Below are 72,089 nucleotides of genomic sequence, written 5' to 3' on the forward strand. Positions count from 1 at the left end.
GGTGTTAAAATGTAACGAATGAATATTTTCTAAGTGTATTCATGTACTTTATCGCGTTTCATCTGCACGCTAAATGTGATCGGTAAACACATTTACAATGTGTAACAAAATAATTTAGTTCACATTAAAGAAAATTAATAGAGCTAAACATTTTAAGTGTTGTTTTGTCATTTTGTATGTGCATCATTCGTTTCTGCGAACAGACTTTTGCTGCAAAAATATATATAAAATAATTCTGCCTTTTACTGAAATCATGAAACCTGCGGTGATGAATATCCTTCCGCATCCAGTCAATGCATGGGTCTCTTCATTATTTTTAACAAACATTATATTTAGCTGGATCACCACTGTAAGAAATGTCGTTATATCCTTTCGTTTGACGCAGATATGTCCCAAATTTATTTTGTTTGTCTTTTGTACTTTTCTAAAGAGATCTTTTAGAATTATGCATTTGTCTTGTTCTAGACGCGGAAAGAATATATCTTATAAATCTTCCAATATCTAAATAAGCAGACCACATAATATATCTTGTGTTTCACTTTCCGCTCAATCCCTTATGAAGTACGAAACAAACTATATGGATCGATATGACGATGGTTCATTACGTTCCTTAGCGCCTCTTTCTAAAATCATTCCAATAATGCATTTTGCCCGAAAATACCTTTTATATCCTTATACGATTCCCTTCTTCATCAAGTTGTCCACTGTTTTATTAGACATCATCCTAACAGCATAGTGCATTTGACTACTTTTTGATACTAGTTTACAGCCCGTGCATATTTAAACAATACATCTGATACTGTCCGATGATATTTCATTCTATAGGTTTTTCTTCATACGTATGCTAATCTCGGATAATGCTTTTGCTAGTTGATGTCTTCTTAAATATAGTCTATTCTTTAAGAGAATAATCAATATTTTGTTAACGTTTATGTTAAATGCATGTGAAATTTCTGAGACAGCCATTTTCTTACATTATTTCATTTGGTCTTTAAATTTTTGTGTTTGTTTTCTCCCACGATGAGTTGAGTTTTGCGTATGATTAATATATTGGAAATATTTAACATAAAATTGTTTTGCATGGGTCATTTTTTTAGGGAAAAATCGTTCAGGGTTTACAGTGTGCTGCTTTATATTTTGAGACTGACCCTGATGTAATCATTCCTTGAGATTTTTTATGGTGGTCGTTTAATTTGTTATGCATTTACTTTAACTTGTTTTCTGAGCAAAATTTCTAAAGGGATTTATTAAAATAGAGGGTAGCATGCAGAATGGAAGCTAACCAATCTAAATTTGTTTCGTCATTGAATTTCATACTTATATCCAGAATCAAAACTGACCGAAACATTTTTAACGTCGTACTGATCCCGTCCTTGACTGATATCGAACTTTAGAAATGGTGTGGGTATATTTGTATTAAAATAATCTGTTTCTTGCTAGTATGCCTCTTCTTGTAGGATTATACATGTTCTCATATTTAAAGCAATTGCAATAATTGTAGTTTGTGTTTGCTGTTTAATTTTTAATAATTATTTATTATTTATTGAAAAACTATTTTTAAACATTTAAGGTTTAATAAATAGTCCTTTACAAGGATATTAAATAGTCAATCAATGGCGCCAACACGTTTCCGTAAAAGACTTAAGTCAGTCAGCTATGCAAGACGTATAACGATCATACTTTTAAAAAATATACAAATTACACAAAAAAATGTTCGTGTGGTATTTTCTTATTTCTTATTCATTGTATACATTTAATCAAATAATATTGTACAAATATCGAAACACAGCGATGGTACTAACTTGATAATTACAATAGGGTACACGGATTGAGATACCCTTTTCTTTCGAAAGATAGTGTATTTCGATTACTTTGGCTTGTACCATACAAATTGAAATGTTTGCGAATCTTCTAATGATGTATAGGGCTCGCTCAAAATTTTGACCACCTTGAATTAACTTATGCTGAAAATACTTAGTTATCACAAGGCTCTATATTTTCTTTCAGGAATCTTGCCGCCATTAAAATGAGTTCTCATGTTTTAGCTTTTGTTTTCCGGGGGTGAGATATAACTGTGGACGGACTGTTTAGGATGTCATAGCAAGAGAGGCAGGCGATAGGTGCCGCGAAACGAGGCATGGGCCCGATTCAATCTTATTGAACGTTAGTGGTCCGTATAAAATACAGTAAACACAATAATGTAACAGCGATTTGATTTGTTAGTTATATATAAGGCATTCTTCTTCTACATACATGGCTATAGTTTCAGTCATTGCCATGATTTATCCAGTGTCTAAACCAGTCTCGCATGTTCTCCGGCAGACAAGGAAATGTAAATATACATTTACTACTTAATGTATATTTGAACAAATAAGGAATTTATATTTATATTAGAACATTTAAATATCATAGGAATCGCAATGTTTGTACGTATCAGGCTTGGTTAAAAGTAATGAAACCTACAAAATGTCAGGATTAGAAAAATGGATCGGTTTGCGATAGTGCGAAAGTTGTATACATCGGTCAAACCAAGGATCAACATTGGCTGCTTCTATGTATGAGCTTGGTCATCATCAATATAAGGGAATAACTATTATCTGACTCTGCTCGTACGAAATCAGCAAAGTAGGTGAAATAGTTCAAGTTTTGATAATTCGGAGGTAGGACTCTTTAGAAGAAGCCAATCTCGAATCTCGTTAAAGCGAGGCCTTCAAGCTTATATTAGAGAAGTATTACTTTAGTCACACAAATGCCAAGTGTTAGTCGGTATTGATACTGAGAATAAATATCATGTAGCTGCAACATATAGTTAGGGACGCTGAATTCATAAACAGCATGCCCGTGACTCAGGTCTGTTTTCAATGTGATGTTCATCTTTTCTAATTGCTGATTCAGATCATACTATGTTTAGTCTTCTATTGTATTCTTTTTTTTTATCGTTTTCTTTAAAAAGATAACCTATATATCCTAAATCTGAAAATATACAATGCCTCAATTATAACAAAATAAACCTTTTTATTTGACGAAGGCTGATACCCTCGCGAATAAGGAGAAAATAGTTGGTCTTGAAATTTCGGTTGTGTACAGCATGCCTCCATACCTTAGAAATGCAATTAAAATCTCTCCATGAGAACAGCTTCTTAAGTTTTGTCTTTTGATCTAAGTTTCCTTTTATTATTTTCACGATTTTCATCCGTAATCTTCTCGAAGTATACAATATATTCAAATCTTTACTTAATGCGTTCTAGGAAATATCTGCTCAAATCTAATAGCAGGAAAGCCTTGCCGCAGTAAAAACTGGAATTATTTTTGAAGCACTATGACATCATCCTTCCCAAATTAAAATGAAACATCGCTTGCATTTGCTGGTAATCATAATGCTGGATTTGGACCTAGGACGTTGATGGATTATGAGTCTACGTATTAAAAATATACATTAGCAAGTATCTAAATTGCTAAAAGAAATAAGTTCCATACAAGTTATTTTATTTGGAAAATCCTTAAGTATAATGTTCGTATCATTTATGAATCCTCTATCTTAATATGCAGATTAGGATGTATGCTCTAATGCAGACTCAGATTAGAGAGATTACATTTACAAGTTTCAGAGAGAATTAAAATTATATGCAGTAGTTTTGAGGAATGTGGCTATACTGTTTCATATTGAAGAATATACCTTTACTAATATTATTTATAATGAGTCACCTAGTTGTCTAAATAAGCTGTTTCTGGCTAGAATGGGAGAAACAAGATATAATTAATTTACCTACAATCTGTCGTCCGACTAAAATCCATACTTAAAATAACGAAAAGTTAGACAAAGGTCTAAATATTGAATTTGTTTATCAAATACATTGCTTGAAAATATCAAAAGGGAAAGTGATAGTTTAGTAACACAACTGTTTCGTTTCCTTACCAATCTGTCTTTGTTTCGGAGCTTATTATTGCTTGTCACTTCATATTTATTTTCTCTGTTTCTCTCGCATAATTTAGCAAGTGTAATAAACACACGCTAACCTAGTATTGGTAGATAAACATGGTATATCTCAACCTCGGGCGAATATGTAACAAAAGGAAAGAAAATCATGTAAAATGATCACTTCTAGCTAGACTTACTGTAAAAGCAGTGGTTTTAGGTCTGTTCATCACTATATTGATACACTTCTTCCTCAGTATAATCAGTTTTGCTAACTTAGCAATCTTTTATACATTTTTGATACTTTCAGGTATTCTTGGATTCATTCATCTACTTTGGCGAATATCTTCGCGAACAGAACATATTTTCTTTACTCCGTTTTCAACAGCGTCTATGTTGGCCTTTACATCTCGCATTATCAGATCGCTAATTAGTTTACAAGGGTTCAGTGCACTTTTGAGGATGTAACATAAACTAATACATAAGTTTACTCCTTCACAATATTAATTTGGCGACAAACATTTATGTATTGTAATTTACAAGAAAATATATATAAATATCTTGGCCTTGATGTCCTTAGTGTTCATTGATATGCCGCATAATCCACTAATTACTATCAAATACATAGAATATATACTTGAAAATAACAATGTTTCAATATTGAGATGCAGCTCTGAAATGTATCATATTAACGAAAGACTGTTGTAAATATAATTAAATATTACGTCATGTATGCACCATGTAGAAACCTAAACGCAATGATATTATATGTTGTACAGTAAACTGGTGGTCACGTATTGGAATTTGGGTCAAACAATGCTAATTCCAATGTGGAACTTTCCAAGTGAGATCTCTCAACGCGGTAATGGTTTTAAGTAACGACAGTGTTATAGTATTATACACACGTTACAAGAGCCTAATGTCTCATTTGTGTATGAATATTAGTGCCCAGATTACCGTAGGAAAATGTAAAATAATACTTGTTACCTCTATCTCCAGAAATCCATCACCTTTTCCGTTTTGTTTAAATAAACCCACAAAGGCAGTGATGTTACAGACAGGGATTTATTGAATGTCCTTATATTGGTCAACGCCTAGAATAGTAGCGTGTGCGATAAGAAAAAGGAGCAAAATATATATGAGTTTTGCATTATGTGGTATATATTAGAACGACAAAATACGGGTCATATTCATGCACAATATCGTGAATGGCTGACCAAGTGTGTCGTATAAGGCATTATTCATCAGGTAATACGTGCAGTCAGGCTGTACGACTTAAACTCTATACACAGCGCCTATACGATATAGTATATTAATCTCGGACTTGAAGCAACACTGTGACATACCTTTCAAGCTGTTGTAAGTGGTCTATAAGTTGCTTAAAGAAGCAAACATTTAGCCTTTTCAGTGCAGCATAGCGCATCTGGTACAATATCGCCGCCTTTGAGCTAATTTAATTCTATCTTTGGCTTTGGTGAGATTAAAATATGGTATTGTGTCCCTTTAACTATGGCTAAACGTTTCAGGAGCCTAACTTTCAGAGATAGTTACTACGTGCTCCTACGATATGTATAGTATTTCATGTGCCCTAGACATAGGTATATTTTAAATTGATTTGTTAGTGATTTATGAGGTCAAAAATAAGTAGGCTTTTATGATGTGCGGTTTGTTGTATTGATTTTAAATTAATATGCCTTTTTTGCACACAATTGATGGCCTTTATACTGTTCCAAACGGGCAAGATTTAATATGCTTTCAAAATATTTCCTTATGATATTTAGGGTATTTCGGGGATCGGGGACAAATACGCATTAGGACGTACAATTATGGTAACTATAGTGTTTTGTGAGTCTAAAGTGTATATTTTTTAGATCATGTGTATGCAGAGAATTAGAAGGTCATATATGACTATATTTCTGGGAATTGCACATTTGGTATTTAAATGCTAAACCGGTATACCTGACCTATACTTAATATGCTTTTTGCACATACATATGGCAGCTTTTTCTCTCGACCTACATCCTGTTCTGCACAAGAGATTGATTGATGTGGGTGTCAGGTAATCCACTATCCCGGTGGATTACATGATACCCACGTCAAATATGTTCAATAGCATTTGTTTTATAGAACAATCATCATTAATAGCAGTTAATGTTTGTATTGTTATTGGTCCATGTGTACCCAGACACAGGTAGGCGCTGCATAATGACTATTCCATAGTGAATAGTACCATAATGTGCATTATGCACTTTTTGGGTTTGTTTTGTAAGATTTGCAAAATCTTTATGATAGCATGAACAGCCCACACGAATTCATTCTTGATCAAATTGCATACCAAATTCAGTTAAAAGCGCCGGTGTGACGCCTGTCATATTTAAAAAGTATCATATGATATGCGTGTGATTCTGGCATAACGGGCAGAATCTAATCCATACGGTTAAATTGATAATAGTCTTGAATGGTCAAAAACATTCGCCGGCAGAAGCATACCGATCGCAAGATATATACCATATTGGCTGCCAACATCTTTTAAAACTAAATTTTATTTCGTCATCTTCATGTGTTATACCTGATTTACCTAAAGCAAAGTTAAATGCTTCTTTCATTATACATTCATCCTGACCAAAACAACAACTACTAAAAAGTATGTATAATTCTTTCATATCTAAAGTATCAAAAATTTGAAACGCAGTAAATGATTTTAATATTACGAAATTACATTATATTGTCTTAGATTTGTAACTGCCTTTTCCAAGCTGTTGAAAGACATGTTTAATGTCCATCTTCGATAACATGCAAGTTATATGTCGTATTATATTTTCCAGGCAAAGACATTATGAAATGGCCATCATTTTCCCTGAGGATGTTTAAAAGGGTACATGAACTATAGTTGTCTTAGAATCAATTTTACTTGTAAATAACAATATGAATGAACCGATCCACGGCTAAAACGGGTAACACGGTAGTGATATCTTATATTATCGCCATCTATATTGTTAATGTGATTTACATCATATATCGTGCACTTTGGCTATATAAAGGGTGATTTACTTAACTATAAGGACCTTCATAAGAATACGGATTCTGTTCTATGACGGCCAGGGTCATGGACCTAATTTCTGTATATAGCGATATTTCGTGCAATTCTAGCAAACTTATTCTAACAACAAACCATAAATCGACTGATAAATGGGTTCCAAATAACCAATTTATGATAAACAGTTGCATGGTCGGTCAGAAAGACAGAAACACGCTTAAACAGGTAACAAGTCATATAATCTATAAGCAAACCATTTTGTTAATTATCGTACCTATGGAAATCGTAACGAAACGCTGTTTAATATAACCACGTTGCAACCTATGCAATGCCACGAGATTGGTACATGCTAGATTAAGTGCTAAACAAGAGAAGGATATCAATCCAACACAATATTTTACTTTTTTCGGTAGATTTGTGCATGATAATTGGGTAACCAGATAGATTAACACTGTTCAAAATGTATGCTGCAAGAATTCCTTACATTTTCTACTATTTAGACATAATAACATTAACTAAGAGTATTCTACATAAAATTTAGTCAGTTACAAATTTATAAATCAGTCTTATATATCATATAGAACTTAAACTGCAAATTAATCTAAATTAATAAAAAATAGCATTTCCAACAAGTACCGCATACATCCTCCATAGCACTATTAAGATACGCATTCAAATATATATATATATATATATATATATATATATATATATATATATATATATATATATATATATATATATATATATATATATATATATAAGCTATAATGTATCCGAACGTTTGTTGTAGCACAAGCAATTTAGAGTTATTTATTCAAAGCAAAGATCTTCATTAAGAAGCCACGAATTAGTTTATTATTGCAGTCTCCATGTTTTATTAGTTACATATTTTGTTGGTGAGAATTATGATACAAAGTAAAACGAAACTGATGGGGCAAGGCCTTTGCTTCAGGCTTGAATACCTCTTCTACTGACTAGGTATCACATCAAAGCTTGAGTCTCTCCATCATGAAGCAGACAGACACCAATTCATACTAGAAAATATTTTTAAACACCAATAGGATTCGTTTTCATATTTCAAATAGAATTTTTAGATTTCGAGTTGCATTTCTTGTATTACCATTTGACTTGTATTAAATAACGTGGAAATCAGATACGTAACTAAGTCTGCAACATAAACTTTACAAGGAGGACCTATGCTAATTTAATATGATGTATTGTCATCTTGAAGTAGAATCAGTCACCAAACACTATCTTTATTAATGTTTTAATTTACCTTGTATTATAGTCAATTATTAATGTAGGCATAAAGTAGTATCTACGTTGAAATGTCATTCATGTCACACCCACGCTATTATTATGGTTAACCATTTCAAACGTTTATGTGAAAGTGTATGCTGATAAGTTATATGGTTAATGCTGATAAGTATTCCGTCGCATGAGAGACGGTAGGTTTCGTGAAACAATTGTTGTCCTTCATATACTTTTATTGCCGTTCATTTTAGATGTTAATTTAAATACATGTGCACGTATTTTATAGTATTTCCTACGCTATGAAGGTTATTGTTGCTTTACAAACACGGCGCACAGGGTCTTAGCAATGGAAAATTCAACAGCTGTGGATAGGTTTCATGACTTAATCATTAACGATTGATTTTCACCATCATTTCATAAAATTTTAATTAAACATCTGAACAGCAGGGAAACTTCGCAGCACAATACAAACGCGTCCATATCCTGCACCCATCATCGCAATCTAGATTGTTGTTTTCCTGTATAAATACAATAATAAAATGACAAATAATAAAGTCAAAAAAAAAAAAAACGAACGTATTTAATCATTTATTTATTTATTTGATAATTTAGTTAATGAATAATTATTTTCTTATTTTTAAAGTTTGATTAATCTTTTAGGCGAATCCACAAACAAGAAATAACAAGAGAGCCAGTTTTCATGATGCATGTGAAATTATATTCAGATAAACAAATGCATAAATTAAGTCTATAATAAGCAAAGTGAAAATATATAACAATAGGACTCTACCTGTACATGTGCAAAGACGCAAAGAAATACGATGCTATAATTATCATGAAGGATATGCACTTTGCGTAGTGTAAAGCGAAAGTCCAAACCAAATACCATATTTTCCTTTCTAAAATAATTATATTCAATTAGAAATATAATTTCCCATATATAGAATTCACCATTTGCTCGAGTTAAGTTGTTTCCAGATCTCGTGAATTTCGAAAGTGAAGTTCAAGAATTACTTTTCAATATTGATATTATCATGAGCTAGTTCAAAGAAATTGTAACAATATTCACAAATAATGATGCATATAAATGTCAATGCCTTAGTATGCATTAATGCAGATATATGGGATACATGATTAACTTTTCTTTATGCAATAATATCCCAAAGTGTTCATGCCAGAATCTTTATCGATAACCAAACTTCCACCGGTTGTTTTCTTTCGCGATTATTATTATTATTATTATTATTTGTATTGTGTGTGTGTGTGTGTGTGTGTGTGTGTGTGTGTGTGTGTGTGTGTGTGTGTGTGTGTGTGTGTGTGCGCGCGCGCGCGCGCGAAATCTCGGGTTCGAATCCCGGCCGAGTCATACCAAAACTTATAAAAATTGCACTTGCAGCTGCCTCGCTTGGCATTCAGCATTAGTAGGCTAGTGTTGGCCTGGTGTCAGGATAATGTGACTATGTGAGACATCATGCTACATATCTGCGGCATAATGGTCTGGTCCGTGATATCACTATAAACTGCCACATGGCGGACAAATAGCGATATGGCTAAATAAACTATCTCTATATTAGCTGAAGTATGGTGAGATTATTATATCCCTTCATAGGCTTGCATTTTCTTCTCGTGATAATGTGCGTGTAGTCATTCTCAATTTGGTTCGCCATATTAGGAGTGACAGTTGCAATTGTGTGGTAGTACCGGTTGTAATATTTTAGTAGTATTAGTAGTAGCAACAGCAATATTGGTAGTATTTATTATTTAGTGCCAGTTGTATCAGTATTATTCTGTTTTGTTATAGTAGTGGCAATTGTTGTAGATTTACTGCTATTTTTGTTACGGTATTTATTCTTCTTATCATGATCGACGATTATAAAGACAGTTGCTAAGCAATTATGTTAGCAGAACGTATATATATATATATATATATATATATATATATATATATATATATATATATATATATATATATATATATATATATATATATATATATATATATATATATATGCCACTGATTTCAATGTATGTATCCAAGTTATACATTCACAAAAGTCACACCAGCTGATGTTAGTTTCATCTGCTTTTAAAATTACCTGGGCTCAAGTTCATAAATTGATAACTATAACAGTACACGTTATATATTTCCGACCAAGAATATAAGTATACTTACACTAAAACTGCAGACACAGCATAACATGACCATGGTCTTCAATGGAAAAAACAGGCAACACACCACCCACAATAAATAATGATACCATTTGCAGCCATCGTGAATTGGTCGTGGTTGAATAATCACATTTCCATTAATTGGTTGCTGTTTCAAAGACAATGATAAATTATGTTAGACATTTGGGTATACATCAAACTATTGCAAAGAGCTGTGTTAATACATTGTTTATATATTAATTCTTCTGTGTACCAATCAGTTTAACCCGACTTCTGCAGCTAGTAAAAGTAAATTTACATAATATACATCTAACTTATATTACTGCCCATATCATAATTCAAGCCAAAGGGAAGTTTTCTGTTCTCAACAGTATCTGGATCAGAGGAAATTGTGTGTATGCAGTAGCATAACTTTGATGATGGGCGAATAAGAGGGTTCTTTTTCCTTACCATAACATCCCCCAAATGGACATCACATATGATTCACTCCCATTAGTCCTAATTTGGGAAACTGGGTTTAACGGATTGTAAAGGAAGAGTTTTCCCCATATGACTAAGTGGTTTTCGGCTTCAGATTTATTTTTTATATGAAAATATATAGTATTGAGAAATATCACATCTGCTTTGATATGTATGGGGTGCAATGGACTTTGTAGAGAGACCTATGCAAACGGTTCGTGTAAAGTTCACTTATAGAAACTTCGCAGTGGCGGAGGCACGAACGTTCTGTACGGCTGAGGAATAGTGGTAAAGGCATGGCACGCTTGCTTTGTGTATTCGGAAGATAAAAAGCAAGCGAAAATATACGGATCAACGCATATAAGGAACATGTATTACCAACGAGAGAGACAACCAGACTCCGCACACCGAGTATATTTACAAAGGCAATGACTTTCAACGGTACAACTTAATTCAGAACTCGAAGTACAAGGTCTCAGTCTATTTGCAACGGATGTCACTCAACGCTTACTTGTTCATGTATCGCCCAAACATGTTCTTGGAAAAAAACCAAGGTATTTGCTGGGTCATCTTGTTAGCGGTTGAAATAAAAAAAAATTGCTGGCCCTGGATATTGTGTGTGTCTGCTAGGTGGATATGTCACATAGTTAGCCTTTAAGTCACCTTGACGGAATCTTATGAAACCTTAGTTATTTTTGCACGCATCTTAACTGATGTCACACACTCCATTAATATGTTTCTTCTATCGTTTTCAAGTATTTAGTGTGTTTCTGAGCTAAAACAATCCACGTTAGCACAACAACAAAAAAATATCTTCCCGAGACTTTTGCGGCTGACTTCGCGGATAGAGGTTATATGTTTCAAAATTGCCTTTAAGCGCCCGCTAAATTGCAACTTCCGACATATCACATCTTTTTTTCCAGCACAAGCGAAGGTGTGAAAGTCAAAGGGCATTGTCTAGTCGGCATGATCGTTGTCTGGGCTTTTGACAGTCACCAAGTTGTACTCTTGCGTGGCTTTAGTGATGTCACTTAAAATCTAAATAGAGAGAGCCGTGAAGATAACTGCCTTTGTTGCATAAACAAAGGTCACGACCCGCGAGTCGATTGATTCATCTTAAGTATACTACATGAAGGAAGCCAGGCCCAGCAAGCTGGTGCTGTACTGTTTCGATGATTTTGAAGCATGGTGCTGTGCATATCTTTCGTATGTGAAACAGAGATAGAGCTTACACCAATGATATTCGATATGAACTGGCAAGCTGTAGTCTCACAAAAGACGGTGCAGTCGCCTGGGACTGTTACGTAACAGAGAACATAACGTATGATTTTCTAAATCTCTTCCAAATCGTTTCCATTCTTTTCTGACAGGCACTTTAGTCACGCTGTAAGATCTTACTAACTGGATTCGCATCGCACAACTTCTTTCATTTTCTACCTTACCCATCTTGGGACAGTTTCATTTCTTTTAGCGGTTTACGCGGCGGTGAACTGACTTAAAAGCTGCTTGGTTTTCTTTAATTCAGGGGATAACTTTTACCCAAAGTCGCCCAATTTCGCCAAAATAACCTGTGTCGGTTGCTGATGCCGTTTTTGTATTTATTCATGCGGTGTGACTATAATATGTTGTCCTTATTTATAATGCTACCTCGTTAGTTCTTTTGAAATTAGTTTGCATGTGGTGAGACCTCTTACACGTATCATCTAAAAAGGTCATGGCCACTAAACCCACAAAGCGTATATTTATCATTAACACATCAAGTGTGGATTGTATTGCCCCATATCTGAAATATCGGCGCGTGCAGATACTCCATACTCATTTTTAAATTAGCTGATCAACTATAAGATCGTTTTAGTCCATTTAGCTCATGTTCAGACATACACAGCGCCGTTCTCATTCTTGCCCTAAGTCTAGTATAAGGCATGGTCTCGGTGACTTCCGAAATTCTCCTATGAGGCTGCCATGGGTGAGATGGCGCCAAACCTATTAAATGTGGCTGGAAAGGTATGCTAATTAAAACGACATAATAACCTGGATTGCATCGTCAGCTATAAGCGGAAAACGAACAAACGTGTCCTGAAACAAGATATCTCTATCTATCTATCTATCTATCTATCTATCTATCTATCTATCTATCTATCCATCTATCTATCTATCTATCTATCTCTCTCTCTTTCTGTCCGTCTCCCTCTCTCTCTCTCTCTGTATATATATATATATATATATATATATATATATATATATATATATATATATATATATATATATATATATATATATATATATATATGGGTGTCAGCTATTAGTGTTGTTTCTTATCGTTAATTTTCCGTATACACCTGTTGCCGGAATTGTTTTCAAATTTGTCAAGATAGGTATAATGGCATATGAACAATTAGCATTAGAGTTGCACATACCTGGATGGGACAGACATGTCCCGACTAGACTGCGACCGCGGTAATGCCAATGCCAATGCATAGAGCGGCATTATTCTTATTATTCATTAGTAGGGTGTGTGTTTCATGTGTATACCCGTCTTTCGGATATCGTTGTAAGCTCTCAAGCATAATATTTATCTCATTGATGTTGACTTGGTCGATGTTTTTGATATTGTATGGATGGAGTCGATCTGAACTCCGGTGTCTCAGCACAGAATCAGTGCAAATCGGCAAATAGCGATGCCGACAACAAGGTTGTTACCAATTATTTGAAAAACTGACGTCAATATCAGGAAATTTTTTCTAAAAATGTTTCTGAGGTTAATAATTACGGATGTGGCGATGTTCATTCACTTCACATCATGCGCTAGGAAGACCGAGCGGACTCAGCAAGTGCTTGTTTTATGAAGACTGAGACATAATCCAAATATTTCGTTGGATGAGTGGCACTGCTGTTGGTGTTCAAGAAACCCTCTTCTCAATAAATCAGCATAGCTGCATACTTCTGTTCCGTCTATCCCACAAAAGCAAAACAGGGCTAAAGATGGATTTAGCATAGAAGCGAAGATATTAGCTCCAGTGAGACATATCGGCCCCACGATGCCGTTTTATTTGTTTCACGATGTTAGAATTTGTCGACTAATGCGCTTCCTGCATAACTCGTTTGGTGCCTTTTTGAGCATCACTTTGCCGTAGTCACAGGCAGGTCAAAGCCCACAATTTTATACTTCCTATGTTTCCGTTTCTGCTTGGCATTTGTTTAAACTCTGTACGGCCAACACAGTAATTATATTAAATTTAACATTGGTTCCAATCATCTTGTGACATCAAACAAGAGGATAGTTTTACTGTAACCGTCAAAGGTGTCGACATTCTACGAAATATAGCTAGGTAAAGGCCGTCACAGATGACATATCCTCGCAAGACTTTGAAAACGTTATAGCTGTTAATAACAGCAACGACACCAGCTCTGTGAACTATGTTGCCGAATTTGACGTTATTAACCTCTACCATAGTGACATCTTAAGGCTAAATTCTCATCATCAGTGCCGAGTGTTCTTCGGCACAAATAAGGCAACTATTAGCATTAACATCACCACCGACTTCCCAGTCCACCATGTACAAAAAATGAGGTGCATGACAACATGAGAGCTCACCACCACTGCACAACCTTAAAACGTTTGTATCACGCACCTCATAGAGGGCTTTTAAAAATGTAGCTGTAAAAATATGGCTGTTCCAGTTGCCAGTCATGATAATCTCCTTAAAATAATGTGCGAACTCGAAGACAAAATACGTGCCAAAATCGATGACACTCGACGAACATAGTGTTCTTGAAAGCATAGGTCTCAATCATGCTTCCGTTACTTCTTCCTTATGTGTTCCATTGTTGCTCTCCAGACCGTCACTGCAACGTTTAGAGCGTGCTCCGCCTTGCAAGCGTCTGAAAAGAAGGATAAATATAACGAAACCCGCGTTCGTGATAGATCTGAAATAAAATCTTTTGTGAATGAGGTTAACAAACAAAGCAATGTAAATTAGAACACCAATACATCGCGAAAACTGTCACTGAAAATACAGAATACCAGTACATTTCATTTGAAATGCATGGTGTCAACGGGAAACAATATAGACAGCTGAAATGAATTGTACTGCTCTCATGCTCCACTAATAAACGTAGCAATTATAGCCAGCGTGCACCAGTATATGCTGCATAGTGACTATCTTAACATGCTGATAAGCAGACCAAAATGTAATATAAATAATAGCGAGTCCACTCTATTGTGTGGCTAGCATATACCACTGAGATTGTAGCTGAGCTAGGGCATAGGGCACGAATTAATAGCTGTGGAGTTCACATAAAGAAACCCAGACCTCTTCAGTAATGAATGTCAAAGAACACTTTCGAGAATTTGCAGAAAATGCAAATTATCCGAACAAATTATGTGTAGACAGTCAATGCCATTCTCGTAGAATTTCATGTCACCCATAATTGTAATGACTTGTAATGGATCTTTAAGAAACCCATATAAATATATATTTATATAGCCGGCCAAGTTTGTTAAGATGCTGACCAAGCGACCAGCAGTGATTATGAAGTAGGTATTTGCCAAGTGTGTATATAGGGACATAACTAGGTTTAAACTATCCTTTATATTGAAATTATTTCCCTTGCTGAATAAGTAAATTCATTGCTCCAAATGTATATGAATGCTAACCAGATGGCATAACTAGCTGAAATAGTATTTGTACCTATGCAGGCACAAATACACGCACTCCACGGTAACAATAAAAAGACTAATTTGAAAGCGATCATGAAAAAAACGAGCTAGAGTAAAACACTTCGATCCAATGATTGCACAGAGGATGAACAATTCAAGTGCTTAACAGAAGAAGAAAAAATGAAGAAAAAGAAACTAAAGGATAAAAAAGGCCCTGGTGGAATATGCTGTATGCCATTTCACCAGACCCTGACCAACATAATGTTGATATAACACGGTCATCACTAAAAACAATTATAGGTTGTCCTGAAAACATTCGCAAGAACAAATGATCTTTTTGCAGTGATATGTTAATAATCATGATATCATATCGTCAGGATTACAAGACGATTCAAAATAATTTAACCGGTAATGTCTATAGTGGTAGTTATAAAGGTGGAGATTTCCGTAAACGTAGTTGTTCAAGGATCAATGCTGCTTGTGTTTTCCTCATCTGTGGAACCAGGTAACGATTATTACCGCGTTACCTGTTTATATTCCGTATCGTAATAGACGGTTCGCATATAGTCTTGTCACCATTGTGGATCAAGAAAGTCATATTGCATATCTTTGCGGAGTACATTCACAGTGCAACTGTACATTAAAATCAACCGGATATTTAAATAAAATGACATTAGTACGTGGATGAGTGATGGCACGAGTGATGAAACCTCGAAAAATCCCATTTACATGACACATTACTGAACTAGACATGTTTATGGATTTTTTTACAGATGCACACAAATATTCGCGGTCTCTTCTTTTCGCGCAAAACAGATTGATAAGACATTGCAATGCAAAGCATTAAAAGTGTGAAAACAAAACGTACCAGCGGAATCTGGGAATACACCCTGTTCAATTGATTCGAGATATACTGATGCGATTAATTAATTGTGCACCACTAAAGACGGCACTTGTTGCAAAACAATGACAGCCCTGTGAGAACAATTATCAATTAAGCTTCGCAGCAGAGTCATATTATGTGATTTTAAATCTTGCAATTGGAAGCAAAATACCGTTTTTGACAGAATAACAGTCTCGCAAAAGGTTCATAATCAATAATGTATCATTTCTCTATGACAAATTTCATTGATATGTCAGATTTTGCGTTTGACAGATACTTGCTTTTTTGGTTGACCGCTGAAAATGAGGTTTACATTCGTATTCTTTCCTGGATCTTACCCTTCAGCAACATAAAATAGAATTACTAGCTCAATGCATGCCTAGATGTTTTATTATATGTAAGCCTTTCGTGGAAATATAGGGAAAACTAACACAAGACGATACTAACGATGATTCATCTGTACCCCATCAAGATGTGTTACCAGTGGTATTACGGCATTGTCCCAAAGTGTACTGTATTGTATGTATAGGTTATATTAGTGCCGAGTGTTATGTTATCATCCTGTAGGACAACACTTTGTTGTTGGAGGACGCGTCTGGTCCAATGATGATCATTGACCGCCATTGGAAACTATCAATGTTGTTTCCAAATTAATATATTAATTTAGCCTGCCCATGTTTGTACAATAAGAATGTCTTGTCAGGAAGGTATGGTTCGTATTTACGAAAATCAGCTGTCGAAAATAAAACGCAACGATGTTTGCTCTGATAGAGTTAACAGCAATCGTCACTATGTGCATAACATCATTACCTTAATCGGCTTAATGCGGAGAAAACACATCGTTAATATTAACATTATTTCAGCCAGATAAGATTCAAATAAAAAAGACCTGTGGAGATGTTCCATTCATCGCATGAATTTCAACGGTGTTATCGGCTGCTGCTCCAGCGATTGCAATCATGGCTGTGTTAGGGGCTGTCGAAACCGTATTTGAAATTAACTTTTAAAAGGCAGTCTGTGAACGAATCAAAATGGGAAAGGTTCTCGATTATATGGAATAACTCGCAGAATATCCTCAAGAAAATATTTTCTACTACCCAGCACATTTCACAGAAGACCAACGCTGTCACGCACAAGCAAAACCTGTATCATGACCATAATTTGGGCAACAACAATTAGAACCCAATGGATGAAAAAACGAGGCATGACCAACTTGATGCTGAATCATTGCATCAACTTGTGGAAAGCAAAACTTCCTCATGCACAGTACAAAAAATGATTATTTGCTTGTCATTGAAGTACGTTTAACAAATCAGATATGCTTCTAATTTGTAAAGATCGAACAATTAAACGTAATAAGACTGACATGAACCTTCAGTAAATTCTTATAAGGCTACCAGGGGATATCCGTCTAAACCTGACAGTAATTATTGATTCGTGTCATCGTTACATATATGATATACAACGCCAAGGAAAAAACGGTATGGAAAGTTAGACAAGTCTGGAACTAAATATACAGATATCTTTACATGAATGATACATTCAAAAATAAACCAAAGATGATGATGATGATGACGATGATGTCTCAAATAAATCTGTGGTAAAATCTCGGTAATATCAATGTCGTGGCTCAAAATTAAATGTATAGAAAAATAAATTAATGATAACAAGATAACCAGACAAGCTACGAACAATTAACGGATATATTAATATATTTAATTTAACAGTGCAAAACTACTTTCTAACTAGCCTAAACGCTTTCGACTATAAATGAGTCTTTGTTAAAGGCAAATACAAATCACAGACAAGCCAAACATAAAACACAAAGGCCATGAGGTAACAAAAGTATATAAAACTATTTCTACAGGAATAAAAGCTTGACTATTGGCTTCAACATCATCCTGATGCTGAAACATGTTTTAAATTGAACTTGCTATCCATGAGCCATATAGTGATCTGTTTTTTGGGATGTATCTTTGCAAAAAAGCAAATTATATTCATTATTTCATCTGTAACTATAATCAAATTAAAAGTTACACAAAAGGATCAATATTCACAGATCTGATTGGATGATGAAGAACTTTTACACATGTCCAGTTGCATACAAATTCACTTCTCACGGCCACACATTTAGTGATGTACCACTCATTGCAATTGCCCACAACTCAAACTGGAGTCCCGAAACCAGGAAAGAAAATGAATTTCACTCGGTTCTTAGTCTTACAACATTAAACCTAAGCGGTTTACACCAAGAAAACTAGAAAACGATGCCGCTATAATGATATGATTGCACTCTGCACATGTTAAGTTCAATCATTATATATATATATATATATATATATATATATATATATATATATATATATATATATATATATATATATATATATATATATATATATATATATATATATATATATATAGACATTCTCGCGACTGTCTGTAGTTGACATCAGATCAATGATGAATTTCCACACATTAATCATTAGTGACTTATGTAAATAACAATAAAAACTAGAAAACGATGCCACTATCATGACATGTTTGCACTCTGCACATGCTAAGTTCAATCATTATATATAGATAGATAGATAGATAGATAGATATACATTTTCGCGACTGTCTGTAGTTGACATCAGATCAATGATGAATTTCCACACATTAATCATTAATGAGGTTTGTAAATAGCAATAAAAACTACCAATTATGCCAGTTTTATAAATGAACTTAATAAGGTACACAGTTTCTTTGCAATCCTTTCTGATTTATGTTTCCCTTACCTCGCAGGAATAACGAACAAATGCGCAGAAATGTGGAGTGAGAGAGTAATGGAATATCGGCTGGATTGAGGCCATGAAATAGAAATTACACCAGTTAACCTACAAGAATATTGTTCGTCGTAATCATATGTGTGCACTTTCCTTTGAATTTATCGACAGCGTTTATCAATGATACAAAGTTGCAAACGAAGTCAAAATTACACAGTAAATATTTCGTTTACGTGGTTCGTATATTGTCATTTAATGTTTTGTTATCAATTTTGTTTCCTAAACATTGTCTGTCTCTCTGTATGTATGTCTCTCTCTCTCTCTCTCTCTCTCTCTCTCTCTCTCTGGACCATCGTAGCATGGTACGGGCTAAGATCTATGAAGTGACGAGAGTAGCTGATTTTCGTTTGTGTTATCCCATCTTGTCTCTAGAATTATGAATGATGATACAAGTGAAGTCAAACCGACCAATGGATGAGATAGAGAAAAGCATGAGAGAAAGAAAATGTGCGTTAAAGTCAATCCGACCAGTGACTGTGAGAAAGAGAACGAGAGTGAGTTTTGAAGTCAATCCGGCGAGAGTGAGAGAGAGAGTTTTATGGTCAGTGGTATTGTTACTTAAGCAAAATAATGACTTAGATCAACTGTAAACATATTATAATATATTAATTATCTCTTTTTCGTTCACCATTTAGCATAATCTATATTCCACATTCCAAGAGCCGGTATGAGATGGCTAAGCGTTCATGTCAATGGCGTTGCTAGCCAAGCGTATTTAGTACTCTACTTTCATCATTAAAACCATATTTCAATTTTAAATCATTAGTGTGTTTTATATTAATTTAAGCCAAATAGAAACTACAACTGAAAACAATATGCTAATATGATTGTAAATAGCCACAAAAGACATATAACTGCAATTTGTAGCGGACACACTCGGGTAATGTGAGGAGTTCATTCACTCGGTCAATACACAACTACATGAAGTAAATCTTAACTCCGCTCAAAGGGCAATACTATGTATGTGTGAGTACAAATAAAATATATGTATCGTATGTACGCTGTATCAATGATGTAACACTCGTTTAATAAGTGTTTCTTTAAGAGGAAACTCGGCAAGCCATGTTTCCTTTTAATGAAAAATGAATACATTTCGTGGTATGTCATTGATACAGCTTACATACCATACCTATATTATCTCCTTCTCTCGCTCTCTCTCTCTCTCTCTCTCTCTCTCTCTCTCTCTATATATATATATATATATATATATATATATATATATATATAGAGAGAGAGAGAGAGAGAGAGAGAGAGAGAGAGAGAGAGAGAGAGAGCAAACTCAGAATTTACCGTCGTAACTGGCAGCTGGATCACAGTGTGTACCACGTTGGACATAGTGCAGTATGGTTGGGCCTAGCTCTGAAATGATATTACTTAGCATTAGGAATTAGAAACAAGTGTCCTAACAGTCAGTCGGATATACTCAGAAATAGATTAGTTGTCACCAAACGACGTCTTGTTTATATTTTATATAACCAATATAACAAGTTAAGTAACATTCCATTCGCATAAGCAAGATATTAAACTAAACTTATATAACACTGTAAAAGAGATATAAAATATTATTGCATAAGTACTCATAACAAGCCAATTTGAAGGTTCTCACTCGACCGATGTATATATATATGCTAATAATTATATAGTAACATCATACAAGTTAACCATTTCCCCGGAAAAAAAGCACCCATCGCCTTGCCTGCACGTACCAGTCCATATATCATGACGACTAAGCCCACATCACCCAAAAATGATACGAGTTTCTTGGTGTTTTATTCACTGGTGTGTAGGAGACACGATCGCAGTGCGACCTTGTAATTAAATCTCATCTATCTACAAAGTCATTCCTGATTCCAATGAAAGAAATCAAAATATGTATGATTAATCATAGATAATTATAAATATACACCAAACCGAACGAAAAGTGTTAGCACTGGATATTATTGTAGAATACTTGATCATTATAGGCATACTTCATATTTAAAGCAAATATTACTATCATAAAGGTTAAAGAACTTGTAATTCGTACTCTACAGAGAGTTGGAACCAGCTCATGTCAGTTTTATCTCTACCTTTGACAGCGTAAGTGTAAGCTGTAGTTCTAATTTGATGTTTCGGGAAGAATAATTGTGAATATTAATCAATGGATACAGATGACTTTCATTTGTCGTCTATATTATTTCTGACGTTAGAGGAAACGAAAATGGAAAATTCATTCTTTCTTCAAAAATGCGATGGTAAACCACTGCAATAACATCACTGATAAAATGTCGAGATTGAGAACGTCATCGTCGCTTTGTTTCAGACTTTTTCATGGAGTGGTGTCATCAGTTCATGACGGCGGATTGTCCAAGCTTGTTTTGAATATTAAAATGTATGCAGATTAACAATGCATGTTTGAAGTATAGTTTTGTATAAACACATGATTGCACAATTCTTACTTCAAAATGTAACACGACAAAGCGTTAAATCAATTTGCATATTTTGTTTTGTTAAAAAGTAACTAAAATAAAATTATAGTCCGTTCTGAAAGGATGACGAGCGATACAGCAACACGAGCATGCATTAATGCAAACCTTACATTCGTGACACATCCATAATCTGATAGATGAATATGTCGTTCTGTTACGACTACGGGCCTCAAGAAATGTAACAGAGATGTGAAACCTACAATTCATGTTACATTCAAGATAAAATTTTCCATAATGCAAGTGGAAATTTTAAAAAGGCGCTTACAGCATTCTGCATTAAATGGCAAATAATCGTAAATGTCCTATCACAATAGTCCAATATACCAAATGTACCAAACCACTTTAGTTTGTGTCGAATGTCTGGTTGCACCACAAACATATACTCAAGAACATTCTCAATTTAGTTCTCAAGAATCCAAGATAATCCAAAACATAATTCATTTTAGCATATCTCTGAACAAAAGCATACATTATTCCAGAGACTGTCCATATAACATGAACGAATATTTGTATAGCAAATATCCTTATATACAAATTTCACTTTACATGCATTATACATGTTACCCTAACTCTTCTAACTTTATATAGAATTTCCTACTTAATGTTAAGCAAGTTCGGTTCCATGTACTAAGTTTGTAAACAAGGCTGGACCTTAAACTCAAATATAAGTTCACATGTTGTATCTTATAAGCATCAACAGTCATGCAGGCATACAATTCATTTCTTCAACTTACAAGTACGACAAAATGAGGTGCATAATCTAAATTATATATACGTCTGAGTTTGGTTCTATCCTACTTCTCCTCCACGATTATTTACTAAATGTTTGAAGTAAAGATATAGTGCCTTACCTTTCTGGAAAGATACAATACTTGTACACCTCGTTTTATTAAGGCCAAACTACAATTTATGTTCCCTACAAAAAACGTTACCAGCATAGTGAACATTATCAATCGTTTAGAAGAAAACTTAATCAATGAAAACTATAATTAGAATACGTTCTTTGAGGAGTTTTTTTGTTTATTCTACCCCTTTACAGATCTTTTATATTGACTGTTTTTTGAAACATATACAAATGATTTTATGAAAACATCTTCGTCTTTGGTACGTTTTTGGCATTCTAGTCATCATAACCATTGTCATCCTCATTGCCAAATTCATCATTTTAATATCCGTCATCGTCATCAACGTCCAATACAAATTTGTGGGTAGTACAGAGCACGGTACCAGCTACGTTTGTACATATTATGTGTCTCAGTATTTATGTTAGACATTAAAGGTGGAAGCAACAAAATAATATCATCAAAACTTAGTTGTTGTATATATATATATATATATATATATATATATATATATATATATATATATATATATATATATATATATATATATATAATAACGTATGCTTGCATACGTGCATGTAGCATCCATCCATCCTTCCCTGCGTAAGTCCTGCGTACGTCCTGCCTCACTACGTCCGTCCGTAACTACCTACCTACCAACTTACCTACCTACATACATGTATACATTCATACATATATAAATACATACATACATACATACATACATACATACATACGTACATACATACATACATATACCATACTTGTACACCTCGTTTTATTGAAGCCAAACTACAATTTATGTTCCCGACTAAAATGAAATTATACATTTCTTACCAGCACATCGAAAATTATCAATTGTTTAGAAGAAAACTTAAACTATGACAACTAGAATTAGTCATTATGTTTGACATTAAAGGTGGAAAGAACAACATAATATAATCAAAACATAATTATTGTATATATATATATATATATATATATATATATATATATATATATATATATATATATATATATATATATATTTATTTATTTATATATTTATTTATTTATTTACTTGCATACGTACATCTAACATCCATCCATCCTTCCTTGCGTACGTCCTGCGTCACTACGTATGTCCGTCCGTCCGTCCGTCCCTACCTTCCTACCTACTGACCAAGCACCTACCTACCTACCTACATACATACATGCATACATATACCAGCACAGACAATGATCCATTTTAAAGGACTAAGAACATAATTAAATGCTGATGTATACTGCTATTTTGCATCTATTTAGGTTTTCATTCAGCTTTTGTATTGTTAGTGAAATTTAAATAATTGTAATGTTAAAACGTTTGCAGCGTTATACACTGAGTCTTCATGATGTATTTATTGCACTGCTATTTTTTCAACTGATCAATGGAACGGCCTGCTTGACAAGCATTCATATGAGATATAGTTTTCGCTGTTAGTCCAATTACGATCATTTGAAGCACGTTCTGTGATAGTAATAGTACTATATATTTTGTTGCATTGAAGTCCTAGCATTTGAAGTACTAATCGCAATCATCAATTTAGTTGTTGTCATCGCCGTCATCATCATCTGTGCTAGAAGATATTCTATTATTTAAGACATAATTTCATGAATTTGATAAAACAATATAGGATATCCAGAGCTTATTTAGTCCACATCGCTATGTTCACGACATCTTTAATTGAGCCTGCCGAATTTATGTGTGCGTAAAATATTCAACCTGGACAGTTGATGTTGCGGTTTGTTAAGTATGGGTTATGTTAAAACATGTACGTATTGAAAATTCAGATGTTTCTTGGACATATATCAACCCAGTTTTTCAACATTGGATCCTTATTAAAACCAATACATGAGTTTGACGAAGCAATTTATGTATTAGAAGAAGCATGGAAATGTTCTAGGCAATGCTATTTATAAAGCTTACCCGTTGCATATATTGTATAATGCAACAGATGCATTTGAAAACAATGATCGCTATGATCTAATGTTGCCTACGTAGTGGTCAACAACGTATGAATATGTTGCAGCAAATAATTAGCAAACACAATTAAACACTATAAATGGATGACCACGAATCAATAAGCAATGACGTTACATCTTGGAAACAACAGCGAATTGTTAGGACATAAATAAACATACTAGATTTGCTGAACTGCACTGTTACCTGAGTTTTTATATTGAATGTGGCGACATAAAATGATAAAAGTATTTCACTATATCAAATTGTCAAAAGTAGTTTATGGCAACAAACAGTCGGATGAAAAACAAATGTTAAATACCGAAATAAATCTAGAAGAGGCACTATAATAACAAATGAAACGAAAATAATTATTCTCAAGATAGGTAAAATACACAAAACCCCGGACGAAAGAGGCCATTAAATGGTGAATAAGCTATAGTTACAAAGGAATTCGAAAATGATGGGTCCTAAGAGTACGAAAATGTTAAAATGATGGACTTAAGTGTCATAGTGGACCTTACACGTACGTTATGTAGAATGAAAACATAAACGTAAACACTATATATTATGTGATTATTCTCTTTCAATTGATTAAAAAGTGATACAATTTCATTGAGCACACTTTCCGATGCATAGTATAATGAACAGCATACTTTGACCGCCCAGAGTTATTTAGAAATGTATATGCTTTCGCGTGTGAAAGCAGTTCATATACGATTAAGTTCAATATCAGTGTCAATATCGTAACTGCAATTATTGCGTTTAATATATCTTTGTTGCAGTCTTATATTTTAATAACTGTAGATTGTAATGCCTTACAGGTATTAGTAATATTCCATTAGTATAAATGAGTATTCCGGCATAGGTCAGTTTGGAACGTATTGATCAAAAAGGATTTATTGAAAAATATAGCTGTAATAGAACATTGTATATGTTTATGATGAGAAAATTTAATAATTATTCATATTCCTATTTTTATTCTTTCTTTATATTCAGCTTGCATACTTATTTATTGTTGTGGTAAGATTTAATCCTAGCTCATCTTCTTTTTAAATTGTTTATTGAAATTAAATATTGCTCATATGACCTTTGGATTAAACATTATTTTGAGATAATTCTGAATGTACTCAAACACAAAGATAATTCTGAATTTACATTTACATTGTGATTTGCAAATATTGTTGTCACGTCAGCACATTAAAGGGGAAATTCATCCGGGAATGATAATTCTTTACGAATTTTTCAGGATTATCTTCGACTCAACGCACAACATTATATATTGCTCATCAGTTTTCATTTCATAACACATTTCACAAGATTACAAAGACAAACACATTGAAAGCACAAAACAAAAACGTGCTGACGATAATTAAGGAAACAAAAATTATAAAGTCTTTAAGTCCGTTCTTGCAGTCGAATTATGTGAGTTATAAGAGCACATTTAAATAAGGTTGCCGTGTTCTTGTGTTAACGATCTATCGGCGATTCGTTCCATGTAGCTGGGTTTTGGTAAGCAAAATAATGTTGTCTGTATGATGTCGTTTTAATAGTTCTAACAATGAGATTGCTGGTTTCAGACGAGGAGCTTAAATTTTGTCATCGGGATTACACTTGTGTGGAACCGGCTAGCTATTTTGGACTTGAGCCAGTCAATGGAACGTAGTATAGAAAAATGGCTTGTGCTTTATTATGGATTAAATGGGTAGCCAATGAAGAATACATAGTAGTGGAAGGTGTGCTCAGTTCTTCATACTCAATGGATGATTTAAGCAGCCCTGTTTTGATTTTTGTTTGAATTTTATTAGTAGATACGGAGGCTAATCAGATATAAATTAATTTTGTACTACTATGAACACAGCGGTGTTTTAGCTGTACAAACTGAATGAAAATTGTGAAAGGAGTTGATGTGTCTCACTTCGATATATTTGTGATTATGATTCACATTCAAAAGTGATACTTAGGTTTCGTGCTGACTGTGTAAATTTAATGATGGCATTGCTGATACGTATTGCTGATACTTATTGCAGGGATTGTAACCTCAGCTTCAGCTGCGTAGTTAGATATGTATGTCTGAGTGTCTTCAGCTTACAGTCGGTGTGGTACTAGATGTCAATCTTCCGCAATTAAGTGCTAGAGACGTGATACACGATATCATGGACACATCTAGAACTTATTAAAACGATGTTTACGAATTAGTTCCATTTCTAAGTTGCATAAACAAAGATTAATCATGAGACGTGCCAGAGAATATTTATTTGTCACATATTTATGTATGCCGTTGTTGATATCAAAGTATGTATTCATATACATAACTGTGTTCTCCAACTGTTACAAGTGTCCCTTCTATCATGAATATCAACTTTCTACCTTAGCCTGTCCCGTATGTAAAGTGACTGAATTTCTAAATACGACATGTGCTACATTTGCAGACTAAACTTTATATAGCAAATATTATTAGTATCTAAAATAATTATTGCTTGCATACAGTCTGACGCAACATTTATTTTGGTTACATTGCATCGCTATTTGACATAATAGCGGTGAAATAATGTCCATTTTGGAATCTGCACTCTTTGATGTAAATAAACCTTCCCTCTTTCTTAATTTGTATGTTCTCTGATTTATTTCCAAAATGATCTAATCAAATCACACAATTCTCAAGAACCCAGAGAAACAAGAAAAATGTGGCAAAATGATAGATCTTATAGATAATCTATTTCAGATTTTACTTACATAAATCAACACGTGTTTGAATAGGTATATGTATATAGACAACAAGAGGGCCAGAGAAAGACAGAGAGACATACAAATTTGATTCATGTTCCAATAAAACCATTATTAAACGGCAGGTACCGTATTTGATAGGACCACTCACAAGTTTTCGGAGGCACCAACTCGATCATTATTGCTGAGTTAGGTACATATGATAACCCACTATTAAAGAATTATTTGGCAGGACCGTGGGTACGATTCCAATGCCGATCAAGACATCATGTTAAACCCGGTCCAGATCTGAGGCAAATTTCTCTATGACAATCTAGTAATATGATTTGTATATGTGTGTATGTGTGTGTGTGTGTTTTCTGTGTGCGTGTGTGTGTGTCTGTCTGTGTGTGTGTCAATCAAAGAAATAGTTATTAAATTCTTCCAAAATATGACCCATTGTTTATTATTCCTAACACTTCCTGTTGCTTTGCTTACTATGAAATAGTAAATGTTTGTCTCTTTTGATGTATAACTGAATCATAAGGTTCGAATCTCTTATGATGCAAGTATAGTGCGCAATCCTACCAGTATGTATTAAATGTGTTACACATGCCTGCTTGGTCCATAGAGCTGAAGTTTGAAATATTCGCTACTTAAAATTTGAATGTTTCACATTCTTCAGTGCAAGGGATAACTCCTTTTAAGATAATGAATACAAATTTGCCAGAGAACTTGACAAGAGTTCACAAACGGGTTGCATATTGCATGTGCATACAACGGGGGTGTCAGTGAATGTGACAAGTCTACAAAACATATTGCATATTGTAAGTGCATAAAAGCAGGTGGTACTAACTACTTATGCAACTATACAATCGGTGTTACCATAGGGTAGTATAAGGTACATGTCTGTATCATCAGTATGTGTCTGTCTCCTGTGTATGTGCAAAGTACAGAATGAAACGTGTATTTACAAACCTCTAGATATACTATTCCAGCAATGAATCAAATATGCCAAGTCAAAATTTGATCACATTGTTTCAAAACTAAATAAAAAGTATATTATAGACTAACAACATGTTGAACTATAAATTGCAGCAGAAAGTAACGGAGAGAAGACATTAACGACTCTTGAGGTGTCTTCTAAATTGACTAATACAAGTCGAACAAAGAAACTCTCAAGAAATTTAAATTGATTTTGACAAAATGGGATAATGTTATTTAAAATCAGAATATACACATTACCAGATGCGGGAAGTCTTGTTTGATATCTAGTGTTCATCTGTATTGAAAAGTTCATGCTTTCAGAATTGTTGAAGAGGAAGCAGATGATTGATTTGCAAAATTGTCGAACTCCATGAGGATAAACGCTTGAACGACTAACGTAGCTAGGAACACTTAGACTGGTCAAGCACATATCACGGGATGCCCTCATAAGGTTGATAATGTGTGAAAATAGTTTCTGCAATGATAATATTAAGCACGACCAATCTTTGCACAATGTGCATTTTCCAAGCAACAAGAACAGGTTAAGTTTTCATAATGTTACTTAAAGGCTCAACTTTGAGTAATACTTGTTCACAAAGACAATGCAGATTAACAAAAAGCTATACTCTCTATTAGAGTACAAAAAAAAAATAATAAAAGAAGCAACGGTAGTGAAGGACAGACGTTCGTTCAAGCACGGAATACATAAAACGATTGCATATACTGAGGGTCAAACGTCCCTAGCCATCTCATTTTGGGATGCATACTTTCTGGATATGTAAATAATGTTTAGATTATAGTATTTATTTCAGAAAGGATTTATGTCGTCGATACATGGAAGCAAAGAATTATTTTATTTTATACAGATAGGCCTGTTTCGGGTCGCTTAAAAGAAAGTGCATAAATCAGCACTAAACATTAATGGAGTAATAGCTTTAGTGTACACGAGGAGAAGACAACTTATTGAATTAAAATAAATTTGTCGAGGAACATAGTTGTGTCTCTGTTATAAAATATATCATGGATACTGTTAAATAACCTCAGTTATTTTTCTTATTTTCAATGAAGGTTGCACAGGTTATAAAATCTGCTGACATAGACCATTTGGACACTTTTGGAAAGTGACATTGACAAAATGAAGATAATAGTGAGAAGTATCTCCACTTGATGACTTATTTTAGATAATATACTGACCTTTAATGAAATATTCAAGGAAATACGTGTTACTGTGCTTTACTGCTCATATATATATATTGCGAATATTTATTGATATTACCAACGTTTTTAGTTATATATTATAAGTAAAGTCCAAAGGTATTTACTCTGTGATCATATCTTAGTAAAAACCAATTATTTCTCAGTTATCATGATTTTGTCAGAATCTGGCGGTAACTATGCCTACTGAATTGCTTCATTATGCACGACACCGGTGTTTGTATATAGCTCGTGTGTTAGAAAATACTTTTAACTGTAAACACAAATTGATGCTTTCATACAGCAGATTATTCGATTTGTCTGTTTATAAAATAAACAAGCCGTTTTGTTAATTTTAACGTAGAGGTGATACTCTTCCAATGTGGATGAGTTCACGGTGTCAAAAATATGGTTTCAACCAAGAAAACGATTGATCCTGATATATGATATGTCCGAAAATATGTGCAACGTGCATTATTGAAAATACCACTTTAATCCTCGAAACACTTATTTAGGAGAAATGTTCATAACTCTTCACATATCGAATGATTCAGTCGAGATGCCATGTTCAACACGATACATACAAATAGCATTGAATTACGTGTCAAAGCCAGGGATCCATACAAATGGCATACAAGTAAGTGTCAAAGCCAATGATCCATACAAACAGCATATAAAGAAATGTCAATATTAAGGCCTATCCGGTCTCCGTACAATAGGTCTCCTTTGCAAGTCAGTCAAGACACAAATTTATAAGAACATATGCAGCTGAAGAGGGAAGGGCTCAGCATACGCGCAAAATACACAAACCAATAAGACAAGACGACGAAGACGCAATACGACAAATGATTTAATTTATTTGACCTTTTAAGATTAAGCAATACACATTTAATATGGCACAGAGATCAGGAGACAGAGAGGAGAAGTGCTTCATGTATAGAATACTATTTTTAGACAAAGACATTAACACTATCTGTATTATTATTTGCTGACTATTTATTATTTTGTTGAATTAGTTTGACTTGGATTGATATTATTTCTTATTAATTTAATTAATTATCTTAAATTAATATAGATGTTTGAAACGTCTAGATAAATTAGTGAACGAACAAAGAGATGTGGGAGCGGAACAACTGAAAAAAGAATTAATTTATTCAGGAATAAATGACAACTCTAAGCTACGTGATTAAATGACGAAATTAAAATAAAGACGAACAACATAAATTGAACATTACAAGAATATAAGAAAATAACTCTTTATTTCTCTTCGCATATGGAAATATTTAATATAACCAAAATAAAAATACCGTTGTGATTATATCATATATATTATGTTTAGAGTCATTATTAGACACGATAATTAACCAATTATCTCTTCTGTAGATACCCTCGGATGCAAACAAACCACCGTTAACACAGCTGAGCATCCATCAGACTGCATATGACTATAAGATGCCTTAAGTAACGCAGTGCTTAGCGTTGTCGCCATGCATTCAAAAAGTAATTTTCTCTTTCCATAATTTTTTTTCTGGGGAACTCGAATCGATCTAATTTTGGATTAGATACTCAGAAAAAAATGAAGCATTTGTCGATTAAGAGACAGCCATGATATATTGTAAATATTCACTTACCACTACAATAAAAACACAGTATATCTAAAGTCACGGTGAAGGTGTCGGGGAAAAAAATGATTTGAAGTCAACGCCTAATTTCTGTTTTTGAGAAACTTGCTTCTTTTAAGGATATACTATCACTCCAAAATATCACTGTTCATTCCCGCGACTTTTTTAAGTAAATTTTATCTTCAGCGATACGATTGTTTATAACATGCAAGCAGTGCAAAGTATAAAATATGACTTGACAGGGTTCTTGCCTTGCCCAGACTATATCAACATAGAGAATTTGCAGAAATCAATCAGTTGTTTGGGAGAAGGACTTGGGCGTTTGATGAGGAGAGAGTGGGTGGAGGGTCAAACGTTTGATGCTTCTTTACACCACGTTCACTCCTTGAAAATATGTTCTCACCATTTTGACCTTGAATATGACGCCATAATATGCATGATGGCACGATATTTGTTAATTAAAACGTGATCTCTCCTGATTAGCTTGACTACTGTGATTACGCTTCCACACACCACACACAACAATGCTGCTGCTATCATCATCACCGAACAAATAATCAAAGGTTAGAAATTAAGTATTTTTTTATATCGCTCAAATTGCTCTTAATGCACATTATGTACTTGACTGTTTGGTTTCTTTTCGTTACGTTCGCTAGAACAGTTTATGCAACATTTCAGACAAACAGCATAGCATTTATGTCATTTACGCCTAAATTGTGTACTCTTAAAATCCTTTTTGGGTATTCAATCATCTATGTAAAGAAAGCTTCATTATATACTGATGCTACGTTGGTACACAGAGACAAAGGTGCACATGAGGTTGCATATAATTGGAAATCTGTCTGGAACTGCAGTACGTCATGACACTATTAGGTTTTCATACCAAACAAAATTCTGTACACCATTGTACTAGATAATGTTTTAGCATGTGATAAGTACACAGTGTTTGACAGAAACTTGCAACATGTATAAGGTGACATGACATAATGTCCTAAATTGTCCCCGGGCAAATGTCCTAGGCTAAGGCGATGGTACGATTCTTTCAGTTACAATTGTTTACTGACATAAAGCTATGTATTTTAGGAATTATTTGTTTCGGGCTTGTGTTGTTCTTGAAATCGATGTTAGGCATGAGCACCTCACATACCTGCTCTACAATAGGTAGATAGTTAAATATAAACAGTCGGCTAAGAAGAAGAGTAGGCCTTATAATCCGGTAAATCAAAACCCCATATATGTGTTGATACTGATGAACGGGTTTTGGATCTGATGTCAATTGTTCATTAAAATCTGCAATTTCGCTGCATGCACATTTTTCGGAAGAGACCTGCGTACACTGTGCCACATAGCAGCAATTGTCAACGGCCAAATGAGAGAGAGTGATATTGGCCCTTGAAAAGCCAACCAATATCATCACGGAGAAGGACTGATTTATTGGCATAGTAGCCATTGCAGTAGACATATACGGTTAAAAACATGCGTACTATATCTAACACGTCCTTTGAGTTGCATCAAGCTGTTCAATGCATGTCATGCAAAATTGTCACCTAGGAAAAGTGCTTGTGGTTGAACCTTAAGCATCATTTGGGGTAAAAGCATACATTTGGACGTGAACTATTAATTATAAATCTTTTGTTGAGATGCATAAACGTCATTCGATATGAACTAGCATTGACATCTATCTCGTCAAGTGAATAATATTATTACGCTTTGTTTCGTTATAGCTATCCAAAATTTGGAACTATTTTGTTTCAACTTCGTAATTTATTGTATATAGGTTATATGAAGCTGGTTCGATTTGCATTTAATATGTGCATCAAATACTGTCCATTTCATTCTGAATCTATAGGATCTAGGCCCAGCAGAAGAATAAACTTAAAACAGATCTTTTCAAGAACAATATTCTGTTATTTAAGGCATAGCTTTATTATTTGTTTAAGCATAACGTATATTCCGATGTTAGCTGAGAATCATCGGATACCCAGGGTTCAGATGTCCTTCTTTTCTGTATTCATGCGTCCAATGTTGATTGGCTGTCATCGTTCGATGTGTAATATATTTATTCTGGACAGTAATGTTGGATTTTCATCCCAGAGGTAAATATACATACGCTTTTAACATTACATATTTCCTTCTACCCATATTGACACGAAATGCTAAACCTATAGACAGTGTAATTTCTCATAGTAACCTTATCAACCTACAGTACCTGGCAAGTATTCGAATCCTACCTCATACCTTGATTATTGAATCAGGAATTACTGTGTAGATATGAGAATTAATTACTAGCTCGTCATGAGATTGTGTCTGCGACATACGCGTGCATATAACCCCGACTGAGTAACATCATTGTTGATGATGTATGCTTAGTCGTGAGGGAATATGGGTCCGTGTGTGCAAGCAAGGATATGGGTGCCGTTTACCTGCAAACATGGGTTCGAATCTCCTTAGAATACAAATCTAAAATTATAATAGAGAGAGAGAGTTTCAAAAAATATATACGTGTCAGTTTAGGGGCATAATATCAGACTCGTAATATTATACAGAGAGCGCGATACCCACAGAGGCGTGACCTAAATATTTACAGAAGTAAATTTATAATGGCTTGCATATATACATGATGTAGCCTTGCAAAATACAATTGTGCAAGCGACAAATGTATCATTGTTTTAATTCATGAACTGTTGCATAAGAGAGATTAGAGGGCTACATTGAAAATACTATGAATAATGTGGACTTAGTAAATCACCTAATCTTTATAATCTCTAACGCTTTGTAATATTAGATAACACACCACGACATATACAGAGAGAAAATTACAAACACAAATACCATCAAATTGCAATTCATTCCACGTAGCCTCGCCCTAGAATGCAAAAGAATAATGTCACTGTAATGTTAATACGAATGTCGGAAGAGAGCTTAAATTTGCAGATGGGATGTATAATATATTCGATCTGAGCCAGTCAGCAAATTGTAGCATAATGAGCAGATTTTGGGTATGATTCTTGATCGAACCAGTAGACAGTGGTGGTTACAGTGTAAGGGTCCCCAGTTCATCATACTCTACCGTTTCGAAGTTTTAGTAGAAGATATTAAACCGAACCAGTTAGGAGTGAATTTTAATAATTTAGTCTTGTAACTATTAAGGAGCACATACGCGTTTTAGTGGCATATACAAGTTTGGATGGTGTTAATCTCCCTCATCTCTTGATATGCAGCCTTGAATTTTGGCTACAAAATAAATAAAAGTTTGGATTGTGTTAATGTGTCTCCTCACATGATATGAAGCGTTGAATGTTGGCAACAACATGCATACAACTTTGGATGGTGTTAATGTATCTCGTATCCTGATATGCAGTCTTGAAAGTTGGCAACAACATGAATACAAGTTCGGATGGTGCTAAAGTGTCTCATCTCCTGATTTGCAGCCTTGATTGTTGGCAACAACATGAATAAAGGTATGGATGGTGTTAATGTGTCTCATCTCCTGATATGCAGCCTTGAATGTGTTCATGACACATTGGTGTAATAATATTGTCAAATTTGAAAGGTTTCCAACATGCCGTTTCAATTTAATATTGTTATTACTGATAAGTTTTGTTTTGGTTATAAAATGTGAATGATAAAATCTTTGCCAGTTGATCGTGATGGCTTCATTTGAATCGTCATTCATTTATTACTGACAGTGCATACACCATAATTAGGTAACACGTAGTAGAATTGATCACGTACAACCGAATTTCTTTTCCAACAAATGTATTGTCTTCATAATTGTTTATAAAAAGATATGTGACACTTGCACACAAAGGTATCCAGCCCAGATATGAACTCGATAGCAAATGAAACGAATCATAGATTTACCAGTAACATAAATAATATTTAAATATAAAATAGTTAACATAAAAAGTGAATGTGGGACAAATCTAACAAACCTATCTTATCTCCATCGTCTCTAATTGTTTACCGGATATATAGACTGAATGACTCAAATGAAATGTTCAGTTAAAGAAAGGCATGTGTGGTGTCATAGTTTGCTCTTTAATGCCACTGTCGAGTGCGTGACATAAATCGTTATGAACCTGAAAAGTTATTTCCTTTCAACCTAGGTTACTTGTTGCGAAAGATTTGAGAGAGAGAGAGAGAGAGAGAGAGAGAGAGAGAGAGAAAAGTACAGATCACACTAAATATCTTCAAAATGCTTCCTTTAAAAATTATATCTCGTCTCTTCTACCCGTTTGTTGTGAAATGGTAATTTCCATGTTGCTAGATGTTTGAGGCATACTTTTTTCAGGATTTTGAATATTAATATACTAGACCATAAGTCGAGCTTAGTAAAACGCGGTAACTACACACACATAACTAATCATACACACATAGAGAGAGACACACAAAAACATACACACATATACATATATAATCAAGTTTATATTTAACGAGGATTACTACTCGAATTCCCGCTTGAGGTTTTATTAGTTCATATTTATGTATTGTTTCAACTATATCCTTATATGAAGATGTATTTATAGGGACTCACAGACATAAAGACAGACATAGTTAAAGACAACAGAAGAGAAGAGAGAGAAATATTACCATGACGGGATGGATTGATTTTTCTAAATATGTTTTTTAATTGTTTCCCATTGAATTCCACTAAATATTTATTAAGTATAATAGATCAGAAACGCTCAACATTTTGAGAGATATTACATGAAGAGAAAATGAATGTGTATCTAAACCAAACAGTCAGCTACATATGAGATAGTTTGATACCACTCGACAATCAACATTCGTATAAACTTTATTAAAGATAAATATGAAAAGGTCGAGTTTTAAATAATGTTATCATTTCATGACCTGCCACATTAGAATAAAGACTGGGCAATTATATCCTTTGAATAATGTTTTCAGATATATATAGCTGCGTTTAAAATAATGTTATTATTCCATGCCTTACAGTCAATATGTATTAAGGCACAATCAATCACGTTTGTACATGCACCATTAGAGACCAGCATACTAGTTTATAGTCTAATCAGTGCCGCCTCCAGAATATTACACGAGTGTGGATGAGTGAGGTGAGATATTAATTGTCCCGGTATAATTTATCTTCCCTTTACAACTAAATGTCCCAAAGCTGAAAAATGTTTGGTTCGTATTTTGTTCCAGGCTAGGTATATGTTATTATTTTAGAAAGGGAAGACGTCATATTCGATCGCAATATAACCAGACCGAAGATAACAGTCTAAAACCAGAGGATCCCAATATGTGGCCAATATGCAGAAATATACATTTTCAAAGAAGCTAGTATAAGACTGGAACTAGCCGCATTATATAGGACTTGAATAAGTAATCTGTCTGCAGAAAAGGCATCATTATACCTGACACAACTATGCAATTGGCACGCATAAATAGTCAGTTTACAGGGAATAGAATGAGCAAATAATATGCAAAATAATGCATTAAAGAAGATGCTACTATGTTGACGTTTCACAGTATTTACCACCGAAATAATAATATGGTGAAATTGGAGAGCTTGTTATTTATCAAGAACCACAGGACTCTGGCAAACTCTATTCATACAGCCTTATTAATCATAAGGTGAATAAAACACATCATAGTAACAATTTTGTAATTCCGTCTTATGCAACTATATAAAAAATGACGTTCTGTGCAGCGAATGCATTTGTAAGACCATAAATATACTGAATCTAAATCTGACGATCAGCCACCTCGAAAAGAAAAGGCTACAATTTTAAAGTTGACACATAATTAAAGCAACAAATTAATGTAATATGCTTAAATGTTAAAGCAATAAAATTTTTATGGAAAGGAAAATATAATGAACCCTTTCTTGAGAAATGGCGAATAAGGCATTAATCTGAAATATTTCGCTTACGTAGAATGAAGATTAATACACGCTTTCGACGTAACCTTTTAGACATTGGAAGAGAAGCTAAAAAGGCGCTGGTCTATATTATTGATCAAGCTTAACTGTTGGAGGAAAAAAAAACAACAGTGTTACAGGTATTTCGAATGAAGATTGACTACCAACTGAATAACTAAGATCGATAAAGATTACCTATTGCAAGGACTGCATAGTGCACAAGGTATTTCTAATGCAACGAAAAATGCCCAAGATAAGCAAGCATACATAGAGGCTTCCAAAATGTGTATCAACGTACTTTCAACCTGGAAAAAACATTGACATTAAAGGAAATATGAAGCAAAATAAAAGATTTGCGGAGCGAGAGAGAGAAAGAGAGAGAGAGAGAGAGAGAGAGAGAGAGAGAGAGAGAGAGAGGGAGGGAGGGAGAGAGAGAGAGTATAGTTTTTTCCCAAGATTGTTTCTGAATTTTCTACATTAGATTCTTTCTTGCAACCTGTCGGGATTGTGAAAACGGGCATTATTGTTTCTGAATATAACACTCTAAAGGAGGTGGAGGGACCCACTTGATCCTTATTCCTGATGGGGCGTGTCCTGTCCATATATTATCATGGAAGGCGATTTACGGCAATTCATATTAGTGATATTTTATCATCGTCTCCAGAGATGCATGTGGAGGGACCTTGAAGAAGTATTCAACACCCATCTAGGAATCATATTAGACCCAGCCTATAGTTCAGAAGGAGAGCATTTGTACATAAAAGTGTATATGTAGAAGTCTTACACATTTTGTTACACGTGAAATTGATAATGATATGCATTACTACTTTTAAATGCTTTTATGATTTTACAGAACGAATTATGTTAATGTTTCCGATATATTCAGTAAAACCAATGTCGATAACTTAAAAAATGTTTTCACGTAAGATTCTAAATATCTTTAACAATATAGGTAGAATTTATGCATTTATAATGAAAACTTTCACAGCTTATTGTCTTATAAATATTATGTATTATAATATTATGCATTGTAGCTTATGTGCATCATAAATTTTGAACAGGCCAATGTCCGTCTTATTTATAGTAATATTTATATTATTCAACTTCTAAACAAATGAGTTTCAGTACACTTTTAAAGGAAGAAAAATTCCATTAGAGAAAAATATATCGTTTTTATTTAACAAGCGGTTCTATCTTAAACAATAGTTACATTGGATAATCGCAGTTAGTCCTGACTATAGATCCACTGATTCTGAAACACCATCTGTAAGCTGTTTAATCTAATCTTATCTTTTGAATTGTGTGCTCGTCTTAATACATACACACATATAAGTATATATAGATAGAGAGCTCGACAGCACGATTTTTAGATACACTCTAACACACACACGTGACAGAAAAGAGTGAAAAGTAATAGATTTTGCAAATTTCAGCAAATAATTATTACCCCAGAATACAAAGTGAAAATAAAAGAAAACTAACTATAATACAACAAACTCATAAATGTATAGTTGCCTTTCAGCATTGAAATGTAGGCAATACATTTGTGTCCATTACTAAGCTAAATCACAGTTACAGAGAGATGCAGATAGAGGGATAAAGAAACATGAAATAAATATATCTACAAAAACATTTCCAGATTCTCTTATTTTTGCGACAAATTAGCACGTATTGTTTCTGCATAAGCATAATATTATCATATTGTTATGACCATATGTAATACAATTGTTCGACAATTTAATTTTTGTAATCGAATTTAACTTGAATTGACATCAATACTCTAATTACATTTGCATTTTCGAACACACATTTTAAGTTAATATAGATGATTAAGACGTCTGGGAATATTTCTGAACTAAAATATTGATCTGAACACTAAGTAACAAAACAAATACCAATCAACGGATTCGTGAATGAACGATTACTTTAGTCTACAAGTTTATAAGTCAAAATTAAAAGAACATTATGGTCAATAATTGAGCATTACCTGACTTTAAAAGTATACTGTCAAAACCAAATTGACTCGTAATTTATTTTTGTATATGGACATATTAAGTATAAATAAAGAAGTAATACAATTGTCTGGGTCAGATTTCCTTATCAATCTACGATTATCTTTAATGTTTCGTGTCTTAATTAGACAGATTAAGTAAAGAAGTATCCGTTCTGTTGAGATAGACCTCAACACAAATGACTGTACACCAATCTCCATATGAATAGAACATTTCAAAGTTTTCATTTTATTCGATATGGTTTACGAGACGTGGTGATCAATATTTTCATCGCGCATCTAAACTCTCATTTTCTCATTTCGGATAAGAATTAGTTTAATTTAAGTTTTGATTTTTGCGTGGAAATATAAACCACCAATATTTAGTTGAACATTAATAAAAATAACGTATATTGGTGGAAGATATTGTTTCATGTATTTTACCTTCGAATTACTAGGTTCACAGGAGAGGTTGTCTTCGTTTTACAAACTAGAACACTCGAATCGAACTAACATTAAAACATTTACTAGCATAACAAATACAATGGACAATTTACTAGAATGATAGAGTCATGAAACAGCATTAATATTCACTAACCTCTTAAATATATATGCAGTCACGGTGAAGATCACATACCACTTATAGTTGAGGGCAACCGCTAACTAGATTGTCTTTCACTTGCTTCCTTCTTAGACAAAGACATTATCACTGAGAAATATCGTGTTAGTTCATGCCAAATTTTCAATGATATTTTCTCTTCCGCGTTAGACTCCTTTACAACGGGCTATCAGTGCAAAACACTTTATTGCTTGTCAGTAATCCCTACCTGCCTAGACTGTATATACATAGAAAATTTGTGCGTATCAGTCAGGTGTGGGAAGATAAATCGGGGATTGAGTAGGGTGGTGGTAGGAAGGTAACAACAAACACTTTATGTTTGTCTTTTAAATATGTTCCACAATCACATTACATTAAGAAAATTAGCCTGCCACCGCGGGAATTCAGCCATACCAAAATACGAAAAATCGTTTTTCCGTGTCGTTATCAATATACAAATGGCAATAACTCTTGCTAATTACATTCACTTGGCACCGCCAGGTGTCGCCATTATGTAGCTTCGCTGTTTTACATACCACACATAGTACTATTCATCATTCGACAATCCAGCCCTATTTTTGGCTCCTATGGACCCATCCAACGTTCATTTTGGATTAATTATGCTGATTTATCAATCTAATGCATATTGTACGAATTGTTTACAATGAAAGTTAATTTCCAAATTATTTTTTAGCCTTTTTGGACCTAGCCTTTAAAAACGACCATCTCTCACCCTATCGCTGACCTTGTACAAAATTTTTGAAATACCGTACCTTTGACTTTGTTCGCTTACTCCGTCCGTTACAGAGCTCATGCTTCCGAGATTATGGAGCGCTGTTTGATATGTATGCTAAGTTTATTCATATTTCACGCTGTTTTGGTATAATTATGGCTTAGTTTATAAATAAGCATTGTGTGAAAGTTGATAACGGGGCCATACGTTTCTTATTCGACGCATTCTCTGCTCTCTTTAGCTACGATATTGTTTTAGCGACATGGTAATTTAAATATATAACTATTATCTGTTTTAATTGTTTTTGGCTCGTTTGAGGAGACTATCCATTTAAATGATTTATATGGAGTTTAAGAGCATGGGAGTCTATTATAACCCTTGTTTTGTTTAATCTATACACCGATTATGATATGATGTGTGTATATTGCGAACTCAGCAGGGGCAGGATAAGCGTCAATGTTAGCTAATTAATCATGTACTGACGTTTCAATCTATCTTAGCAGCTATATAATTATTTACTAATTCGAGAGCATGTGCTCTGCTTTGTATACTTGTTTCATTTCAGGGTTTAGGTTACTATTTGCATGAAATGCACGTTCAAGGCAGTCAAGGCAGTTTTAATACAGTCATGGTTTTGGCATTAAAGTGAAGAAAATACTGAATAAAACAAGGACGACAACCTACAATTCATTGTTGACGATAGTGATTCATTCAGAGGTGTTAAACAAGTTTAGCTAGCCCACAAGACGTTAAGTCCTCTGCGTGTCCGAATATTGAATTTGGTCCTGTAAGTCCAGGCTAAATGGGTTCATGCCGTATCCGTGGTATCCAACACTTAATAAATCCGTGCCGTTACAGGCCGATCAGAGGGCATCCCGACATCGCCAAACTTCCAGCCGACGCGGACAGTCCATGGGTCCCAGCATGATGACATTTTTGTTGAATTGGTAGTGCCAAATAGTTCATATGGCCTTCTTAGTGATAGATCCATCCGTGTTATAGTTACAATAATGGAGATTTCATTGAGAAATTTGTCCGTTCCGCCAAGCCGGTGGAAATGTCGGTACCTGAACTTGAAGGACTGACATATGTACCGCCAGAACCTGGGAAGCCCTCAATCGTTCACACAGCATCCAACATATCTAATGCATATTAACACCGCACTGTCGAAGTTCATTCAGCAGCTCCAACATGGTAATAATATCACTCAATCGGTCAAGTCAGCTATATCCTCCACCGTTACCGCTACTTCAAAGAATCTGTAGATTTCGATGAGGAGGAAGGGACAGACATAAGGCGACAGGCACCTTGAGAACTAATATCCTGGTACATGACAAGAATATAGTAGTTGTTCATATATATGCTCGTCTGTTTTAGATGACGTACATCCGCCCATGCCCGTCAGAGCTTGTTCGGCAATAGCCAGCTAAGATGGCTAGGGTCAATGAATAGGGCAGCTGAACATACCAGGGATAGTATTCTGGCAGTTTCGACCAGTATACGTTTAATGCGAGGTGGCACATATGTACGATCCAGGTCTATCCAATCTTTGCGTGCCCTCCATTTCTGGATGACCCTGTTCGAGTCATCGTTGCTTTCGAACAAGAACAGATGAATTTGGGAGTCAGCCAGCACATAATTTGACAGTCCATAGGTACTTTGAACAACTCAATCCCCATCAGTACGGCAAGATGTTAAGTGGCCTCAAGACAGATGATCTTCGCCGTCACATATGCAAAACATTGATCCCAAAACGCGGTAAGATTCCGATTTCTGAGCTAATTGGATCTTCTTATTCTCTCATAAGAAGGGGATCAATACTGTTCTAAATGGCCTCTACTTTATTCGTCTATAACTCCCTCCCCTCCTTATCTTCCCTATTCATGAATAAAACGGCGGATCGGGCGATTGAAACCATGTATACAACAGCACACACGGTTTCGCATAAAAAGCGATGGGGATTGTATAAAAGACACAATCTTTAGGGCTTTACTGAAGACTGATTTTATTTGGGAAAGCAAGCAGCAATCTAAGAACCACCATTTAGCGGAGTCGTTTCATCAAATTCAAGATGGAGACGGTGATTTTAATCTGCATCTACATTGAATCGTTTGACTATGCCGCCTGGCTCGATCTGATCAACTCGTTTTTTTCACACCCCTATTCACCACGTGACACGAATACTTTCTCCGATTTTGCATAGCACACTATGCTTTATCAGTCTATTTCTTTTCTCTTTTGCCTTCACATCAGCATCTGGGCTTTAATTCAAATGATGGACTCCGTCATCTCCATGTTTCGGTCGAATGTCATTTGCAACGATAACAGCGCACCTGGTCTTCCTACAGTAGCAAGTGGTAAGTTTTATCCTAGTTCATAACAGGAACGATTTTCTTTCTCATTTAGATCATATAGTCAGTTTTATAAACTAGGAAAGTCATAACTCCGTCCATTCCAAAAGTATGCCTATATGGGTATGGCGTTCTTAACCAACCGGAATCTTGTGCGGTTTTCTTGTCTTTGCGTTACCAGATTTGTCGAACTCGTCCTCTCCATTCATGCAACTCTTACATGTCCGCGATATAGTTATTCCTATTCCTCGCTTTATTCCATACTTGAGCAGACTTGATCCCGCATGATCGTCATTTTTCTCTGACGTTGCCATCTCAATGTTGCCCTTCCAAGTTTCCTTGATCAAACCGTCATGGTCATGATTGAAATACAATCATATCAACGTTATTGTGGCAACCCAGTCTGACCATGTGAATTCCGCTGGAGAAGCCCCAACTGGAAATAACGGTAGGGCTCTGACGTCGATTTGTTCTGATTTTGCAGTTCTAGTTGTTTGCAACAATCTCCATATCAACATACAAATCAGAAACATTCTCGGCAGACTCAGTGTCTTGGCCGCGACTCAATCCATAAGTTGTCAAATCCTTCACACATAATCGTCTCTTCATCATCTGGTCTTCAGCTGGATTTGCGCACGTATCGGGCGTCCGATGGTCGACCCTCTTAACGATGAGGTCGAATCACAAGTTGCTCACCTTCGTCCATGGGCCAAGTGTTTGAGCTCCAGCCTCAAACACTTGGCCCGTGGATGCAATGGCAATTTTGGGGTAGGGATTGTAGGCTTTTGCCTTCCCTACTACTGTTATGAGTTGGAAAATAATCCAGAAGTTACTTTATCCGAACGACATGATAATTATGATAGCACCTATCAGATGGGACAAGTCATGTGTCACCGATCTACGCGTTCAAACGATAGACAACCAAATGAATATTCCGAATAATCAGAATCATCTCCTTGCAAGACAAACAAGTCAAACCTTCGGAATGTTTACACTATTTTGGTCTCAGTGAACCAATCCCTTATTTTATCTCCAATAGAACCAATGCTTAGTATTAGCACGGATAGTTTTCAATCCAATAAACTATCTAGCCTACACGTAGCTAAAGTCATTATCATACAAGTCATATTTCCTTATAGCTTTAGATTCTGCGTGCATGGTAAGAGAGAAGCGTGCACTTTATGTCGACCCGAACTGTATACAGCTTAGATCGTAGGGTTCGATGGTCATCTTGAAAATAATAGATTTCCGTCTGTCGATAATCAAATGGTCTTCATTCGCTCGTTGCTTTCCATATACGGGTCTAGACCACCAGTTATGCAAGATCATGTTCTTTCTCTCAAAAGCTAACATGAAGCGCACAGGAACATTTCGTGCACATGGACATTCCTCTTTATTCCGGTGTGAGCCGGAACAAAGGGTATATCACGCTGTAAGACCTTCTCTGATGCCTGAAGTGGATTTTACGCTTCATGTATTCTTACATCTCACCAAATCAGAGTCGCGTCACGTTAATTTCTGCTCAGAAGGTTAGAGTAATCTTTTTGAGCGTCGCGTCCAAACGGAATATGTTGACCTAAGATATAATTAAAGCTGTTGGATGGCATGCAAAGTCATCATTCTCGAGTTTCCAAGTCTGAAAACTTGCGTGGAACAGGCAACCTCGAATCTGGTAGATTCAATTGGGGCACTGCAGACGAGAAGGAAACCAATCTTGATCAATCAACACAGCATGTTATATTAGTTGGATTTGCTGGTTAAATCTTGTAGGTAAGAATATTTCAATAATAATTGACTTAACGGTATGATGGTTACAGGGCAGGTGACCCCAGACTGCGTTGTTTGAATAATTAGGAAGACGGTGTATTGTTTGCACGCGGAAATGACGCTAATCTTTCATAGAAGATAGCCCGAGGTAGAGATCGGATGTCCATCACCTCCTTTTGCGTATGTTAACGTAATATGATTGCGTAACGCATTCGAGTGAAAGAAGGAATTTTATTAACTAAGTTATGTTTCTTCAGGGACACTTAACCAATGATAAGATTAAGCGTCCTCATAACCATTCCACCATGCAAGAGTCCACGTGAGTAACTCGCACAGCTAAAAATGGTCGTCACTGGGCGGTGCCAAGTGGAGGTAAAGAGCAACGATTATTACCGTTTGTCTTTTGCTATAGCCAGAGAAAGACGATGGTTCGTCTTTGAGTTCGGATTTGAGAGATTGCGTGATACTTTTCCTAACGTAACATGATTGGGAAAGTATCCTGGGATAAAAATTAATTTAATTTACATTTGATTTCTTTACATCAAGCATTCTCGTATCGAATAAATCCTTGAGTACGTCTTCCCATCTTATTAACTGACAATTATATCACATTGTGGATAATGGCATGGCGCATTTGGTTCAACTAAATATCTCTTACAAAATTCGTCCTGAGTTAGATGGCAAGGAGTTACAAGAAATAAATCCAGCGATTGAAGGAGATAAAGATTGATTTGCCGATAATGAATTTAATGTTACAAACGCTGAAATTGAAACAGAACAACAGGTTAATAAATTCCCTCACACAGCACTACATGACATTAGTCACCCTAGCAACACACAAGTACAACAATAATAGCGTGGAAACTGTGCCAGTCAATTTTTAGGCCGCTGAGGAATATAAGTCAATATTCAAGAAATTATCTGAGGATGACTTAGCATCTACTGAAATAAATCAATATTCAGAGGGTACTAAACGAAACACAAAATGGGGCGTTGTTTTTTCAATGATATTCTTTTAAACGCAGTGGACTTTGGTGGCAAGCTGGATATGATCACTTACACAAAAGCAAAAACAAATATTTATGAGACCATTATTGAAAGACTGAATATGTTTTTAAATGGTAAAACTGCCATCTCCACCAATTTGACTTAACACCATTGAAAAATGTATATAATAATCCATGAAGGTGATTGTTTTGGTAATTTAGTTTATTTTTTAAAGTGTAGTCATTAATTCATTCTAGCACACCAGCAACCAACTATGCAACCAAAGAAAATATATGGCCGGTTTTTGGAGCAAATCTACATTTAACAGCTGCACATTTAATTTCACATTAGATAACTGAAAGGGTCTTTTTAAGTATTAACGCGGATGAGAAATATATCAAATGTTAATCATATCTTTGACATACTAAAATTAAAAAAGATTGTGATTTTGGTATATGAAAAGAAATGTGCTGACACTACGGGTAGCCATTGACTAAGATGTAAAGGATGAAGTAGCCGAATAAACGTAACTGTGTCAGTAGTTACATTTAATTTGACAATAGATCACTTATCGGGTTTTCACAAGTATTAACGATGTTGAGAACGATACAACATGTTATTCCGTTACATAATTTATTTAATTGTTACCTTTATGATAGGGATAGCATCATCTTGTTCATAATTCAAAGTGTTGACACCACCAGTAGCAATTGATTAATATGTAAAGTATGAAGTTTCTGAATAAAATAACAGTGACAGTAGTCAATATGTTCTTGTGATTATGTACAGGTTATGTAGCATGGGGCGATGTGAAACGGCGAATGAAAGGAAAGTACGCGCAACTTAAAATTGAATGCATTGTTGATGAAATAAGTTGATTTGACTTAAGAAAGGACGAAATTGGAATTAATATGATTAAATGATCACGGTAGGCTACTTATAGATGTCTAATGTATACCTAATCACTCATAAAAGTTAACATAAAGTCACTATTTATTATATTTAACGATGATTACTTCTCAAATTTTCTCATAGAGTTTTATTGGTATGTTTTTAATGTATTACTGCTTTTATGTTTGAACAAGTATATAAACACACACACACACACAGACACACACACACACACACACACACACACACACATATATATATATATATATATATATATATATATATATATATAGATAGATAGATAGATAGATAGATAGATAGATAGATAGATAGATAGATAGGTAGATAGATAGATAGATAGATAGATAGATAGATAGATAGATAGATAAAGAGTCAGAGAGATAGACAAACAGACAGATAGTCAAACAGACAGTCAGACAGAGGAATATACAACAAAAGAAAATAGAGAAAAACATTGTCATGACCGGATGGATGGTTTGCTTTCAATATCTTTTATAATTGCTTCCCATTGAAATCCTTTATAAATGTCTTAAGTATGATAGATCAGAAACGTTCAACATTTGAAAAGTTACTACATGAAGATAAAATGAACGTGTATCTACTGAAACTTAAACAATCAACTAGAAATGAAATAGTTTGATACCACTTTAGAATCAAAATTAGTTTATGTAATTCGCATATCCTTTCAATAATCTTATCAGAAATACATATATAAAGGTCGCGTTTGAAATAATGTTATCATTTCATGACCTACTGACAATATGTCTTAAGACATAATCAATCTCTTATATACATGAACCATTACAGAAAAACATACTATTTTACAGTCAGATCAATGCCGCCTCCTGCATTTTACACGAGTGTAGATGAGATAGATGAGGTTTTCTGTACACCTAAATGTTCCTAAGCTAAACAATGTTTTGTTCGTAATTGTTCCATACTAGGTATAAATCACTCTTGTAGAAAAGTATTCGATTGCAATATAACCAGACTGAAGAAACAGTCCAATAACAGAAGATGATTCTATGTGACCAGTCTGCATAAATATACTTTTTCAAAGAAGCTAATATGTACATCTCGAAGTAGTCGCATTATAGAGAACATAAATAACTGATCTTCCTGCAGAAAAGGCACAATTATACATGACACAAATATGCAATATCTCCACATAAAAAATCTAGTTTACAGGGAATCTAATAGACAGCCAACATGCAAAACAATCCACTAATGAAGATGCTGACTTATTGACATTTGACAGTATTAATCACTAAAACAATAATCTTGTGAAACATGTGTTTTCTGAATTATAAAGAATCGAAAGATTCGCGTGTATTCTATTCAGACAGCATTATTAATCATAAGGTCAATAAAATACATCAGTATACCAATGCAGTATTTACTTACTATGCAACCATGTGCAAAATGACATTATGTGCAGCGCACACATATGTAAGAGCATAAAATATAATGAATCTGAAATTGAAGCTCAGCCACTTCGTAAAGGAAAGGCAGCACATTTAACTTTGACACATAACATTAATTTGTTTGTTTAGTTCAGATAAACACACAACATTAGTAGCTACAAAATAATGTAACATGATTGATTATTAAAGGCGGAACATTTTGCAGAAAAGCAAAATATACCGGACCCTTTATTGGGACGGGTTGCATATAGTGGGTTTATTTAACAGTATTGTGATGGTGAAGACTGTATTAATATGAACTATTTTGCTACGTAGCATGCAAATGAATACAGTCGTTCGTCGGATGCATTTTATATATTGGAACAGGCGAAGAAAAGGAACTGGTAAATAATATTGATGAAGTTTATATGTTGCATAAATAACACATAGATACAGGTATGAATGAATGAATATTGAATAATAATTGAATAATAAAGATAGATAAATATTACCTATTGCATTGACTACATAGTGACCAGGTATTTCGAATACAATGTCATTTTTCATTTCAGATCTATATAGGAATGGACTCTCGTTAACAACGTAGCGCCATATAATTATTACCAAAGAAGTGCAATTATAAATGGACGCTTCCAAAATGTGTATCAACGTACTTTCAACCTGGAAAAGCACTGTCTTGAAATGAAATACAATACAAAATAAAATATTTCATGAGAATGCTCTATAAGGTAATGATTAAGTGGTTCTAACACTCCGTAGCTTTTATGAAGTTTATATCTTCTCCTATAGTCATTAGCAACGAATTATGAATAAACACATTAAGTCATTTAAATATTTTATTTCGAAAGCCTAGCTAAATATAGAACTTAAGACTGTTTCAGAACTTAATGCATTATACTAAAATACCCAAAACAAATCAAAACTGTAGACCTGCTGCTCATACATTTATGTATGATTGACTTATTTTGCGTATTATCTTGCTTCGTTCAGTCATATGTACATATAATCTATCAAAGGGGTTAGAAACAGTGGTAACAAATATTATGATGCATGTAATGGCAAGTGAAATAATATTATAACATTTTTTTTTCTAAATGCCCTGATGCATGAACATGTGTTTGTGACAATAACAGTTACAATAACAGACATTTTAATGCCAGAACCAACCGTTCAATTTTTCGTCCAATTCAGCATATTCGACTTCCTAACCGAACGTAGTTCTTCATTACCTGTTTTTGAAAAGGCTCGAACAGTAGTACGAACATAACTAATTTATTCAATCAAGGAGATAATATTTACCTAAATAGAAACTTGGGGCAAGTGTAACCATTTGCAGTTAATATAGTTCGGGTTGCATGTTCAGCATCAATTAATTGTACCAATGCTTACAGTTCACTGACACCAAACTCGAGTGAACCTGATAATGTCTATTTAAAACAATGTTACGGTCTAATCCACTGGGGACTCCATGATAAGTCAAACATCAGTGTAATCTAATCATACTGGCTGAATTTCAATACTCTAACAGAGTTTTGATGCCCAGTTCAATGCTATTTAAATCCATCATATTACCCTAGTCATAGTTTTAGGATGATTTTAACAATTAAAAAATTATTTTTTTATCTGAACATTTCTTTGTTATTTTAGGTAACCGTATGTGTATGACCTTGCATTTTCATATGGCTGTCATATATGAGAAGAAGGGAGCTATCACATGTATAAACGAATGTGATACATTGATATTGATATTTGAAATTTAGCTTATTTCCACATGCAAATTTTGGGTCAAGCGAATATTTAAAACATGATTGGTTTTGGCAGCTTAGACGGTTAAATGTACACGAACACCAACATTTATTCAGCATAGATTGGAACACGCGGAGGTTATATGTTTAAAAATATCAAAATACCATAGCTTTGATACAGTTTATTTAAAGTGCATAATCAACAAGAAGCCCAAAATTAGTTTAATATATGATAAGATGGGTTGATATTTAAATAAATAATAATGTCAACACTTAATAAAATAAATAAACAGGCTTTTGAAGAAGAAAAATATACGTGATACAACAGACATCTGAATGTCAGTACCAAGGAACACTTGTAAAACTGTTCAAGTGGTTAACCGGAGAAACGGATTTTAAGTCTAGATGTATGCTTCTTGAGAATATGGCTGCCCTTAAGTAACGGTAGCTTCAAAAGTGAACATTCTAAGATGACCGAAATACAAACGAATGCCACAGGTTGATCTGTCAAAAAAGTAATATTGCCAAATTTACTACTGGAAACATCTATCTTGATGTAAATACGTGATTTCCCCATTCCCCATATATATATTGGTGATATATGCATTAGGTTAAACTTTAGTAAAACTTGAAATCGTAATGAATGTCTATGTCAGTCACAAAACAGATACTTATTTCCAACAGTTTTGATCCTGCTCAGTACTTTGTTCTGTTGCAATGGTAAATGTCCTTGCTTGCAATATTGTTTCATTGTAAAGAAACATTCCAGTTGCAAATATGTAATGTAGATAAATATAGATAATTGTCGTTAACATTGTGTGCATATATATAAATGTTATAGGTTAGCAATTAATATATCTGTTCACAAGTTTATATTTTATATACATACACATGAAAATCAGAATTAATTTAAAACATGGTTATAGTCAAATGCTACGGACAATAAGCAACACATAACTGTATTTACTGTATTTGCAGAACATTTTTGTAAACATTTGCATGCAGTCTGAAATAGATGATTAATTAATTGAGCAAATTTTAAAAAGAAAACGTGTGATAAACTAAATCCTCAACGGAAAATATTACCTATGTCGCTTTGGTTAAACATGCAAATCAATCTCTTTATACACCAAAGTGTTTCAATATTCATGATATTGACTATCAATTTGTGCATTATAAGGACACGGTACAAATTGATCGAAAAATCTATATGTTCTCATAAACCACAAAAACTAAGAACACACAGTTGACAGCAGCTACGAGCAACTATGATGGTTCACAATAGCTGATCCGTTCACAGTTGTATTTTATAGGCTTGGTTGCAACATAAACTCACATATAGTTTAAATTGGGAAATTCTGACTCTCCCACAAGTCTAACGGGGGGGGGGTGAAACAAAATCGGTATAGCGCAGAAAGTACCAGAAGTTAGAGTGGAAAGTTGAATTAATTTACAACAGGTGATAGAGGAGAATTGTTAAGAACAGATATTTTTCTGAATACAAAAGTTATAAAAACGCATAGTGAAATAAACTTTTGTACTACTTTCATTTGCATTTCAGAAATACAAAGGTATTACTCATGGAGTTGTTGGAAAACAAACGTAAATTGTACCTGTATACGGTGGCAGTCGAAATGTTATTATATGGTCACAAAGCAGCTTTGAAGATAAATAATGTCATGTTGGTTAGCAATATATGTCAACATACATTCAAATTAAATTATATGGATGAACACTGCGATGAAAAGAAATTCTCAATTGCTGAGTTGACACATTCATCGTTTACAATACATTTGCAAACATTATTATTAAATATATGAGTGTAATGGTTCACAAAAAATATTTACATTCATTCAAATGCAGAATCAAACCGAGACATATGTTTGCTAAACATCATCTATCCCACTTTGCAAACAGACGAATTATGTGTCAAAGTGATTCTTATAATATATTTATTTTTACATTAATTTTTATCACACGTTTCATTTGAGGTGGGAGAGGCAGAATTGAATGAAATTTTCATTACATTATTTGCAAATAACTGATTGGATAATTTGATGTCAAATGGTTTTGATGGATTATATAGTATAACTATATATTTTACAACCATTCAAAGTCAAACACAGTTTAGTGGGTCACCATATTACATAATAGGTATTTATCTAAGTAAAGACAGCTATGAACTTATTAGGATCATCATGTGCAATTTAATATAAGACTATATTTTATATTGCAGTTACACATTTTGTGGTGCTTATTTTATCATATTTTATTATCATGTCCCAAATGCATGTACTACATATAAGTTTACAGTTCCTTTGTAGTTGTTCATGTTTATAAAGTGCAGCTCCTTAGCTAGTTGAACAATAATGTACATGTATATATTTATGTTGTTCTTTTGCATATTTATTATATATATATATTAATGTATTTCATGATTGTGTGCCGTAATAAGATATGTTTAAACTTAATGAGAAATAAAAATTTAGTTATAATCGTGTTTAGCTGAATTGGGTACGTATGTAAGGAAGTGATAATATGATAACCCGTTCTCATGGTCTGCTTAATAAAGTAGCTAATTGCGTGCCAAACTATCTCCCTGATATTCGTATATTTGTTAACAAATATTAGAAAGAATTGTATATCTACCTCATAACGAATAACATAATTTCCTTTAATACTGTATTATGCAAATATATGCAAAGATTAGGTAATATAACCCTTTCCCTTGGTCTGCCTAATAATGGAATGCTATTATGAATGTATTGTGTGGTACAATTTATATGGGCTAGCCTGACAGCAGGATGTTGTTAAGGAGGGATTTTATAATAATATTTCCTCTGGTTATGCCTGTAAGCAGCATTAATTCAAGGTGGAACTGTATGAGATTGTCCCTGGGTCTGCCTGTTAGCAGAATTGTGTTAAAGAAAAATCGTATGATAATATTGTCTCTGTGTCTGCCTGATAGAAGAATGATGTAAAGACAGGATTGTGTGGTATTATTGTATATGGATCTTTATGATAGCATAACTATGTTGAGGAGGGAGTGTCTGATATTATTCTTCCGTGTCTGTTTGGCCCTTTATTTTATGAAATAAATGGGTGTATACTAATATGATGCTGTATATGTCATAGAATTGTAAAATTCTTGAAAACTAAAATGTCTGTGTAATATTCATTAACTTGGAGTGTGTTATGTCATGGTAAGATTATTTAAGGAAATATTTACTAAACGTGACGATATGGATATAGACTAATGCAAATGGAAGCTGTTTCCGGCTACAAAAGAAATATTATGGAAATGAGCACCAGATCTCAATAACATTTATATGTTCTATGTCTAGAGCGAGTGAACAGTTATGCTCTTGATTCAGTCAACGTTATACAGCCTCACAAACTTATAAATTGGTTATATTTTATATGACATTTCAAAATCTTCAAAGGTTTTTGTTCTGATAAGATGGTTTTGGAAATCAATGATCACACCAAACGAAAACTTAATAAGCATTATACACGGATATCATTTTCTCTGCTACCTTCAGGCGTCTGCTAATAAATTAAAATTTTGTTTCCCATGATATTTGTGAAAAGTCAATGTCATTTTCATACCCACAAGCGATAATATTCGTTGTCGAACTTCTGACTTTTTTGCTCGAAATTCCCAAAAATAATGGATTTGACTACTTCACCTCTTTCAAGGTTGTCTTTTAATTTTGTGCTACAATAGGCCATCTCGGCTTGGTCGGATGATTCTCCAGACGCAATTGTTTGATGTAATCCACATTTGTCCTCAACTCTGAGATGAAAGAAACACTCTGGGTACATTCCGTCTTTACTGCTCCTTTCCTCGTTGAACGTTTGCATAACATATTGCTCACATATCCTAAGAATTATCTCATATTCAAGTTTACGTCCAATGGTGGCCACTGATTCGAGGTTTTGTCTACAATAAAACAAAATTTGAATTGATCTCCATGTCATATTTTATCATCATAATATTATGGCAATATTAATTCTGAAAAAATTTGTCAACAACATATGAGTTATTATTATGAGTGCAAGTGTGATTATTTTGTGATACATGAGAGTTGCAATGGTGGTTACTGGTTCTGGCTTTTTGTCTGCAAAGAAACAAAACAATATTATCCATGTCACATTAATTGAATTATCTTAATATTATGACACTATTTATTCCGATAACAAGTATTTCTATTTTTGTTTGTGGGTGTGATAGTTTTGGCTCAATTTACTGCGACATATATATCTCTCTCTAACTCTCTCTCTCTTTCTCTCTAGCTCCCTCTCTCTCTCTCTCTCTCTCTCTTTCTCTCTCTCTATATATATATATACATATATATATATATATATATATATATATATATATATATATATATATATATATATATATATATATATATATATATATATATATATATATATATATATATATATATATATATATATATATACACGTTTTAGGTGCGTTGTGGGCAGTCATCCCGAAAGTGGGTTTACGGGAAGGACATGATATAGTTTACATTTCAAATCAAAATACATATACATAGGTTGTATTTCTTACATAGTAATTATGTATATGTTGAAAATAAGTATATACACTTATGTTATAGTCCTATTCATGTTTTCGGTTCGTGGGCAGATATATATATTTCATGGGCAGTTTTGACCTTTAGGTTGAAGATGACAAAGTAACTGCCCAAAAATACGTTCACGAAGAACAAACATATAGCATTCTGCCCGTGAATACGGTCACGGGAACAATATATAGCGTACTGCCCACGAATACGTTCACAAGTAACAAATATATAGCATGACTTTCCGGTGTGCGCGCGCAAAATGGTTGTCAAGACACGACGATAAACATTAATCTATTAAAGCATCCTTTGCAATGGCCAGCGTACATATAGCGGACGTGAGGTTCGTTTTTCACAGCTTGTTTGAAATAAATGGATGATTATATATCCAGTGTAACAACTTGTCTTGACAGCTTATGGATGCTAATGTTTGACATTTATTGTGAAGATGATTGTTCACTGCTTGTTGATGAATTCGTAGCTTCTGTTAATCGATGCTATAGCTCAATTTAACTGTCATACACTGATATGTTTAAGTCTGCTTGCACAGTTAACTATGCAGAGTTATGGAAATATAACAAATTGGTTTTAATAACTTTCAGAGTTTGTTTTACTATTACTCAATATTTGTTTCAAGTACTATAAAGGCTGTGATATGTTGGGTGGCTTAGATTACAAATCAGGCCCTTCTCACTTGGGGGGGGTGGGGGGTGGGTACTGCCCATTATGAATATTACTGGTCCTAGTTGTCCAACCTGATATTTATGACATATAGGTTCAACATCTTACTGCCAGCAGAAATGGTGTTCTGTAGTATTTTTCCCAGTCAATAGTTTATGGATATATTATGTCATGTACTATGCTTGTTTAATTCTCTCATCTCAGTTCTGACGTTACCATTGAATGCTATAATGTTCCCAGACATCCGGTATTCTTGGTTATTAAAATTATATATATACACAGATAACTGAAGGTGAGTTCTCATTATTCCCTAACAATTGTAATTAGTGGGGCTGTAGCAATTGATGGTCTGAGAATTCAAGTTAACTGGTTCAAAACTTGGGTAAACAACAAACTGTTTTCTTCCTTTGACAGGCATCATAAAGTTTTGCATCTTTGTCTCTCTGATGACTGTGGTACACAAGTTACAGACTTTGCCTTAGAATGAGCCTGATTTTTGATACTTGTTACTGAATGGGGTGGGGTAGGGAAGTAACAAAATTATTAAAGGTGGAATGTATGCAAACCATGCTGGAAATAGATATGTGCCAGCAACTGCAACATGTAAGCTTCAATCAATTTGGAAACTATAAGCTTTATCCTGTAAATATTAACAGTTCACACCCTGTATAAAAGGTGATTTTGTGTTTGATTAACTGGAACTGTTAATTTATTATGTTAAGGAATTTATTGTTTTAACCCTAGTAAATGTAATATAATTAGGTCAAAAGTTCCAGTTTGTTTATTGTTTCCAGAGTTGATTATTGTAACTGGAAGAACCTGTTTCTAAGTGTTAAATGAAACGAAAGAGATATTGTTTACTCAAGTGATATAAAATAAAAGTTTAAAATGAACTGAAAGAAATATTGTTTATTCAAGTGATACAAAATAAATGCAAAAGTGTATATTCATTAAGAAGTGTATTGTCAATTGCAAATAAATGAAGATTTATCTTATTTTGTTCTTTACTTGTGTACAAAATTATACCTGGATTGGGCAATAATTACTTGGACTCCATTTGGAAAAGAAAAATCTATATGTCCTAAATACCTAATGTTCATATCATAATGCTCTTTTAATGGATGATTATGCTTTTCAGCTGACGTTACCATATTGCCAAGTGAACTAATAGTATGGCCTTCGGTGTGGCCCACTAATCACATTTGTAAATGAATTATGCATACAATAGAGAAATAGCTCTTAAAATATCTTATGAGTTGAACAATCTGTGTACACAAATAAACATGAAGCAAATCTTTGAACTTGTATGCCACACATGCAAGTGAATTGGTGGTTTTCATATGTAACTTGTGTACTCTTATGGCTTTTGTCTATATTACTTTTAGCCATTTCTATTCACACACCAGAACACAACCTTTTTTGTCTGATTCAGGTACTAATGCAAAACTTATTTCAGCTGTAACTGAAGTATACAGAATTTTTCCTGATGTTGAGGCCTACTGTGTAGACAGTATAGCTGTAAGTCATCAAATCAAATGGAAGACAACAGTGTGCAGTTGAAGAAAATGATATATACCCAGTACCATTTAGAGTTATCTTAAAGAAAAGTCACAATGCACACTGATACAAGTAGTTTTAGAAAATGCATTTGTTCCACATACATTTTAACTTAACCCAAAAGTTCAGTCTCTTGCCTAAAATTCAATCAGATGTATGCATTTATTCCATAAAACACAAAGATATAATGAACCAAATCATTTTCATTATTGAGTTAGGTAGTAGGCTATGTTAAAGAGTGCAATCACTTTATCGATTTTTTTTTCCATTACATTTTTATTTATTATAAAATGACATTTCTTAGTGGAGTGCTAGCAACTGTAACTTGAGGAATATTTTGTACATGCTGGCCTAAGTGTCATGAATATACTGTGCTACATTTTGCTTTATTAGGTATAATACTATCATGAGACTTGCTTGATTAAATCCTGAATTTGTCAGTTACACTTACAAGTCCACTGGTAGAATTTAAAATCTGTGACAGTTTGGGAGCTTTTTTTGCAGTAACTGCAAATCACTTTGCCTTCACAGTCAATGAATTCAAGCCATTGATAATTGTCAAACCATTGTGACTGAAAATGTGATTGTCTCTTAGTTGTGTCCTATTTGATAATTTTGCTGCCACAGAGTCTGGATTGTGTCTCTGAAGAAATAGTTCATCTAGACTCTGTTGCAGTATTACATTTTATATGTTCAATTTAATGAATTTTCTTTCTTTGAATCACTCTTATGTCATAACTTGCGAAAATAGTTTAGTTAACAATATTTATTCAAACAGAAAAGATAACCTCACTTGACAAATCATCCTACTAAAGTGATCATGGCATACACTTTTATCTTTGAAATTCAAATATTGCCCACTCGTTAATTAACATAACTAATATTGCACATTGAAGGTGATCATATGTATCATCAGTTTTAAAAAAATAAAGACATAATACTATCATTTAATCACTGCATACAGGAAACAGACACTTGTGTCTGTAAAATGCCTTTCATTGGATTACTTTGGTTTATTAAAACCAAACAGCAATCCACTCAGGATTTTCTAGGATAGATACAGAGAATATATTATGGTCATTCAGAACGCTATCAATACATCAGACCAGATTGTTTTTATTATTATTTAGGCAAAATAACTTAGTAAGTCAGATGGCAAACATGAGGATGGTGATAGGTTATGTGGAATTTGCATTGAATCATCTGATCCCAGAAGATTTGATACAATGTCACTGGCTGTGGTAATCATCAAGTGCAGTTGCACGGCACCATAAGACTTATCAAGATACCATAAGCTAGAAAGATGAAGAAAAAGAAAAACGATGACCCAAAGACAAATCCTGCAAACTGTGTGCAAAAATGATTCCACAGATTATAGATGAAAACTTTACTATATTTAGCTTCAAGATATTAATAAATTCGGATTACTTCCTCCAGTCTGCTACAGTAATTCATGCCCATTGCACTCATAAATTGATTATAGTCCTTGCAGTATTTTGTGTGGGCCACAATATTTTAATTGATGCAGCTGATGCTCCATTCTTCAGTTCAGTGTTGATTCAAACATAGCAATGTCCCTTTGGGATGTGTGCATAAATAAAGAATGCCTGTCCCTTCATTACCACACTTGTTGAATTTATCGTGTCTCTCTGAAAACTGCACCATGTGAGAAAGAATTTTATAAACAAACTGGACATAAGTATTGCTAGACATATACTCAGACCTGAGACTTCATAAAAGACTGCTTACTTGTGAGGCATTATTAGTGCTAGGGCTTGAGGTAATAACTTGCTATATGTTTGGTAAGGCAAAATAAGGGGCCTTATGACTTAAATTGAAACTGTGAAAAAACAAAAGGTTCAAATGCAATAAACTTTTGTTTTTCCTCATTTGTTATATTACAGTGCCATGAAAGGTCATTTCTTTTATCTTTTTAATCCCTTGCCAATTTTAAGTCATCATCACTAACCAAGTCTCTAAATCAATTCTTGGCATATTTAGCTAAAATGGTGTCTACTGTTCCATTATATCATTGATTGTTTAGCTTGCTTGTATGGAGCTTAACACCATTTTTCAGGACATCATAGACTTTACATGGCAGCCAACATATTTATTGGAAGAAATCAACACACATAACGCTACTGGCAAGCTTTCTCATATACACACATTGGTTGGACTAGAGAGAGTTGATTAGTGATGTGTATGCCTAGACCATTCTATAATACAGGGCCCCATGATTGAATACAGCTTAAAGAAATTAACCCTAATTCAATTTCCTTGTTGCATTTAAATCATAACACCCACCATGCAAAGTGACACATGTCTCAAGATTTTCAAATTTGTATATGTTTTGCAACTTTTAATTCTGAGTTGATGCATGTGGATGTGGAAATTCAGTTACTGAATACTTAGCTACTTATATAAGGAGCTCTCACACTGGTAAAAGCATGCAATTGGGATTGTATTTGCAAGAGGGCAATTAATTGTTCAAAATACTGTTTTAGCTAACTACATATGCGAAGGGTTGATGTATAAAAAAAGAGGATCAAGAAATCCTAGCTGGTAAAGATAATTGTATCCAACTTGACAGAAAGTGAGAAGGCCTTTTAATTTTGTACAGCAGTTTCATTAAGGAACCAACTATAATACCATTAGAAGTTTATGAGCAGCAAAAACCACATTTAGGACCAACTAGACATCAAAACCATATGCATAGTTCCATTTACGGCCAACCAGACATCAAATAGGTCATCTAGTGAAAGCACAATGTCAAAATGACCAGCCATCTAGGAGAAGTAGCAAGGAAGGGGTTTTCCAGATGCCCATTAAAACAGCCATATTGGAGGTTAGATTGGCACTATTTTCATTTACGTCCAACTAGACATAAGAAGTCTTTCACTGATATGACGATTCATTCAGGAGAAGTAGTTATACCAAGATTTTCAGGATGGCCACATTGGTGGCCTTATAGGATGTCAATACAGCACCATAATTCTCATTCAGGACCTGCTAGACATCAACATAAGTATTTTGTACACATGTTGACACGCTGACACAATTATCCATTCAGAAGTAGCGATAAAAAGTTTCTTAATATGGCTACTGTGGCAACCACATTGTATGTGTGAGTGGCACCATCTTGTTTTTTCTTCCAGATATTTTCACACAAATATCATATTTAAAGATAACATGAATTCATACAAGATCTTGTCAGTTTATTTCATAACAGATTTTTCCCTCATATTAATATAATCTTTTGAAAACATTTATACATTATAGTTCTAGAAATTTTTCATGCTCTCAGAAACTATTAAAATCACAGCAGAAAGTGTTATGTTATATCTTTATTCAGCACTGAAAAATATTTATGAACTCTTAAAGTTTTTTCCCCTATATTAACTTAATTTAATGAAGATTTTCAGACTATAACCTTTCCATTGGATTTATTTTTTCAAACATGGCGTAAAAAGTATGTTATAGTAACCAATTTTTACATTGCCTTCACCATTGCAGAAATCTCTATAATCAATTTCCTAGTAAAGAAAAGCCAAGAAAATAAATGGACAGTTAATATTCACTTCAGGATCACAGACCTGAGGCAAATATGTCATTGTTAAATCAAACATTTTTATTGTGTTTCCTTAGACCTAAATATATATATATGCTTGCTGTTACTCTAAACGAAGGCTGGTGATCCAGTTGATAACCTTTTGGGGGTTTTATGGATGTCTTTAAAATTAAGGCCTTAAAAATGTTGAGATCTTATATTAAAAATGACAATTTGAGCCTTGCAGATTCATGTCCACAGGTGCCCAAATAAAATAAAAAGGGGGGGGGGTGCAAGGGGCAAGCTTGTTGGTGTGTTATAAAATAACTGACTTATCATCGGTGTGCTGAAAGGTGATGTGTAATTAAATCACTGTTGTAATATTAATAATGAGTGAGTCTGCACAAAGGAATTTCATACAGCTAAACTAGCTCAACAACTAGAGGCAATTAAGAAATATATCCACATTCGTGATTCTTTCAAATGGCAGATACAACAGCATCAGGAAGCTCAAGTGGCATTTACAGAAGGTAAAGAGCCGCTATACTTGTTATCTTTTTAGGGATGTGCTTGGATTTTGCCCCCAAGCTGGAGCAGTCATAGGATATATAATAAATCGCCACGATCGGAATTTATCCCCAAGCTGGGGTAATCGATGGGTAAAGTCTTATCCACAGTCGGGGTTTTATTCAAGCTTCAGGTGCAAGTTTTTGTGCATCTCCATGCCCTTGCATAAAACACAGTTACACGTTTTTTTATATAGATATTTTTCAGTTGTAGACAGGAATAATAAGTATTTGCGAGTGTTTGAAATGAATGGGTTCATTATGAATTGAGTGGCACTACATTTCAAAAGCAAAATTGGATTGAAATGCAAGAACTGTAGTACGGAATTAGTGTTGGTTCTGGATCGTAGAATGGAATTGTGTGTGTGTGATTGGATTTTTAACGTAGCTTGAATAATTTTTCAGTCATATTGCTACGATGTCTGCAGTGTGGCAGTTTATAGTGATGTATAGCACTGGGGCATCATGCTGCAAACATGTAGTATGATGTTGCACCCAGTCACATTATCCTGACACCAGGCCGATCAGTCCTAACACTAACCTCTTAATGCTGAGCGTCTAGCGAGGTAGCTGTTAATACCATTTTTGTAAGTCTTTGGTATGACTTGGCTGGGGTTTGAACCCATGACCTCCCGCTTCTGAGGCGGATGCTCTAACCACTAGGACACCGGAGTGGTCAGAATGGAATTGTAACAATTACAATGGAAGCAATTTGTATTATGCTTGTTGGGGCATTCCTCACTGATGGCTGTCAGTGACATCATCATGGGAATGTGTAACAGCCACATTTTGTAAGAACAAGGTGTAGTTGGTGAACAATACAGACACTTTTCTGCCATTTCCACTGGCATCATCTCATATGATGTTATTTAAAAAAACTTCCTACAACATACTCACAACATATAAAACCTATATGCAAATCTGATGAAAGCTGCTTGTGTTTCTGAAACACATATTCCATACTGGTGGCAAGAATGTCCAAATCTACATTACAAAAATGAAAACATTACCATCCATCTAGGAGTTGCAAATGTATGAAATCCTCTTGTTGGGTAGTTTTACTAACAGGCTTTACAGCAGGGCCTTCCATTAGATTTAAATGTGGCAGGTAAGTTGACAAAGTAGGGTGGGGGGTTGGGGGGGCCTACCCCAATGGGGATAATTCATTTTTTTTTTAAAGTAGCATGGTGTAAAGTAAAAGTAGATGGGCTGATAAGGAATCCACTGAATTTACAGACTAAAGGTTCAGACATTTGTTTTTAAGAGAAAAATGAAAGAAGGAAACAATACAACAGATATTTTAATATGACTTTAATGTTTATTTTCTAGATTTAATTAAGATTATGAATCAGAATCAGTCTCCAACTCCACTGTAAAGTTTATCTATTACTTCTTCTGCTCAGGCACCTGCAAATTAAAACAAAATTGTAATGCTTAAATAAAGTCATATCATCTCAGCACTAGTTACATATGCAGAAGTCATGTTAATCAGCATTATAAAAATGTATGAAATTTTCTTCACTGCACTTGTGCTTCCCTTACTATCGTTAAGCCATGATACAAGATAACTTTGCACTTACTTGTCATTTCTGGCAAGTGGATGGTGCAATCAATTTGCACAAAGATGAATTTATTTCATCCAAATATTTCATGTGAATAAAAATTCCAAATGGAGGCACTTGTCCGATCAGACAAGATATATGCATATTGTAGTTAGCTGGACTCTAGCTCTGATAGTCCTGGGCAATAGGATAAGCTGATTTTGTTATCAGTTTAGAAATGCATCCGCTTTGCAAATACTATGCTTTAAAAGACGAAACTGAATCCAATATTGATGAAATAAGAGTCATTTGGATTACCTTGTTTTTTATCATTCTGCGTTGGTTGGGTGCATATTTGAGGGTCTCTGATATGGTTTCTTCCATTCCATTTGCCTTTGCTTTGCCATTAGTTTTCAAGCAGGCTTCTGCATGAGTAATACAATGTTTTAAAATAAGTTTCACAACAAAGGATGCATTGCATTTTTCTAAATGCCAGCAATAATCAATGGAATATTTTTAAAACATGTACTTTGAAATGTGTCTCAAGTTAGTTTATCAATTCATTTAAAAATCTCTGGCAAGTCACATGAAAAACACAATTTAAATCAAGCCATACTTACTTATCAAAGACTTTCTCATTCACATCCTTTACCTCACACAATAAATATCAGCAACACCAACATTAAATTCACACAATCAGTACGAAACCTAGGTGTTACTCTGGACAGTACTCTCACATTGCACCAACATGTCATGAACATATGCAAGGCTGCGTATCTTGAGCCGAGACGCATCAGCTCCATTCTCAGATATCTTTCAGTTGATGCCACTAAAACACTTGTGTGTTCATTACTGCTTTCAAGACTGGACTATGGTAACTCAATTCTGTCTGGTTCATCTTAATATCTACTGCAGAGACTTCAAAAAGTTCAAAACATAGCTGCTTGGATCATACTTAGAGTACCACAATCAGAGCACACCTCCCCGCTGCTCTGTACCCAACACTGGCTATCCATTCGATCCAGAATCAAACACAACATTAGTTCTCTGTGCTACGTTTCACTGACAGACTCTAGTCCAACATACCTATCCGACCTCACCTATGTGTACACACAAGCAAGATACTTACACTCCTCTTCCGACAATCATATACTCATTATTCTCACTATGAAAACAAAGTCACATGGACAGCATTCTTTTGCATACCAGGGCCCAGCAACATGGAATGAATTGCCCACTGAACTTAGACACAAAGACGCAGTGATCCCATTCAAGAGTGCTCTCAAAACTACTTATTCTGACTACAAAAACAAATTTAATGACTTAATAATGTTAACTACCTTAAATATTCTCAGCATGTTTTTTATGTTTTCTAATTTCATGGTGTTTGTTTTTGTAATCATATCATTGTGTATGTTTTTATGTTGTCTAATGTTGCAAAGCGCTTAGAGCTTCTAAAGATTAGGCGCTATACAAAGTCCTCATTATTATTATTATTATATTTAGCTTGGATGAATATTTTTTAAATCAGTGGCCATAACTAAAAAATAGGATTTTGTTTTATGATCATAAAAGTATGTTGGACACCATCCATGATGTACAATGCTGTCTGACATTTCTATGCACCTAAGGTTTCCATCTCAAATATTAAAGCAAAATGCATACCGAATTTGACAGATTGATGAAAATAAAAAAAGCAATGCTTACCATTTGAAAAGAGGCAATTGTCACTAGAATATTCTATTCAAAATGATATTAATTTTGGACACAGGGGATACCACCCCCATGTTTTCCTGACTCGTGATATGTCGGCCTATTCTGTGCACAGCTTTAAAAGATGTAATGTTTATCCATCGAGCTATAGAAATGAAATACATTTACTGTAGACTGTTTCTGTCAGCAGTTAAGTTGAGTAATTAGGTCAGGTTTATAGCTAGTTTACAAAATTCAATGTAGAATGCCAATAAATGACAAGATATATTTTTGCAAACTAAAGTGATCTTGAAAAAAGATTAGTAAAGTTTAACATTTTATAAAAAATAAGCTATTATGTGGAAAAGAAACAACAATGAAATAGGATGCAATGTGTTTACGTCTAGTTTTGGAAGGTACCGTCTCTAAGGTACCGTCATAATTGTACCGTAGTTTAATGGGTGGAAAGGCCATTGAAAGGTAAGGGCAGTGCGGAGACCATCGAGTATGTTCCAGAATAGCTGAATCTTTGTAGATACATAGATCCATTCGTAACTTCAGTCCGCAAGCGAAACACTGTACTTCGTATCCCAATCCTGACTCAGGTCCGAAGTAGACAAATCCTGTTCTAGCTAAAACATACGAAGAAGGTAATCCTTCCCTATCCATAGGCCATTTTTGAAACGTGTCCAATCGACGGGCACAATCACAATAGTCAGGTAAGAAGACTGGAAAATGGTAGGGTTTGAACTTGGAGTTCTCACTGGATTTCTCACTCGATTCTTGCTGCGGCGAAGTCATCCTTCTGGTGGGTGGCTATCCTCTTACAACCAATGTTTTATACCGACATGTCCATACGGCAAAGTAAAGTGGGTGGGAAGCCGCACTCGCTTCTGCTACACGATTTGATAGACTTTTTCCAAGGGTCGACTGACGATGTGGTGTGTGGGTAAACGTACAATCTTGTTGGGTTGATAGGTGGTCACTTTCTCTAGACTGCAAGGCTTCTTTCAATATGCCAAAGTTGACCACTCGACTGGTACGATAATTCAGAGTAAGTCCTTTCACTTTACACTTCGTGTGCACTTCTCCTTGTTTGTCCCAGTATTCGTAGCCGTAATTTTTGGGACCACCACTAACGAAACTTAGAATCTTGTCATCGGGGTGCTTGTCTGTCCAGGCTCCTAAACGGTCTCCTTCGATGTCAGGGTGCTGTTGACTCGGGTGATCGATATAAATGCAACTGTCCATGTCAAAGTACAAGACACGTTCCCCTAACAGTTCTAAAGCTTCGTACAATTTTAAGCGAGCATGAGCTGTCATGTAAGCTGCAATGATGACATTTCCAAAGGGGTCATCTTCTACAAAGTTCAGATCTTCTTCGTAATTCACCAAGATCAAATCCTCACGAACGACGTCCACGTGTTTCATGAATTTGGCTTTGTCGTGAATCATCTGAAAGTAGCGGGAAGGTTCGGTCAAATACTCCGTCTTGGGTAAACACACTCATTGTGCCATTTTACCCCACAAGCAATTTAACATCACTTTGGCAAACGATCGCCTGCCTTCGTTTTTCTCAATGTGATCTAAAATAATGCCTTCTTGTGCCCAGAATTTCTCTCTGAATGTCTTTTGGTCTTCGGGAGTGTGACACCAGGACAGATAGCCACTGGCTTCTTGCTCAGTTTCAAAAAGGCATCCACGTAGTCTGCGAAAATGCCTTTCTGCGTGGGGTCACCCTTGTGGAATTATTGTGTCTTGGGAAAGTGGCAAATTTCGTACACTTCTAACAGTTGGTATCCCATGTTCAGAGCTTTGAACAATTCTACGCTGACCCATGTCCCCGTCAAGGCCCGTTCTTCCTGTGTGTGATGACAAGGTTGATCTTGGTTGCACGTTTCAGCACAAGTACGGCACAAAGGAAACATAAGTTTGCCTTGGCAATGGCGAGGTAAGACGGGATGGTATAGGTTCGTGGGAGGCAAAACTTTGCACTTGATCAAGCCTTCGTGTTGTCGAATGTTTTTTAGGTCGATGTTTTCGGTGAACAATTGTGGGTGCCCTGCAGGAAAGCAACAATATTTGCACACGTAGGGATACAGTGAACACACGTCCAAGTATTTGATTTCTTCTCCTTTCTCTTCGTCAGCTTGGTACAGCAAACAGGTGGCATTGGTCCTTCCTCCGTACAAACTATTACTTGGGTTCAGGGGGTCCATGAACTGGTAACTTTCCATGAGGCGTTTAAACTCGGGATCGGTGTTCAAACGGTGATTGTATTTGTGTTCCCACATTTCCACCACTTGGTATCCTTCCTGTTCTAACTTTAGGCGTGGCTGACAAATGGCCTGGTACAAGTCTTCCATGGTTCGTTGTAAGAACTGATTTTTAGTGCCGCGGTCAGGGTAACAGACGGGACATCCGTGAAATAAGCAACTGTTAAACTCGTACATGATCTTGGGGTTTTCTAAGTCCCAGCCATTGACCGAATGCATTCCGATGATCTTTCGCCCTGTCCGTTGCGGGCATGCTGAATCCATTTGTCTTCCTTGTCGCACAAGTAATGCAACCAGCATGGGGCTTTGACCGAGTATTGACGTTTGACATAGTTGGTTGTTTGAGGACTGATGACAGCCACAGTGTTTTCAAGCATGAATCGTTGTCGGTAGACTAAGGAATACGCTTTGGCAATGGTGCAAGCCTCTTTTAAATGATCAACCCCTCCGTGTTCCATGAACAGTTCTCGAAATTTTCCACAGCATCGCCGTAAAATGTCCATGTCGGAACGACGATACTTTAGCATTTCTTCCTGAAAGTCGAAAGGGTCGGAGGCGTGAGCCTGGTACCAAGCGTAGAAAGTTTCTCGTTCGGTACGCATGTTGTCAGGGTCGTAATAGTGAGCCTGAGGCAAATGGGGTAGAACGGCGTGTTGATTGGCTTCTGTATTGAAAAAGTGTGGAAAGTACCCTTTAGCCATTTCTGTCATTCCAAACATTTTAGGCATTCGACTCAAAGGCATGGCTAAGTAGCTCATCGAATCTTTAAACTGCACTTGTCCCACTTGCATGAAAATGATTTTGGCTCCGTTCAAAGTGATTTTAGGACGCTCGATGCCACGTTCCGTATAACATCTCAAAAGAAACTGTCCATCGTATCCGGAGAAATTGTGAGCCATCACCGTGGCATGGTGATGACAATCTCCATAATAATGTTCGATGTCCTCTTGGCTCCACGTCTTGTCGATGGGGTCTAAGACCCATTGTGTGAAATCGGCTAGTGTGTTCGGTCCTTGAAAGATTTTTTCACGCCCTCCAGGAATCTTACTGCAGTGAGGGCAATAACTCAAGATAGGTTCTTGAATCACTTCTCGCACGCTCGATGAGCCACGCAGAAATTAGGAATGTGAATACTGGTCTCTTGCATGCATTCGAAATCGAAAAAGATGAAATTGCCTTTCTTCTTCTTATGACCATCCTCTTTCTCTGGTTGGGATTGGTATTTTTGTATGTAGCATTGGTGTTCCAAGTCCACAATGCAGTGACAAATGTGACATTTTTTCTTTCCTGAACATACGTGTGCCTTGGTACTGTTGATACATAGACCTTGTCCACACATTGGGCACAATCTCAGGAGTTGACAAGCACATTTCTTCTGTGAACCTTGCATCTTCAGATGTTGTTGGTAACAGGCAGGGCTGACAAATGTGCGCAGACAAGCAGGACAATGCACTGGTTCTTGCCCTTCGCTCAGACAGGGTTGAGAGGCCAAACATCCTGAGCATTTCGATCCACAATGTTTGTGTTGCTCTCGATTATTATAACCATCATAAGTCACATTTCTCACAGTAATATTTGTATCCCAGGAATCCAGTGATAGTGGTAATGGTATCGAAATGGTCATCGTGATGATAGAGGTGAATGTATTTTCCATCCTTAAAGTCTTTCCCTCGAAACAACAGAGACCCGCGCACTTCTTGATGGTGCACTTTCAAGGTGTATCGTGGAGCTAGGGCATCTTGCAATTTTTGCATCTCAGGAATGCCACAGGATGTGTCTTTGGACAGGCATGCTTGTTGTAACAGAAGTTCTGCTTCATTTCGTTGTTTGGCTCGGTTCGATTTTCGAATGTTCTCCCAGGCTCTTTTCCATTCTACCATGTCGTTCTTGTCGGCATAGGTTCATCCCACCACGATGGCTCGGGCTAAACACATGTGGTCTTGAAAATTGTTAATTTGGACAAGACTTGTTTTGGTAATGCGAAGGTTGTTGACCAATAAGGTCTTTCTGCATTGTCCGGTCCCTTGAGGAGGAGAGACGTGGGTCATGTCCAGTGTGGCTTTTCCATCGGTGATGTCAAACTGGTCATTAGATTGTTGCACGTGTTGAATCTTGTCCATGACTTTGGAAGTGGTCAATTCTGCAGGGCTGCTAAACTCGATCCAAACAGGGGATTTCAAGCCGTCATGTTGTATGGAAAGTCTCAAGCGATCATCTTCTTTGGGTTGACATTGTCGCTTGAGTGTGGTGAGCAAAGAATCCCACATGTCGGTGATGAACCCTTTTGCTTTCTCTAACAGTACTTCAGACTTGAAATCTTTAAACTTCACTGTGTATTTGTAAGCCGTAGTTCTAAATTTTCTAGAGGGACGCTTTTCCGTCTCTCGAATGTCATAGTACTTTTCAGGGTTGACTAAGGGTGGTAAACTTTGTTTAGAGGGTTTGGATTCTGGTTCACTCATGTCCTCTTCAAAATCACTGGCATGAATTTGTGCCAAGACTTCAGCCCTAGTACGAGGCGATAGATCACGTTTCTGCCTCTTACTTTCTTCTTCTTTCTTCTCAAATGAATTGGATCATTTCATCTCGATAGCAAAAAGTCAAATGACTAAAGTTTAAACACCATGGATTAATTTATAGTCATAGCAGACCAGCGTATATAAAGGGTATGTGTCTTGTCCTTTCACTATTCATTTCACTCTCAAACTGAGCACAACAATGGAAGAGACTACCAAGATCGAACGTTTCATCAGAGCTTTGCGAGGGGTCATTAGAAAATTCTCTTCAGACCAGCCGAGGGACTACTCTCCTTCCTTTCAAGATAAAAGTCAAGATACTTGCTATATCTGTCAGAAGAAAGGGCACTGGTCTTCAGAGTGTCCAGACCGTCAAAAAAGAAAAAAAAGGGGTTAGAAGAGACAAAAGTCAAGATACCTGTTATTATTGTCAAGAAAAAGGACATTGGTCACCAGACTGCCCAAAAAAGAAACAAGAGGAGTCAGAAGAAGAGAGGGATTCTTCAGAGGAAGAGGAAGAAGAAGAGGAAGAAAACAGACAGGTGAAGAAAAAGAAACAGGAGAAGAAAAGAAGGGAAGAAAGTGAGGAGGAAGAGGAGGAAAAGACTATGACGGTGAAGAAATTAAAAAAACAGAGAGTGAACAATGAGACAGAATAAGTCTATGAACTTTTTAAAGTGCTCTGTTGTGAATTGTGAATTGTAAATATTTATAAAAGAATAAATTAATTATAAAAGGTAAGTGTCTTTGGGTTTTGATTGTAAAATAAGAACCTACACTCACGCACACTCATACACAGACAGGTACTATTGGGTAAAATGGTTTTTATTAGTTATTGGCAATTGAAAGCCTATCTCTTTTCGAGAGACGTGGATGGCCCTGAAAAGGGCCTTTTTTGGTGTAAGGGGTGAGTTTAAACAATCAACTTTAACTGTCTTAAGCCTTTGCCATGGCCAAGGTCTACTTCTGGACTGCGTACTGTTGATGATGATTTCGTTGAAATCACTAAGGATGGTGCAGTAGGCGTAGTCACAGGGTTGGAGTGTTTAGCTTGGGAAGGTCGTATTCTCTTCGGCCGTAATAAAGAAGTCTGATACATCTGTTTCAGACTTCTTAACTAAAATGTCTAACAGTACCGTGACCGTTTGATTTTGACACCCTTGTTTCTTTGCTGCTGCGTCTTCTTCTTCTTGTTTTTTTCTTACCTCTTCTTCTTGCTGCTGTTGCTGTAGGAGAAAAGCTTGTTCCGCTTCCTTTTGCTGTTGTATAAATTTCTCCAATTCTTCTTTCTGTCTCTGTCTAAAATTTTCCATGTGCGGTAATGAAGGAGAAGGTGACGAAGGTTCAGGAACAAATTCTTGCAAGGTAAAAAAATCCACAAAATCCCAATTCACCTCTTCTGAAAGTAAGTCTGGGTTCCCTTGGGTAGTCTCCACCATCAGTGCACCCAAACTGATCGTTTTCTGAGTTTCCGTCATGTTGAAAAACTGTCGCTTAGATTGACTACGCACAGGCGCTAGCGAATCTATATAGACTATGTGACGTCACAGACTGCTCTCTTCGGATTGGACGTGGGCTGACTGAATTTTGTAACGCGTGTTTGGATTGGTCAACAAACTCAATCCGTTTCAATCCTTCCTCCCCCTATAAATAAGTACAGTTCACTGCATTCCTTCACCTGTTACTCAGCACCCCAACATGTGGACCGATGTACAATCTTCAACGCTTGTGTCTTCGATGATGTTCCGGACGGACATATCAATGTATGTCCGATCCAACTGGACAGTTATCCACAGGACAGACACCAGCCTGTGGATGCGAAGAATCTTATGTGGAGCATCAAGGATGCCTCAAAAGAGTCTTAATCTATGGTCCTGCAGTCAGGCACAGCCTAAGGTCAAGAAGAAGATGTCACAGATGCCCTTTATGTTAAGGGTATATTAACATAAAACCAAAGGCCCTTTTCAGGGCCATTCCTATCTCTCGAAAAGATCTTGACTTTCAATTGCCTACCCCTTTTTTTATTTTTTTGTTTAAAAAAATAATAAAAAAATAGAGACCCCTCCCTGTTTCAATTTTCGCCTGTTCCATTTTCATAGACCCATCAGGTCGGGACCTTATTAAAATAGGGTCCCGACCCTGTTCCATTTCCCCTAGTCCCAAGACAGTCCCACGATTTATTCCCCATGTTCAATTTCCCTTGTCCCTAGAGTGAATAGTTTTTTTTCTTTCTCCCATGTTAAATTCCCCTTGTCCCTAGAATGGATATTTTTTTTTTCTCCCATGTTAAATTACATAGTCCCCAGAGTGGATATACCCTTTTTAACATGGAAGTTCCCTAGTCCCTAGACCGTCCCTATTCACTACTACCATTGTCATTACCAGCCTGAAACCCAATTTAATGCCATTTGTATAAATTCATTTCAAATAAATATTATGATATAGTTGAAGTGTAAAGTCAAGCAAGTATTCTGTTTGCAGATTTTACATTTTAGATATTATAGTAAAGTCATATTTTCTCTTGTTTAGTAAACTTTATTGCAACTGGTTCCAAAATAGTAAATCTTATTTAATGTTCATTCACCAGAATAGGTATTAATACAATCCCGAATTAACTGTATGGTACTAAAATATACCCTGATCTTGTGTGAGATTGTAATATACAGAACTATACCTCAAGACAACAATAATATATTGAATTTATATTGTATCAAGACTGTCATGGTTATGAACTCCAACTTTATTCAGGTTTTTTCATAATAAATGATCATCTTGTGCTATGGTTGAAAAGAAATCAAAGTTCAGTTTAACTCCATTCTCTCCACATTTGTAAGTTGTTAAGAGGCATACTCATCCTCAGTGTTATAGTAAAATGTAATCTTATTTGGATCAATCTTGGTGGTGTAATATATGAATGGAGAAAGAATATTATCATCCAGATTAAAATATGTTTTATTCAGACTCTACTAACATTTTTAGTTGGATATGGGTTACGGAGCCTGATGTGTACGAACAAAGCAATGTGTACCATGACCTTTTTAATTTAACATTTTAAACTCCTGCAGAAGAAAGAGATTTTTTAGATCCATTAATCTGTATTAACAAAAACATTTCTTCAGTATGATTTTCAATTACTTAGTATTGACAAAACTCATATTTTAAAGTTGTTGTTTTTTTGTGTTTGGTTTGGCCTTTTATGGTAAACCAACACAAGTAAGTTATTTAGTGCCAAGGCACTTTAAGTATAGTGCCTTGCCCAAGGACACGCCATGGTAGCTAACCCAGGTTGGTCTGATGGTAGAATTTGAACCTACCTTATTTCACAGGTCCAGAAAGCTAACCACTGAGCCACTACAGCTCCCCATCTTATAGTGGAATGCTGGTATACTTTATGATCAAGAAGGATGGGTTGGGGTATGCATGTTGCATCTGAAAAAAGTGATGGAATTTTTGTTTACATAATATTTTAGTCATACAATATGAATCATTTTCTATAGATTTAAGATGTATCAGATCAAGTTAAGAAAAATCATATATTCTGTTTCCTGGGAATGTACTAAAATTCACTGTTATTGTTTAATTTTTTGGTAGTAAGCTTACTTGGTATTTTTTTTCTTTTTAACTTGAATACCTAATTTGTTAACATCCTATTCTAAATCTTCAGAGTTCTGTCTATTAAGTGACAACTGTTGATACATGTAGGGAAGTTTTTGTTTAT

The 72,089-nt window shown here is 35.0% G+C and overlaps 2 long non-coding RNA genes across 2 annotated transcripts in view; both read right to left on the bottom strand.

Moving 5' to 3' along the window:
- Positions 1-8,619: 8,619 nt before the first annotated feature.
- LOC149783984 (uncharacterized) lies at positions 8,620-39,672 on the bottom strand. The gene is made up of 4 exons (XR_016413708.1): positions 39,485-39,672; positions 20,500-20,568; positions 10,384-10,527; positions 8,620-8,728 (listed from the first exon to the last, which is right to left on the bottom strand). It is a non-coding gene; the product is annotated as an uncharacterized LOC149783984 (long non-coding RNA).
- Positions 39,673-61,642: 21,970 nt separating this feature from the next.
- The window catches only part of LOC149783985 (uncharacterized), a 21,681-nt gene continuing 11,234 nt past the window's right edge, over positions 61,643-72,089 (bottom strand). The window contains exons 3-5 of the long non-coding RNA XR_016414092.1: positions 71,686-71,800; positions 62,206-62,312; positions 61,643-61,753 (exon numbers count right to left, since the gene is read on the bottom strand). This is a non-coding gene — a long non-coding RNA (uncharacterized LOC149783985). The remainder of the gene's footprint in view (positions 61,754-62,205; positions 62,313-71,685; positions 71,801-72,089) is intronic.

This window comes from Sinohyriopsis cumingii, chromosome 14, assembly GCF_028554795.1.
Source record: "Sinohyriopsis cumingii isolate HCF-2022 chromosome 14, ASM2855479v2, whole genome shotgun sequence".
NCBI classification, from domain to species: domain Eukaryota; kingdom Metazoa; phylum Mollusca; class Bivalvia; order Unionida; family Unionidae; genus Sinohyriopsis; species Sinohyriopsis cumingii.